Consider the following 56,311-nt stretch of genomic DNA (forward strand, 5'->3'; position numbering starts at 1 on the left):
CACGCTCCGCAGGTCCCGGCCCTCCTCCGGGAAGGGACCTCGGGCCCTCTCCCGGTCTTAGCCTGGGCACTTGAGGCCCGCCACCATCTCCCGCGACGGGGAGTGCCGCAGGGGCGGCGGCTCCCCACGGCGCTGCTGGGGCGCGGGATCCCGCCCGCCGGGGCCGCCATCACATTAGCCCCATCCCGACGCCCCAGGCCTCCACCGGCCCCACGGCGGCGGCGCAGCCGGGACTTCTTCCCGTTCCGCCTTCTCGCGAGAAGCCGCCGTCACGCGCGTCCCCGTCGCCCCCACGCCGCCACCGCCGCCGTATCCTTCCGCGCTCTCCCCCTCCCCCTTCTGGAGAGTTCTGCACGGCGGCCGCAGGACAAATAGTCCCCGCCGCTCCTCCTCCTCTCTCTCTCCCCCTGTCCTCCCCCTCTGCTCCCCGCCCGGCCTCGGCCGCTAGTGGCGGCGGCCGCCTCCGCGCCGCCAACTCCTGCAGCGACCGGAGCTGGCAGAGTGCGGCGTGGGGGAGATAAGGGTGCCGCGGCGGAGTGATACACGGAAGGCCGGAGAGGAGGCGCCAGCGCATAAAGAGGCGGCGGAGGGATGCGGTAGGAGCTGCCGCAGCAGCCGCCACCTTAAGCCCAGCGGCCCCGCCAGGGGAGCAGCGCGCCAGGCCCACAGGCGCTCCCCCTGCCCCCCCACTCCGCAGCTGCTGCCTGGGGGGGGCTCCCCTCCCCCTTCTCTCTCTCCTTCCCCTCCCCCCCCTTCCCCTTCCTACCCTCTCGCCGCGCCGCTGCCACCTCCGCGCTCCTCCTCTCCCCCCCTCCCCCTCGGAAAATAGTCCCCGCGGGCTGCCCCCTCCCCGCCCGCCCCTCCTCGCCGCCTCGCGCACACAATGGCGCTGAAGAGAATCCACAAGGTAAGGGCAGGGCCCCGCCGCGCCAAGCCCGGCGCCGGCCCCGCGCCCGCCCGCCCCGACCTACCGCCCGCCTTACATAAGCCGGGTAGGCCGCCGTCGCCGCCGCCGCCGCCGCCCCGGGCCTGGCGAAGAGGGGAGGCCGGGCCGGGCCCTGCCCCGGCGGCGCGGGGTCCCGCCGGCCCCGGTGGGTGTATAGCGGGGCGGGGGGGGATTAGGGGCGTCCTCGCGCGCCGTCCGCAGCGCGGCCGCCGTGCCTGGGGCGGCGTGAGCGGAGAAGTTCCGCGGCTCCCCTCGGCGGTACGGGCCGAGCCTGGGGGGCTCCGGGCCGGCCTGCCCGGGTGCTTTGTGTGTCCCTCCGGGAGGTCCCTCCCCGCCGTGCCCTGCCCCGGCGGCTGTTCCCCCCCCCGCTCGGAGGGAGGCGGGGGCCGGCGGTGGTCCGGGCGGCCGGGCCCCTCCGAAGCAACGTGGCCCCGGGAGCAGGCCGGGCCCCAGGGCCGCGAGGGGGCGCAGGCGGCGGGGCAGGGCGGTGGGCCCGGGGGTGGGCAGCGGCAGCCGCCGCCAGCTGTTGGAGCTTGAGGGGGTGCTCCTCGCTCGGGGCGTGGAACTGAGCACGCGTGGGGGCAGCCGGGAGCCCCGCGCTGGAGCGGGGGCCGTCGCTCTTGGGAGGAGGTGGCTGGAGGAGCGAAACGCCGCCCGCGCTGGAAGTTTTGGCGTGGCTTCGTGTTGCAAGACTCCTCTCCCTCCTCAAGGAGTGACGATCTTGGGGTTGGGTACCGAAGCACTAAGCAGAGCGAACTTGTCACGTTCAACTAGGCAAAAATACTGTGATTTATTGTTTTAATGGAGCTACTGCTGTTCTACAACCTGAGTCACCTAGTAGACTTGTAGGGAAAGGCATGCAAGGTGCCCTCCCCTCCTGGAGCAGGAGGTGCACCACGCTTGGTGGCCTAGCCTTGTAGAAAAACACGGCTGCTGAATCTCCTGTAGTCTTAAAACTGTACTTTGCTTGATCATCCTGGTACCTTTTACCAGTAAAAACCTCCTCTATTTAAAAGGAGTATCCAAGTACGTTTTTATTATCTTAGTGAGTCAGGCAGGGAATTTGTATCATTTTCCCTGTGAAAGGTAGCTGTCGGTTTGGAGTCCACATGCAAGGTTCAGGTGCAGCAGCCAGTCCTCCTGTAGCGGTTTTTGGTCTCGATTACTATGTGGATCTCAAACCAGATGTGAACCTAATATTTAAGATAATTTTGCTGTCTCTGTTTTGTTACATATGTAGCGTTGGATTTGGCCTACATGTTGATATCTTTGCTTTGATTGTAGGTTATCTTCAAGTTTTTGTGAAGCTTTGTGTCGTACTGGTCAAATTAAAGCTAACATGGCGAAGAAAATTGAAGAGAGCATGAAGGCTTGCTTATGCTTGTGGAATAGGTCAAGCTTGAAAGGGAAGGATTTTGAGTGTAATTTTAGTGTATTGAAATTTCCAGATAAGTGTATGGTAGCAGGTTACATAAGGAAGTTGTGCTCCAGCTGATCGTTGCTTGTCTACAATGTTCTGTCACATACTTTAGCGATACTCAGTGCAATATGAAGGCTGTTCCACAGTGCATTTGTGGGCCTGCAGGTGTTTCAAAAGAGTGCTTTCTCCTTGGGAGCAGGTCGTGTGCCTGCCATCAGAACAGGCTTAGGCGGCGTGGCAGTGACTGCTGAACAGGGTAAACGTGACTGCTGGGAGCAGGGGACACACAGATAGTGAAGGGTTTTTTTGGGGGGCAGGTATATGTCCTATCAGGTAACTCGGGAAGTAGGGAAGGATGCTTTATTGTAGTTTTATGCGTGCTGAGGTTCAGGATTCAGCGTGCTCTCAGAGCACTTCTTTCTAGTCTGTTTTTTAACAGGAGAGAAGCTGAATGTGTTGAGTCTTTGTTACACTGGGTGCTCATGGAATGGTTCTTCATGCTGCTTTTTGAAGATAAAGAATCCTGAGGGATAATGGGGACTGTGTAAGGTTACAAGAGTCTTTAAGCCTTGGGAAGTAGTGTGAGTATCGCCGAGCAGTGGTGTATATTGAGCTTTGTAAAGTACCGAGTGTTTCAGTGGAGTGAGAGTGGTGGCTGTTGAAGAGAAGGGAGACGATAGGGCTATAGGCAGCGCTTCTTACAGAAACAAAGCATGTGAGGGGAAATGAAACCACTCTTTTTCTAGCAGTCCAGGTGCTTTAAAAGTTAGATTGGAGTTAAGCTACAGACTAGAAAGGAGCACTCAACTTGAGTTACTGTGGTGGTTTTGCTCTGCTGCTTAAGTAATAATCACTGGTTGTTTAAACTCCAGCTATTTTAAACACCATGGAGCGTGTTTGTATCGTCATGTTGCTTTGGTTCCGGTCTCTGTGAAAAGCAGTGGTATCTAATGTGTAGTGACCGTCCCTGTCAGGATACCGAGCGGAACAGCAAGCTTCACTGTTCTTCGCTGTTACACCTTGTGGCAAGAACAAAAGCCTGCAGAATTTGGATTAAGTAGAAATAATCCCAATAGACTCGAGTACAAAGAAGCAATGGAAAGGAAAGCTGCTGCTTAGGCATTTTTAGAAGGTATTATCAGTCTTGATACATCAATGTTCGGGTCTCAGATCTTGCCACTAGCTCTTCTGCTTGGCGGTTTGGGTTTTATGCTTGACACAGACTATGAGGCTTTCTCCAAAGTTTTTGTCTTTGGATAATATAGGGGTGAGAATTTGGGCAACAAACAGAAAATCCCAAGAGAAAACCTTTGATACAGTGTTACCTGAAATGGCCTCTTGTGTGTTGAACTCTGAACTGGAATAAGAGAAGAAGAACTTGCTTGCAGCTGGGTAAGTGGTGGTGTTGGTGTGTGAGGTAGCGCAAGAACCTGCATGGTCCACCTCAGCATTTCTTTGGCGGCGTGGCTGTTCTTGGGGTTGTGCAGAGACTCGAGCGGGAGTAATGTGTCTGCATGAAGCAGCAGCTGTTCTTTAAGCAGATGCTCCGAAAGAGCTCAGACTTGAGACCTGCTATCAGGTTGCTGCATGTATTACTCATCGCAGTTTTTCAGGCTGTGATGTTCTTCGTTCTTGCTTAGGTGCTTACTGGGGTGTGGGTCTAAAGCTTGGACCTCTTGTGAGGAATGTTTGGGATGTAAGCAGTGATGCCAGCCAGAGTCTTCATTAAATGTGGAGATAACAATAAAGCATAACAGTTTCATTGTTGGTTTTATATCTATAATATTTTTATTACAGTGTTTTTTTGTCATGGATTATTTCATAAGAAATGCCATGTGAGGATATCCAGGGGTAGGATGGGAGTGATACTGGAGGACTATAATGAACAACTTCCATTTTAAGATTTAAGCCAAAGAGCTTTGGATTCAGCTGCAACCCCGCCTGTGCTGCTTATCTTTAGGAGATATATTACCTGTAACTGAATAACTAGGGCACCTTTCAGAGTTGCTTTGGATGGAAGAGCAAGTAAAAGGTTAGTTCATTGTCTTCTATGGGTTTTCCCCATATGAACTGCTTGATGGATCCTACAGTGAGGGGGAAGGGGAAATGGGAAATCAGAAGCTGTACTTCAGCCCTGCTGAAGTAGAACACTTTCCTATAGCAGAGGAATGCTGGCTTATTACCTGTTTTCTGGGCCTCTACATTAAAAGCAGTGCTGCTTTGCAGAACTAAATTATATTGCAGTGATGGGCCTGTTCAGCTGCAGAAGATGATGGACTTGCCTGTAGTCCAGAGCTGATTGACCTCATGAGATGCTTAAGTATCACTTCTGCCAAAATGAGCACTACCCGTGGATGGCGTGCAGTAGGCTTATTGGCTAATTGAACCATGTTAGGGTTAAGTGAGCTGTATGCATGCTACCTGTGCTAAGCAAACTTTGTGTTATTTCTGTGCTACTGGTTCTGCTTTACAGCAGCTAATGGGAACGGCTTGGTCCTTCCATTGCAGCCTCTTGCTGTGCTCATGGAGCTGCCAGCGTGGCCCATCTGTGTTAAAGATTTTGTGTGTTGCTAGTACAGAGAATACTGGTTAAGCTTCTGTTAGCTAGCTAGCCTTTTTGATACTCAGATTCCACACCAGGAGGAAGTTACACATTGCTTTGGTGTTCTTGCTCTTCAGGTTTATTAAAAAAAACCCAAACCAACAGTTACATCAAAGCTTGTTTGTAACATGTACCGTGGTTATTACTGTATTTTGTACAACTTAACTTTTCTTGTGCTACTCACTTAACTGCTTGCCTTTTAACTTTTGCAGAGTCTTGTAAGAAGTCAAAGTCAGTGGATCTGAGCTATTTCAAGATTGAAAAAGCAGATTCTGCCAAAGGGGAAGGATTAAAATCCTTCTGAAGATTAAAATCCTTCTGTTAATAGGGTAGTAGCCTTGGAATGGCAGATACTCTGGAATCGCAAAAGTCCTGTAGACCTGGAGAGCACCTAGGGATGCTGTAGGGAACCGGTGATCTGACCTTGGTGGGCATGTGTGAGTGCTACCTGGTATAAAGGAACTGCTTGGCAAGTAGCGCGAGCAGAGTTTTGTGAAATGCATGGTGGATGTAGGGTGAGGCATGAGAGCCTATGTGGTACCTCCTGCGACAGGTAAGGTAGAACCTGCTGGCCCAAGGAACGTGTGGGAGGTGCTTGCCCAACCTAACACCTGCATCAGACCTGTGTAGGTAGCTGGTAGCTGCTTGTCTGTGCCATGGTCGTGCTGCTGAGGAGTGCTGTTGATTGGAATTGGGCCCTGATTCCATATTGTTTGGTGCTGCTCCGTTGAAAGCTGCTAACAGCTCCTGGTTAAGTGGCTGAAAGTTCCTTTTTGGTTAGATAAGTTACGGTTTTGTAACACAGCCCTAAACTGCCTGACACAGAAGGATTCAGGGGCTTCAGGCAAATCTGCTAAAGTTGGAATAAAAGCTTGTTTTCCTGTCAGGTTGCTGCTGTAAGTGAAAATTAGGCTTAAAATCAAGCTAATGATGTGGTCTCTGAGTAAATTACAGTTTGAAAAGAGCTAAAACTGGAGTAGGGAGGAAAGACGAAGTCTAAGCTAAAAGGATTTTGGATAATCTTTGACTGCTTGGAGGTGTACATCCATTGTGTTGGAGTGTATTTGGGGAACTCTGCTGTGTACCAGGGTTTATTAAAATTGCTGGAACTAAAGGATGCTGGCTTTTTACGCGCTTGGTTGGCTTCTTGATGGTACCGATTATGTTGGCTCTTCTTACTTAAGACTGTATTTGTATTAACTTAATCCTTAAAACTAGTCTTACCTTCTGGCCAGAGCAGTTTTTACCAGGAACTTATTAGACAAGGGAGGGAATTGTTGTCTAGAGGAATAAATTTTAACTTCTCTAACAAATGTCTTTGGATTTTTACAACTAAAACTAATCATAACGTGAAATATGTGCAGGGTTAAAGTTTAGAGTAAGACTTGAAACACTTGTTTTTAAAACACTATAAAACACTTCTTGTGCAGTTTGCTAACTCCTTGATCCAAGATGCATTGTAAATGCAGTGTACTAGCTGCTGGGAAATGGGCTGTAATGGAAGGAGGGTAGCAGCTGATGAGAGCATGGGTCTGAGTGAGACTTGTGGCACTGGCTTCCCTGTGTGCCCTGAGGCCTTGCTGGCAGCTGACAACTCTTGTGACTTAGGAAGCACAGGCAGGGGGGTCTTTGGCATAATCACACTCCATCTTCCTTAAAATGCTTTCCTGGAACGCCTGGGTATGGGTTTGTTTTGTTGGGAAATTACAAACACAATTTGCTTTTGGAGTCTAAATGTGTGAGGGAATTCTTGTGAGTTTTGTAGCTCTTAGGATATCTAGTTTATGGATGTAATGGAAGTAGTTACATTCAGCTTGGCCTTTGGGCAAGACACATTGAACCTTGCATGCTTCCACTTCCTTATTTTTGCTGAGGAGCTAACTAATATATCTAACTGTAAGATGGGTCAATTTAATGGTTTGAACCACAGCAGTGGGCCCAACCCTAGGGGTATCTTGCTGTAGGGGACAGGGCAGAAACTTTAAGTTCTGTAAGTTGGCTTTCTAGCTGAAGGCAGTTCATGGTGAGGTAGCTTCCTGGCAACTGAAAAGCTCAACCTGAAGTCTCAAGGCTGCCTGATTCTTAGCTTTTAAGTTCCTAAAGCAAAACCTTCTGCATGTTGCTTAAGGATCAGAAACTGTCTCAAATGGTAACCATCTACAACTTTCTTCAGGTATTGGTTTAAAATCAGTGTTGTCAAGATTAGACTTGATCATTGACTAACAGGCCTTTGCAGATCATGGGGAAATAGAGCAAGCCTTGCAGCTTGGGGTTTGATACAGATTTGTTGCAGAAATGGCTGGATTGTAGATGATACCAAACTGTAATTGAATCCTCCATGTATTATGGGTTCCAGTTTTATGAGAACTCCAGAATTTGTTCTGAGTTATAAACCAGCTGGTTTTCAGTCTCCCTCAGCAATATCTGGAAGCAAAGACCTCACTAGGTCTGATATTGTGCTAGCAGTACTTTGGAAGCTGCACAGGAGTTATCAAAAGGCAAAGTAACCTCTCAGATGTGAAAGCTTAGCAGTGTCCTGCAGCAGTGGATGCTCCTTTCCATTTGTACCTGGATAAATGCAGCTGTAGGTAGCTACCATTCCTGTTTTTAAACTTGGCCCTGCAGGTCTGATGAGTTGGGTAGTGGAAGTCTTGCTAGCGTGTCAGTAGGTTGAAGAGAATGGCAGGTTAAAGCGATCATCTGTGCCCTGCCAGGAAATCCTTTATGTGTTAGCCTCTCTGGTGTGCAGAGGCAACTGGTGGTCTACTGCAGCTGGTGGCTGTGGTCCAGAGGTGTCTTGTGGAGGTTAAACTTCCTTGTTGTTACCCAAGCTGCTGTTCTACAAAAGCTGGGAGGTTTTTGTGTCACAGGGGCTTGAATTGAGAGTTGTTGCTAAACTTATCCAAGTGCAAGGAGCTTATGTGTTGCTTTTCACATGGGCCTTTTAATCTGTGATGTTTCAATTTGTGCATTCATAGACCAGAACCTGAAACGCTGCCTTAGATAAGAGCTGCATCAGAGACAAGTGTTATGAGTGTTCATTGTAAGCATCTCTTTCCAGTGAGATATTATGTGCAGCTTCAGAAAACTAAAGTATTTCTTCTAGCTGGAACTGAAGACTGAAGAGAAAGAAATAGTAGTTTGAGAAACAGGGCTGCTACTAACTGAACTTCATTGTTGCCTCTGCATCTGTTGTGAGACAAACCTCATGTGATATCACTGAAGGTGTATTGTTTCATCCTGTTTGGTGGAGCAGTGATTTTGAGCAGCAGGACGCACGGTGAATGTCGGGGCAGCTTTGGGGCTGTGTATTCTACTAGCTGGTAGAATTATGTGCTTGAGCTGCAGCCCATGTTTGTAACTATTTCCCCTTTATAGTAGGGAAGGTGCATGCTAGGTTCTTACATGTAATCCATAGTAGGTTGTGCTCTTACGCTGAAAACACGGATTCTTACAATTGTACTCCTTCCAAGTCTAGTGTTGGTGCGTCAAATTTGTGCATAAAACAGGAGTGAAGGGGATGAGGGGTGGTAAGGAAGAGAGGTTGAGATGTGTTTGGGGTTTTGAGTACTGTAGCGTTAGGTTGTCTTTTAGATTAGATTAGACTCCAATAGCATTTGGAAGTGGAGTGTACTGTATACAGCTCTAGAAAGAGTAGGTGTATTCCTGCTTTTAAGTTTTCAGGCTTGTACTTCTGAATTCATGCATGTGGGGACTCATATCATTCTTTGTAGCCTTGATTAGACTGACCACAAAGACCGTGTGGCATTCAGGTGCCAGCGTAGTTGTATGACAGTGACTGCATGTCCCTTCGCTGCACTCATTACGTAGGGTCACTGATGCTGAAGCAGAGCACAAGGCAGTTTGTTACTCTATTTTTCAGACTTTCTATCTGAAAACTTGTAGAATACGTGCGAGTCTCTGGGGTGGAGCAGTATTCTTCTGTTGCTCAGGATGATGCTCAACATATTTAATGTTCTGGAGTTAAAATGGAGAGGTGTGTCGTGGGGAATGAGAGTGCATTACTGATCTTCATGCTAGCTGGTATTTGCCAACCAGGAGCTAAGGAGGGAATCATCACTTGGATAAAGTTGGCTACTCTGAATTCACGTGCATAACTGACAATACTGAAGGACTTTCTTCCTTCAGAGGATATATGGAGATGCCCCCCATGTTCTGGAGGGAGTAGGCTCTTTAGGAGGTTCTACATGCTCAATTATCTACTCCTGTCCAAGTCCATGCTGAACCACAAAGTGTGGGAGCAAGGTTTGCTTGGGTCAGCCCTGTTAGAAGCTCCATTGGAGCACTAGGAAAGCTTCAGTAGTCTGGTGTCAAGTCAGGAGGCTTTCAGCTGGGCTTGTTAGAAGTTGGGAGCTGCTGAGAACAAAACCAAACCTGCCTGTGCTTTACAGTAGTCAGGGTACATGAAGCTTTGTATCCCCACTACAAGACTTCTGGGGGCCTTTATACTGAGGGGGAAAATCCTGAGATTCACCTGTTTGATGTAAGGCAACTTTCTTCTGTTAGAAGAGCGTTTGGTTAATGGTGGCCTCCCAATTTGTGGGAAGTAGAAGCTGGAACTCCCAGAGGTCATCTGTTCAAGAGCTTAAATACTGCCTGTAAATAACAAAAAGCTGTTAAGTGACAAGCTTTTTCCATTCCTGCAATCAGCTTGTCTTGATAATTTTCCTTAAATATTTTGTCTGTCAAAAGCTTCAGATAAGTCTGGTATCTGAGATTCCACTGTGGACTGTTGCTGGTAACCCTTGCAGGTTTTGAGGTGAAAACCTGAACATGCCATGGGCCAGGGACAGTATGGGTGTGTTTCCTGATTGCTAGAATTGGTTGTCCCTGTAATGGTTGTCTGATGTTCGTGTTTGGCTTTCTAGACTGAGCTAGCACAGAAAAAAGTTAATGTTTGGGCCCATCATGCAGGTCAGTGGCTGAGCCAGAAGTAGAGCAAAGTTTGACTTTAAAGTCTTGCTCTATTTGCACTCCCCACTAAATGTCCACTTCCTGAGCAAATTGTCACCAGTAACTCACATCAGTAATGTGTGGACTCTTTCTGATCTTGGCTGAAATTTTGCTTCAAATGGAAACTTGGTAAAGTTCAGAAGTATTCTGAATTACTCAACCTGTTCAGCCAGACCAACTGAGACTCATAACAGGATTTCCTCAGAGGAAAATTTGACAAAGGTACCCAAAGCGAGGATTTCCATTCATGGGCTTGCAGTTCTATAGGTACACAAGGCCTTGTGTTTTATTCCATTTAACGAGCTATAATCACTGATACATACACCTGGAGATAAACCACCACAGGTAATTGAAGTGTTGTATACTGCAAAAAAGCTACTGTAAGCTTCAGGTGATAAACTAGATCACTATAGCTGGAACGACCTGGGAGCTGTTACAATACAGGGGATAAAATAAGGCTAATACAGAGAATCATTAAATTGAGGCCACTTTATCTCTCTGTGACCTGGAGATAGTGGAGTATACAATACCTTGATAATGCTTGGGAATTCTTAAGTTTTATTACCAGTAAAGGCAAACCTGATAGACCCTATGACTTGATGAGGATTGCTATGACTTAATAGAGTGTGGAAACCTAGAGAGGACACTGATGTGTATGCTAAGCGTGTCACCTGGGTTTAAGATGCAAACTTGCCTTCTGGGGTCCTGGCTATTAGTTTTGTGATGTTGCCATTCTTTTGGTTTCAGGAAACTCACTGATGTGAGTGTTATGTTCATGAGCAAGAATGACAGCCAAAGTGCCACTAGCAGCTTTTTTAGCAGTAACGTCATTGGTTTTGAAATTAAATAAGCTCTTCCTTTTTTTTTTAGGAGTTGAATGATCTGGCACGTGATCCTCCAGCACAGTGTTCAGCAGGGCCTGTTGGTGATGACAGTAAGTATGCTACTATCAGCAGACACATGCAGTCTCTAACTTTTTTCCTTTTTCTTCTAAAATGGGATATTCAGTTCCTTAGCAAGGAGAACGCTTCTGTTTCTTTTGATTAGAGTACTAGACACTACGCATACTAATCTTAAACTTGTTGCCCTTCTATATCTCTAATACCTTTCTTGTGTATCACTGGACATCTCTGTTATTCTCATTTTATTGGTTGGGCAGGTGTGTACACTGAGGACATCTTCAGTTACACCTTTGAATTAACTGTTCTGGTATTCTTGTAGGGCATGAAGCTAGCAAACTTCAGTAGCTCTGTGGCCAAACCAGCAAGCAGCTGGATACAGCTTTCTGAACTCTGTATGGTATAGTCACATGGTCCTGTAGAAGTAAAACAATCTACTCATACTACTAGATGCTAGTACAGCAAGGGCAGGGTTAACTAGTTAACAAAGGAGTTGGTCAATGCTGCATTTTTTTAAAGAGGGTTACATGTAGTCCTCAGGGACAAGAGGTTAAAATGTGAATTGAAGGAAAACCAGTTGGTAAATTAAAGCTTGAATTGTGAAGAAACGTTAGGTTTTGTTTTAAAAGTTTAATAGTTACTGTGGTCAAATGAGTTATAGGAACACTGGAAATATTGCTTGGTTTTAATTGGTGTTGTGCTATCATATTATAGAGCACACCAGAGTATAAGAACTTAAACAGGTTTGGCTCTTAATTTTTTGGCAGGATTTCACCCAATTTGGAATACTGTTTTCTCAGTGAGAAAAATCTGAATGTCTAAATCCTGCTGTCATGACTAACTTGTCACTTGATTTGGATGTAGCTGCTTAGGTATGAGAAAGGAAATGCAGGTGGAAGGTCCTTAAATCACATGGTACTGTTATGTTTGAAAACTACTGAAATCAGGTGGCCCTGCCAGGTTCCATATAAGGGATAGCTTAGGGTGATCTTTTTGGCCTACACATCAGCTGGTTGTCTGTCTTGTGCGAGGTTGCTCACCTGGTATGTGATTTGGAGGAGTTGTTCTGTCCTTTTGAAGCTTTAGGAGCTATGTTAAAGCAGAACCACCTCAGTTATTCTTTAAAGTCCTACCCTGAATTTTTTTGGCTAACATCATTTTATAGTAAGATCTGTCATCTTGTGCATGTATTTTTGCCTAGGGAGGAGGGTGAGATATATTGTGTGTCTTGACTTGATGGTGTTTATAGGGATGCTTCTTTATCTTAGTTGTAGGTAGTGTTCCCCAGTCTGGTTTGATTAGCAGTGAGTAAGGCAACTTAATTGTTGCCCTGTACTTCATGGTGATTTTCTGTGATGAGAGGTCCTTAAACTGCAGTGGTTTTGTAAGCTACACAATCTTCTCCATATTAACTACGTTTTCCTGGTAAACTACTTTTTTTTTATAGCAGCATTAAACTCTTGCTCACCTAGCACTTTCGAATTCACCTTCTGCTTTATAACCTTACCAGGGGCCCACATTAAATGTGTTAGCATTTAATGTATAAAATGCCTGAGATGAGGGAATGCGTTCATGCTCTTTCTTGTAGCAGCTCTGCCATATAGAAAAGGCTATGTAAGAACACTAGGAAGCTTTGGCTAGGATGCCCATCAAACAGCATGCATTGAACTTGCTGTGCAACGTGGTCTCTGAGAAGTGTGCTGTTCAGCGAAGTATTCAAGGTCGTGAAAGTAGGGGATATTTAAGTAGGGAAACCCTCCATCTATGCAGTAAGAACTCTAAGCTTGGGTATCCTCTCTAAAAGGAAAAAATTAACTGCCAAGATCTTTCTGAATCGCTTCTGAACTATTCAGCAGTGCTGAAGTGTACAGAAATTTACACATCCTTATAGACATCTAGGACTAGTTTCAAAAAAAGGCACTTGAAACATGAGAATGAAAATGCAGAAATTAGTGGAGATGTTACTGTTCAGCAATGCTTTCAAACAAGTGAAAGCTGCGTTTAGTTTTGAGGGTTTTTAGCAGTAGTGTCAAACTGCTTCTAGTTACTCCACAAGTTATTTCTACTTTCAAAATAGTATTTCAAAGCAGTTTGTAGTTTCGTGGAAGAGCCGTTACTGAGATGTAGAGCCAGACTGAGGCTTTTTTCCCTTAAATTAGTAAGTGTGATTTGTGCCATGATAAACTACTTTGTGGTTTCCAAAGACTATCAAAGGTGATGGAAATCATCTGGTGGAGGAGGTGGTAATGTAAGTTGGTGAACGCTTATAATGGAAAATTACTACTGAATACAGAAAGCATTAAAGTAGTGTTCAATTATCCTTGTGCCATGTTTCTGAAAGGCCGGTAATGAAAGACACTATTGAGTGCAACACTTTGGGTGTATATAAGTGGATATCAGTGGCAGCAACAGAAAGGTGCCTTTTCTGAGATCCCTGTGCTCTAGGTCCACCTCGGTTGCCTTGTCAGAGTGACATTTGTGAGAGTTCAGGATATGCTGTTCTTGCAAAGTATCTTGTGGCTAGTGCAGCTGATGTAAACTGTCCCCAGTTACAAGCTTCATGTCCCTGTAGTTAAAAAACTTTAGAAAGTGAAGAGCTGTTTCTGCCTTGTTAACTGTAGGCAACAGGATTTTCTTTCTCTTGTAATGTAGTTTTAGCCCCCTTCCACCCACCTCTGGCCTTTGTTTTGGAAAGATGCTTGGGACTGGATTACTGTAGTATACTTCGAGTGCTATGCAGCGGCTTAGTTCACTTCCAAACATGTACCTGTGCTTAGCTACTGAAGGTCAGCAACCCCCTTGCTTTGTAAATAGCTTTTTGAATGGCTGACTTCAAAGTAAAGAATCAGTTGAAATGAGCTCTGCATGACAAATCCATCTTTTAGTTCATCAAACTTGTCCTGGATGTTGTGAGAACCTAAAGCTTAGGTTAAAGAAGCACTTTCCTTGAGTCTGGGGTGGGAGTTGGGGAGAGAAAAACAAAACAGAAAAACCAGACCCCACCTTTCCAGCTTGTAAAATGTTAAGATTCACTGTAAAAGTGTTCTTTCTAGTTTCTTGTTGGCTTTAAGACAATAGTTTGTTATACCAGCTTCTCTTCTCAGTGTGCAGAGGTAGGCAGTTTAATGTCCAGTGCTGTGTGTGTGCTCCAGTGCAGTCACAGCAAATCTTACCAGCACCTACTGATGCCTGTGAAATTCTTGATGGTTTTTCTGTGATTAGCCGTGCTCTTCACTGCTGGGTTTCTTTCACCCCTTTGTCATCTTTGCCTAGGTTTCTCACGGTCCTGCTACAGGTGATACAGACTTCCTGTGAAGCTGTCTGAACTTTTTAAAATGGGTGAACACTACATATGAACACATGAGCCACTGTCTTGATTTACTGACTCTACATTGAGTGTAGAGTTTCTCAGAAGGCTAGCTGGTGTTACCAGCTGTAATACCCTTGTAACAAACCTGCTGCTGTAACCACACACCCTTCTCCATCTTGCCTTTGCAGGGCTATTCCCACTCTGCTTTTTTATTTTCTTCTCATATGAGATCATTCCCAGTTGTAGTGCCTGTGCCATGTGTAATTAAAAAGTGCTCATGCTAGATTAGAACAAGTAGTGCCACTCTGGGCCAAAATTACTAGTCTTGAAAGCTGCAGACACATGTTACAAGCTAAGTACATAGCTGCAGGTAGCTTCAACTTCTGTGTCTTGAAGACTCAACCTTGCAACAACTGAAGTCTTCTGTACAGCTCCCCAGTTCTGAAGCTGCGATGTAGCTGACATCCCTCAGTACTGTTTCACAAATAATTTGTTAAGCTGGTGCTCCTTGCGCATGCTAGCATTAGAGCATTTGGAGTTGAGGCCTCTGTGGAGACAAAGCTTAAACACTCAGTCAAGGTAACACACTGGCTTAGGTTACCTCTTTGCATACGGTATATACAAAACTTAGGCTTACCTGCCATTTAACTAAGGGTCAGCATAGTAGCGATCCTAACTAAAAAGTTTTGAGTCCATGCTGTACCTTTGCTGTAGCTTGCTCTAACATGGCAGTGCAGTCATTGGAAACTGGGCTTTGATTCCAGTGCTTCATTGGAAACAACAAAGTTGAACTCACAAATTTGTCAGGTCTGCAAATAGTGACTGTAACTGTCTGGATTTTTATTGTAAAGGAATTTTTTGCAGGGCACAATATGTGTGTGGTATCACAGCAATCCCAAAGTTTCTTTCGCATGGACCAAGCAAATGTGGATTGTTGAGTACTTTGTTCTGTCTCTGTTTAATTCTTTGGCTTGCTTCCCTGCAGCCGTTTAGAAGGCTTTGTTTTTAAAATAGACTTTTCTGTGCTGCTTTGTCTGGAAGGCAGTAGTTCATTACTTGAGCTTCACCAAACTGAAGTAAATCTTTCTCTTTTTCAGTGTTCCATTGGCAAGCTACAATAATGGGACCAGTAAGTATGAGAGAATTGATGTTCATAGCCTTTTATGACCGGTCTTGTAATAACTCCTCAAACTGCAATGATTCTTTTTCATTAACAGAATGACAGTCCCTATCAAGGTGGAGTATTTTTCTTGACAATTCACTTCCCAACAGATTATCCCTTCAAACCGCCTAAGGTGAGTGGCTTGTACCATAAATCTATTAATTACCATGTAGTGTAATATACAGTTGTGAGCCTACACTGAAATTTTCCTTCTTCTGCAGGTTGCATTTACAACAAGAATCTATCATCCAAATATTAACAGTAATGGCAGCATTTGTCTTGATATTCTACGATCACAGTGGTCCCCAGCACTAACTATTTCAAAAGGTACCTCCAATGCTCATTTAATTTTACTCTGCTGAAATGAATTACTGATTTGGATTTAGAATGTAAAAACTGCTGCATTCCTGCTGTCAGCCATTTCTGTGGTCACTGCTTCAGTCTCGTGACTCTACATCTAGCTTGCAGCCAATTGATGAGCACAGGATGCTCTGGATGTCCAGTTTCCCTGTGACCATAGGGAGTCTATTCAACATTGCCAGTGGACCAAATGAGTCTTCTACACTAAGTAGTGCCACCTCACCTCAGAGTCTAAACACTTTAACTAAATGAAGAAAAGAAAAAACAACAAGAAAACCCAAACAAATGAAAAAAACAAAACAAACAAACAGCCAAAAAAACCCAACCCAAAATTAAGCCTGGTATGTGACAATGGAAGACTTCAGTGTTTAAAATGCACACAAAGTAAAATACATAGGGGAACACCTGTGGCCTTTAAAAATTGCCAAACCTACTTTGATTCTTTGTCATCTTAAAAAAGAAAAAGTCCCTCTTGCAAGGGAACATCAGAACTGTGTGTTGGTCTTTTTTTTTTTTAACAACTTTCAATGACATGAACTACTAAAACATATTTTAAAATTAAACAATATTTTTTTTCTTCTTAGCTAAAAACACTTTGTGTCCCTGTGAACTGTGTTAGCTTGTGGGACACTGGAATATGTCCTTCGCCTGATAGAGCGGTATTCCTATTATTTAATGCAAACAGGGAGTTCTAAACACCTTGAAAGAAGACCCACGATTGAATTTTACTGCCTTTTCTGGCTATTGAAAGTATAGATGTATGGCTTGTAGATCTAGTCATGAAAACTGAAAATATTTTTTGTCTCTTCTGTGCATGGACCATGTCCTGACCATTCTATTTTTGAAGCTTCACACTGTTTTAGTAATTAAATGCTTCAGATACCACATTTAATTACAGTATACTTCACATTGTGTGTCCCAGCTCCATGATGCTATCCTATTGCCTGTAATTCTTTCCTCCAACTACATGTGATGTTCCCAGACACTTTCTGTCCTGTTTAGACAGATGACTCCTGGTACACCCCCCCCCACCCTTGCACATCATAACTGTCTCCCTTTTACTGAACTCAGAAAAGTTCCTACCTTCTCTCTCCAGCTAAAGGCTTCTGCATTTGTAGAAACAAATTAAAAGGCAAAACAATATCTTACTTTTTGACAGAAGTGTATCTGCTAGTGCACGAAGCTGAAAGTCTTCACTGTGAGTTGAAAGAACTGAGGAAATGGTATCAGTCAAGGAAAAATGATTGTCAGGTTGACACAGCTTTCTTCACAAGCACTTTCAGACAAGTACTGGCTACTGTTAGAAGCACTAAGCTAGTACTAAGTACTGATGCCTATTATGTTTTGATTAAATTGCTGTATAACTGTTTAGAATACTGTAGTTGTAGAATGTGTAATGTGGCATGATGTCTTAACTTTCATTTGGTTTAGAGTGTTCTAAAATGACTGTACAGACAGTGGAGTCGTAGATAGCATGTTTGGAAGTACTGGAGGATAGACCAGAATTAGGACAGTTGGAAAAAGATGGGGCAAGAATTTGAGAGTCAGTGGACTGCCTATTAATGGCTGTCAGCTTTAATTACTCAAAAAATATATCTTTAATTTTGCAACCCAAATACAATTGCAGTATGCTCTTAATATCTCCGTCTCTGGTTTTCTGCCGTGAATTCTTTTCTTACCATCTTCAGACTGCATCCTTGTGGCTTAGCTAGAGTAAGCCATGGGGTCAGTCTGGCCATTCTGTGCTACTTGGCCCCTTCTATCACTCTATCTCCCTCTTAAAGTATGCTCCCTGAGATTAGGTGTCTTTTTATTGATGATCACTTTTCACTCATTGCAGAAGCGTCCATACGAATGCACAAACTCTCCTTTGTATAGCCCAAAACACATACAGATCTAACCAGTGAGAAAACAATCTTGTCCAAGTTCCCTTGGTGTTCATTTCATGAAGGAATTAAAGGCAGCCAAATAAATTCTTACAGGTGTCTTCCTAGAACTTCAAAATACTTCCCTCAGAAATAACAGGGATGTCTTGTCAGAATGCAGACCTCAACTTAATAAGAGGCAAGAGCTGATAATTAAAAGAAGCATTCCTGTCTTGTGCAAGTATAAATAATTTCCACAAAGGCAACTTCAATAATTCAGAGTGGAAATCTTGTTTTCAGTCAGTTTAGACTTGTGGTTTTTTTAGACTTTGGGGCAGTTTCAGCTCTCTGGTAACTCTTTGATTAGTCTTATCAAAGAATAAATATGTTCCTAGTGGGAAAAGCTGTTGGGTTAGGTAACTAAAAGCGAATAACAAGATAAGTTATTCAACATGAAGCTTATGTCCCTTCCAAGGCAGCAGTTTAGTATTTGTAGTGTAGATTTCTTAGAGTATTTCCTAAATTGTGCCACGCTTTAAAAGGGGATGCTATTGGGAGCAAGCTGTTTGAATTTAAAAATCTGTAAGATAACTAGAACACAGCTATAAAAAAAGTGTACTTTCTTTACTGATAGAGAAATTGGGGAAGACTAGAAACAGTTCTTCTAGGAAACAGCTTATCATACAGAGCTTCTCCTTCTGTGGCATCTGGTAGGCAGCATTGTCAACAGCTCGCATGGCCTAGATGTTATGTTGCAATTAAATGTGTAGTACCTGAACATGTTTTTCACCCTAACCTGCAAGGGGAAGGGTGAAGGGGTATGCAGTGACTTCCTTTTAATCTGTAGTCCCACTTTTTTGTGGAAAGACTGTGAAAAAATTGTGTTAATGCTACTTAGTCATCCCAGTTAAGTGGTAAAGGTGTAGGGGTCTTGGCTTCTTGTGCTCTGGAGGGTGGTAGGCTACTCCAGAGAATGCTTGGAAGATCTGGCTTGGGACCCTGCCCCTGCCCTCTATGAGTAAGATAGTGAAGGCCTGAGCATGGGGACTATTGGAGCAGTTTTATTTGAGACTGTTAAATAAATAAGGAAGTTTCTCTCCCTCTGTAAGCAACTTGATAAAGTGATCCTGGCTATGATAGTAGAGGTGATTAGCATCTTGTGTTTTTGTTCTGTCTTTCTAAATGTTTGTCCCTCTTAGACTTGTTAAAACAAGTTCTAAAGAATTGGGAGAACAATACTGGGTATCTCAGTAGAATAGCTAACTTCCTTGTATTAGTAATTCTGAAATAAGTGTTCCTTAAATAATACATATTGTAGAATAAATAATTTCAAAATACAGTCTTAATCATACCTTGATGGTTGATTTTAAACTTGAAAGCTTAAGCAGAATGTGTAGGCTTAAATAAAAAATGTTATCTCAAAGGCTGCATAAGTATGAATCTCTGTTGCCTTAAGCAGGAGAATAAGGTGGGTTTAACACAAATCTAACTGTTCTCAGCCATTTTTTTGAAAAATCCCATTTTTATCTTTAATTGGGCAAGTGAACTTGCAGGAGTTAGTATGAAACTGAAGTACTTCCTCAGTAAAGGTCAGGCTAACTTGCTCTGTCCCATCCCGCTTCTCCCCACTGTGTTTTATGATTAATGAACCATGGCACTTACATTAAGTGCATTGGTTTCCAACTCTTCCAACATCTGCCTGGTGAACGGCAGTGAGTAACGTCAGTCTCATTCATTCAAGAGTTTAGCTCACACTGTTCAAACTCTTCCATGCCCATTGCAGTGTGAATTTTCTGTGGTGCTGCTCTTACAGGTGTTTAAGAATCGCTGTGCTAAGACTTCCTGGGTGGGAATTCCCAAGTATTCAGCAACCCAAATGAACTTGATCTTCACAGTGCAGTTTTCAAAATCAGGAAGTTGGTTTCTGATCATCCTCATGGCTTTTAATTTGCCTGTTGTATAGTGCGTACCCAAATGACTGATTGGGGGCATGACTTGGTCACATAGCACAGATCAGTCTTTCCATATGTGTTGAGTTAAGGTTGTATGGGAAACTTTGTCTAGCACTTCCAACTCTTTTGCAACTTTAATGTAGATACTTCTGTAACTTGTCAGATGTTGTCCTTGCTCCAAAGGAGGATGCCTTAGGAGGAGTGTTGCCAGCAGGTTGAGGGAGATGATCCTTCCCCTCTGCTCAGCACTAGTGAAGCCACAGCTGGAGCACTGTGTCCAGCGCTGGGCTCTCCAGAACAGGAGATGTGGAGATACTTGGGAGAGTCCAGTGATGGGTCATGAACATGATGAAGGGACTGGAGCATCTCCCATTATGAAAACAGGCTGAGATAGGTGGGACTGTTCAGCCTGGAGAAGAAGAGGCTCAGTGGGGATCTTATCAATGTGTATAAATACTTGAAAGGAGGGTGCAGATATGACAGAGCCAGGTTCTTTTCAGTGGTGCCTAGTGACAGGACAAGAGGCAATAGGCACAAGCTGAAACACTGGAGGCCCCCTCTGAACATCAGGAAACTTTTTTTTTTTAATGTACCAAGCACTGGTACAGGTTGCCATGGGAGGTTGTAGAGTCTCGCACATTGGAGATATTCAGAAGCCATCTGGACATGGTCAAGGGCAACTTGCTCCGGGTGGCCCTGCCTGAGCAGGGGGGTTGGACAAGATGGTCTCTGGAGATCCCCTTCAACCTCAACCAGTCTGTGATACACTGGGCAAAACTTAACTTTTCTTCTCTTGTCACCAGAAATTGTTGAACTGACTTAGCAGGAATTCAAGTTGCTTTGAAGCAAGAAGTTTAAACTGCTCAGATTTAGAGGTACGCTTCATGTGAGACTAGGTAAGATTGCTGGAAGAGTTTGAAATGGGACTATGGTTAAGAAACAGGATTTAACTCAGAGTTTGGAATTACATTAATTTGCTCAGATGCATCTTGGCCATAGACAGTCAGAAGCCAGTCATTTGGTTGTACTTGAACTTGTTAGACAGTAGTCTTTTTAGTTGTGTTTTAATGTTACAAGCTTAACATTTGTCAGTGTTAATGAAACTTCCTGACAGCTGTGTACATCAAGTTTCAGGGGTCTGGAGCCTGAAACTCAAACAGTGATTGTATAGGTGAACACTCCTTCCAGGAGTCAGGTTTTTTCCTATTTTGTGGGAATAGTGATCTAAGGAGTAGCGGGCCTTGATGTGGAGGGTTTTGGCTGTCAGGCTCATGATTAGCAAAGGAAGAGACCTAGCTGGTGTGAGAAGTAGGACAGCTGGATAAAGCCTCTGAAATGGAATTAAGAATTCCTCAGCAGCAGTATGAGCCCAAAGCTCAAATTATGCTAGCAGAGAAGTTTCATAATTCCCAGAGTGCCAAGCTGAATTAAATGTGAGCTGACAAACTTTGTTACTTTCATATTCAGAAACTTAGCTGGATCAAAAAGCACAGCACTGTCTGGAGCCTGGTCTCTAGGAGGATGACAAATTGCTTTCCGTAGAAAGAACTTAATGACATAATATTTGTCATTCACCTGGGGGAGAGCAGGCAGGATGGGCTGCTTCCATTGCTGTGAACTCATGATACTGGCATGGTGTGCAAGAATTGATGCTAACCTGTTTTATCCAGCTGCTCCGTGTCAGTGCATGAGCTCTTTGATTATATGGCGATCTTGAGATTACTGTGCAACTTCAGCCAGGACATAGCTGAGTATCATCCTGCAGTCCTGACAATCTGGCATGCAAAGTAACTGCCTCATCACCTTCAGCAAAAAAATGTGTTGGTGCAATCTTTATGCTTGTTTAGAGATGGATCTCCCTTTGGTGGGAGAGGTCTGGCTTGGGGTCTGTTGAGGCCTTTTGTCCCATGCAGGAGTTGTGCCTACAGGAATAACTTCTTTCTGCAAAAGGCAATTTAGCTATTCCCCTCATTCTACTGATTTGTAGTGATGTGGTCTCTGCCTTTAAGGTAGCAGGGGCTTTCAGGGAGAGAGCTAAGGCTTTCACTCATGATCTGTTTTTGACCTGAGCTGCTTGGTGCCCAAGGAAACTCTCTATTCCTAGATAAATTCTAGAATCGCTCTCTTCAGAGAGCAGTAACAGCACCAAACGGCTGTTGAATCAGAACACAGCCAGTTAAGATGTCTTTTCTGGGTAGCTTATTACCTTGGAAGAATGCTTGTTTTCTATCTCCCTGCTGTGATTCAACTGGAGATTCCATTGCTCCTCAGTCACTCCTCCTTGTCCTGAAGCGTCCCGTAGATGAGCACTTTACCTGAAGCAAGTTTTGTTTGCAAATCCAGCTAGACTTAAATACGAGTATCTGTAGTGGCTAGTACCCTACATTAAGGGGACAGCTGGAAGTAATGGATATTAGACCCATTCAGGCTTTGTGAATGGAGTGGTTTGAGTTTTGAGTTTGGAAGATTACTTGGAGGTGAGTGGAGATAATCATCAGCTCCTTTAGGCAATCTTTTGGAAGTTTGTGCCTTAAAGGTCATGTCTCGGGCTTCTGCATCAAAAGTATCTATGCTTCTTGATTAGCTGGGATCACTGTCTCGGTACAGGGTGATAGGGCAGAACTATCACTCGCCTTTCTGGAGCTGATATCGAAAAAAACCAGAAGGTGTAGCTTTTGGTTCCTGTGTCATGCCCTAATAAGGCTTAAATAGAGTTTTTCTGTGATGACCTGGACTGTTGAGCTTCTGTAGAAGTCAGCTTAGCCCAATTGACTTGAACATCAATACAATGTGTGCAGAGGTGTGTTAAACACTGTGGCTTGTACAGAGTTGCTTCTGTCTCCTAAGGACTGCTTTCAGCCACAACTACGTGCTCTGGACATGCAAGGGTGTGCCACAGCTGCATGATGCACTTGGTTGTAAAGTCATCCCTGACATCAACAGAGGCTGATTGCCATGTATAAATTCCTAGGCACCTTTGACTTCCGTCCCCTGTTGACACTTTAGGGAAGATGTCTGTGTCTGGCTGTGGAGCTCATTCCCTCCACCTGGAGCTGAGGGCTTCTGGCTTTTAAAAGGGTTTATTCACCTCCTAAGTTCCAGGAGCTTTACATGCCTCTTAGATTTGTGCGGACCAATAGATTTTCCAGTAGACAGATGGTGGTTTAAACTGTTTTCCCTATTGCTCATCTGGCTAGTGCTGGAAGAATCTGTTGGAGAGCTGACTTCATTAATTGTCCTGATGAATAACTGAGCTGCTTCATAGCAGAAGAAACTCAGCCGTGGAGTTTACATATTGAATTTGCATCTACCTGCATATTCAGTCATCTTTGGCAGAACCAGGAAGATGAAGTTGCTCATCAGAAATGGCAGACTAATCTTAGTGATGTAAGAGCACAGCACAGAAGCCTGAGATGAGGAGGTTGATCTTGCAGCAATAAACTGTAGCTATACTTGTTGACAAGCTGTAAATGGTATGATTCTTTGCACAGAGGAGCTGCCTTGAGAAAGATTGTCCTTTCATTTTGGAGCATTATATAGTCTGTAAAGGGACATCTTGCAGCAGAGACTGGCATCAGAGTTGTGCAGCATTACACTGGTAGATACCATTTTGCCTCAAAGAGTACTTTGCTGGAGCATTCTTAAGTGATCCTTCTGCTTGATGAGAGTGCATTTGTATCAGAGCTCTATGGGGAAGTTAAGCCCATTCTTTTCTTAGAAACGCTTTGTTAGCAGTTTTTCTGCCTGATTAGTTTGGTTCTCCCAGTTCCTTGGTCATTGTGAAGTACTTGGTCCGTGTTAGTCCCTAGCAGTAGGAAGCCCACTAAAGGGTAAGCTGTTTTCATTGTCTGTAGTAGATAGATGGGGATCACAGTTGAAGTATTAGAGTTAAATGGGCTGCATGGTTGGTGAAATAAAACAAAGCTGAAGGAAAACCAATTTTTTGATGAAAGGGAGCTTTAAACTGACAGTGTTTTAAGTTGCTTATGTTTTGCTACAGACTGGACTGCTTTGACAGTTAAGAGTGAAGAGATGAGAAATAACTGTGCTTCAACTCCTTGAATCAATGGGAAGTAAAATTATCTATTTTGCTATTACTGACAAAAATCCAAACTTAAATTCTGAAGAGCGCATGCTTCCACTAATGTATCTCTTTCAGTGACAGACTTGAGAAGGGATGCTGTCAAAGTGATACCTCTATAGCAGCTTCACCTATGGTCAGGCAGGATGAGTAGGACAAGGTGTAAAACAATGTCATTTACCTGTCTCATGTACTTATTCAACCTGATTCTGTGGTTACGAAACTTGATTTTTGTGAACTATCTTTTAATTGTCTCCCACTAATCTTGCAGTCATTTGACTAGTAAATGTCAAGGCTTTGCTGTGGAATTAATTGCAATAATACTTGATTGCAGAAGAAGGTGGTTGGGTGATTCTCTCTTCCACAGTGTTGGTCTAATTAGTTACTCTGCATCAAAGAACTCCTATACATAACTGGTGATTTTAAGGATTGCTTCCTTTTCTGCTGTACTTGGTTCCTTCAACTTTGTGAGAAGGTACCTTTTTCTAAGCGGTTTTCCATAGTGGTCTGGAGGCTGCTTGCATTGGTTGGTCAAAGATGTGGGTATATGAAGCATTCTGGTGGAAAACCTCAAGAGAGAAACTTTCTGAATTAATTTAGATGAATAGCTGTGTTCAGCAGGCTATTACAATTAAGCCAGTTTAGAAAACTTTCAGTTAAAAGTGTTTTTCTTGCTGAGCCTATAGAGTTAAAAAGGGAAAGATATGAAGTTACCAGCAAGAGCAAGAATAATGAAGAATAGTTTTGGTTAATGAAGACTTACAAAAATAAAACAAAGTAGCTGAATGTGGCAGTGCAGCTTGAAGCCAAATAACTGCATCAGTTTTCATCAAATGTTTTTGGAGTGATACCTCTTAAAACAAGTGAACTCCTGAGGAACAAAATCTAGAAATGTTTTTTTGAAGTGACTAGACTGCCAGAATTCATAATGGGGAAGTATTTTAGCTACTGACTGAGTTCTAGTAAAGGGTATTAGTGGCATGAGATATTTTTTTTTCGGTCAGCAAGTAGCAATGATGTGCTCATGTTGACAGCCTGTAAACCAAGAACTAAAACTTGCAGACTGGGACAGGGCTTAACTGTCCTGTTCCTTTCAACAAAGGAGGTGCTGCTGTTCAAGGCAGACTCGAATCTCTCTAGACAAAGCTGGCTCATGGGCAATGTCATCCTGTCAGACTGCTATTTCTCTAGAGGACACAAAGCAACACCCTGGTTGTCCTAGTGCCTGTGCTGACCAACAGCTGAACTGCAAGGCTGATGTGAGGTGTACAAGGAGGAACTCCCAGCCAGTGCCATGGGTGTTGGGGAAAGGGACATTATAGTGTTTGGGGAAGGTAGAGAGGACTGGACAGACTTGAAACTTGGTTCTGCTGGTGAGGGGTAAGCCAACTTGTTGAAAAAAATTCCTTGGTTATTAAAGGACTGTGATAAGATAAAACTTGAGGGAGTAGTTATAATAGTTGACCAGAAAACTTTGATTGGATTTTCTGTGGCTTCTGTTAAAGGGAGGGGACAAAGTTAGCTGTTCTAGTCGTCCTACCAGCTGAAGAAACTTCATTGGCCAGAGCAGTGGAGTCTGACAAATACTAAGAAAGGAGCTACAGGAAAACAGCTGGAGAAATTACTCTGTTGAAGCTAAACTGACCGGCAGCAGCTGGGTGTAAGGTGGTAGATAGATGCCCATTACCAAACACTAATAGGAGTTCTACTCTGTGTATGTGGGGGCAAAAAAAAGCAGTGCTGAAGCTGATGGAAAGTACTACAGGTACGAAATGTGCTGTGTCCCTTGCTAAGGGACAGCAGTTTGGGACTAGTGGCTTATACGTGCCTCCAGCATAAAATTAGTTTTTACACTCTGAAGCTGTATTCTGAGAGGTAGTTGAATAAAGGTCTGAGTGTCAGTGGATGGTAGAGAATAAATAAGCCCTTAACTCTTTCTCAAGTGTAGAAAATCAGGAAAAGGAGGAAGAGGTTGTATTTATTCTAGAACAAGAAATATGTTCCTTAAATAATGAGTAGTTTATTACTAAACTTGTTATAGAAGCTTTTAACTTTTGAAATTGATAATTCATTAGTGAAGGGTCTACAGAACTATGTAGGAAAACTGAACTACCTGGGTTTCTGGGTTCTTGGTGTTCTCATCCCTGAGCAAGTGATGAGATCACTGAGCAGTTAAGACTTAGTGAAGCTTTCACTTTTGTCCTAATTCGAAAATCTTCTCCAGTTTACATAAATATTGGCCAAGAAGGCCAACAGCGTCCTGGCTTGTATGAGGAATAGTGTGGCCAGTAGGAGCAGGGCAGTGATCATGCCCCTGTGCTCGGCACTGGTGAGGCCACACCTCAAATACCGTGTTCAGTTTTGGACCCCTCAGGTGAAGGAGGACATTGAGGTGCTGGAGCGTGTCCAGAGAAGGGCAACGAAGCTGGTGAAGGGTCAGGTCTGGAAAGCAGGTCTTACGAGGAATGGCTGAGGAGCTGGGGTTGTTTAGTCTGGAGAAGAGGAGGCTGAGGGGAGACTTTATCACTCTCTACAACTGCTTGAAAGGAGGCTGTAGTGAGGTGGATGTTGGTCTTTTCTCCCAAGTGATGAATGATAGGACAAGAGGAAATGGATTCAAGCTGCGTCAGACAATGTTTAGATTGGGTATTAGGAAGAACTTCACTGAAGGTGTTATTGAGCACTGGAACAGGCTGCCCAGAGAGGTGGTTGAGTTACCATCCCTGAAGGTGTTTAAAAGACTTGTAGATGTGGCTCTTAAGGATGCAGTTCAGTGGTGGACTTGGCAGTGTTAGGTTAATGGTTGGACTAGATGGTCTCAGGGGTCTTTTCCAACCTAAATGGTTCTGTGAATATTAGACTATTCTTCCCTTTTTCTCTGTCTTTATCTAGGTGTTCTTTGTTTTGTGATCTCTGTTTTGAACGACCTTTAAAAAAACCTCCCCACCCACCAAACACAGGAGCGGAATGCATGCTGTTCTCTTTTACTTTTCAGCTGATGCCTTTTAGCACGGTAGCTCTGTCTCCTGTTCTACAGCACAGTAGCAGCTGATGGAACTTTGAACAGATTTGTGTTTAGAGCCTTCTAACTGCTGTCATCTCCAACTTGCTTGGAGGATGCACTGTGACGGCTCTGCTGTTGTTGCTATTGGTGAAGGGGCATACGGAGTGGCAGTGTTTGATTAAAACAGGCTGAGATAAAGCAATACAAAGGAATGTTTGGCTTCTCTTGGTGGGAGGGGCAAGATGTCCCTGTAGCATTGTCCCAACATGCCTTGCTTATAACTTACTGTCCTCTCATCTATTCTACTTTTGTGTGAACATAGGAATGTGCACGTGCTATTTGTAGCTTTGCAGGCAGTTTCCTGACTTCTTATACGGATAAGGTTGCCTCTATGCTGAGCAGCATCATATGATTGGGATATGGCTTCTGGGATATATACAGTATTTATTTATACTGAAACTTCAAAGTTCAGGGCTTTATGGTTGGTATGAGTGCAGGAAGCTATGCTTTCTTCGTTCATTTTGAATGCTATTCTACAATTAATCCATCTCAACCTACCTCATGCTTAGAAAATAATTGGATAAAGCCTCTTAATTCTCTGCAAGACTGTCTTTTTTTAAACAGTTCTCAAGTGTCTGTGAGCAGCTGCTGCTTCCTTCATCTCAGTTGGATTTGACTTTTGATTAGTGCTTTTGCAGGTCATTAGCAATGAGATTGTCTGGTTTAGGGAAAAGCTGTATTTCAAGTGTAAGAGCAGGGATGCTTACTGAGAAGGCTTTCAGGTATGGTTTCAGATAGAACAAGTCTGCCTTGTGATTTAAGACTGTTATCAGATACCCCTGTTCCAGGAGGTTCCCAGTTGTTGCGGTGATATTTAAAAACTTCTGGTCGTGCAAAGTTGTGTAGGTACATGGTAAGGATTTTGTTCAAAATAACTTTCCTGAAGTACGTGGGATTACTTCTCCTTGGCATTTTTAAAAAATTATGGTAATACTAATGGCTAGAGGAAAAGTGGGTGGGCTGACTTCTACAAGTGTCTTTAGCTGCACTTAAATTCTAATTCAATATCTTCTTTCTCTCCCTAGTACTTTTGTCCATCTGTTCTCTGTTGTGTGATCCCAATCCAGATGATCCTTTAGTGCCTGAGATTGCACGGATCTACAAAACAGATAGAGAAAAGTGAGTATGGAAGCCAAAAACCGTGTAACATTCTTGAAAGAGCAGAATCCACACTTAAATAGTAAAAGGGAACTGAAAGGACCTGCTTCTTGGAAAAGAGTATGAAATTTTGATTTGCCTTTTTCACTTTAACTGTCGTCATTTTAGAGATTTTTCCTGGGATCTGTAGTACTGCTATCCTACAGCAATGCAATGCTGTTAAGAAAAAGGAATATATGCCAGTAGAAGTGAAGGATGTAGAGGCCTTGTACTTCTGTGGTTTTATTACTGCAGTTTCATTCCACACAATGGCCTTTCATTAGTGTTGTAGCTGCTAATTAGAAGTTTGCTTGATTTAATGAAAACGTGAAGCGAATAATGCAAATCTGTTTCCTGCGGAGCTCTTAAGTTGGATGTGACCAGCTTCTAAGAGCCTTCACTGCCTGCTTTAATTCTAGATAACCAGCAGAGGGAGAACAAGTTACTCTAGTGGGAGAATATTTCCATGCCAGCTATTGGTGGTGGAATCGTACAAGCAAAGAAATAATAAAAATACCCTGTTTCATCTTCATTTGACAACACAAGGGAAGAACAAGTGGGGTAGAGGTGGGGTAGGAGGACTCCAAGTTTCTGTGAAGTAAAAGAGCAAGAATGGAGAGAACTCTAGCACTAATGATCACTTTAAAAGCATCAGCTTAATGACCGTTGTAAACACTTTTCTACCTCACTGTTCCCTTCCAGATCTGATCAGTAGTGTTAATTTCTGAAGGTACATGGTCATCTGATGAGAACAAGATAGGAAGGGAAAGTGATCCACAAACTCACTTACTCTGCTGTATACTTGAGAAGCAGTGTTAGAGAAGTTCATACATCCTGTTTTTAGAGCTGCAAGAGTAGCAGTGTGTATTTCAAGATGCAGCTAACGGTGACTGACTGCACTTAATGTATGCAGGACTGTCTCCTATTTTTTCCAAAAATAGGGAAATAAATTCTGTGCTTAAATGTAACCGGACTTGCTTCTTGAGTAGTCTCAGAACAGTGAAGTAACAAATGCTCTTGCCTTCACAAGTGGATTGTCAGATTCTGTGAGCTAAAGAATATTGTCTATAGATGAAATTCCAGCACAAGAACCTAGCTGATGCACATAACTAGGAAACTTCTTGCCATAAGAGTCTTAGGCTTGTTCTGCACATTCTGTAGAACAAGAACACCTTTCCTTCTCTTGTCAGAAATAAGATTTTTATCAGTACTGTTAACCACAATGACTGCTGTGTTTTACATAATTATCCTGAGCTTCCTTTAGCAGTGGCTCTGGCTATAAACGGTATTTGGGTGCAAAAGCGACAGGTGACTCGGGAAGAGGAGCATACTGTGCTTTCAGAATAAAAATTCTGGTGGACAAATATTTGTGTCCTGATAGTGAAATAGCCAATGCATAGCATGAAACAAGCCTGTCGGGGTTTGGCAGTCTAGTAGATACCAGGTAGTAGGCTTAGCTTTCTAAGGGAAGAAGAATAATGGGGTGGGAGGGAAACATTAATTTCACTTTTCCAGAATGCCAAAATTAAAACCTGCAGTAATAGTTTCCCCAGGAATGCAGCAGTTGGGGGCTGGGAAAGGTGCAGGTAAAGGCTTTCTGAAAATACTTTCCCTCAGACCTGCACTAGCTCTGTTTATGGCTTGAATCACAAAGATCTCTTATTCCTGTTGTAAATATGACTACTTATTTCTGTTCCACAAAGTACTGTGGGCTTTCTTGTTTCCCCCATTTGGCTAATATTTCAGTGTGCTCTTAAATTTTACAAATTTGTGATACTACTGGAGAGGTTTTAAGTTCCTGAGTAGACTGATGGAGTTGAAATACTGTTTGGATGTTATGTTAAGTAAATCCTCTTTTTATACATACAGGTACAACAGAATAGCTCGGGAATGGACTCAGAAGTATGCGATGTAATTAAAGAAATTATTGGATAACCTCTACAAATAAAGATAGGGGAACTCTGAAAGAGAAAGTCCTTTTGATTTCCATTTGACTGCTTTCTATGAGCCCACGCCTCATCTTCCCCTGTGCACATGTTTACCTGATACAGCAGTGCTGCGTGTTGTACATACTTGGAACAACAAAATAGAAATACTGTATTTCCCCGTACCAACATTGACTCCTAGCAGAGAAGTGTGTGTGTGAAAAGCTGGTTCTTCAGTCATAACTTTGTGAGCCTAAAAGCATTCCTTGTTGATTTAAATTGGGTAATAAAATGAGAATGGGAGAGCTATGGTGGATTTCATATTTCTAGGGACGGTGTTGCTGATCCATGAAGGATTTTAAGCGGAATCCTTTTAAACTCATAACAGTTATGAAAAAACAAGGTGAAGAACTTGAAGCTGTTTCTGTATTCATTTTATTCTGAAGGACCTACACCTTAGGTAAATGTTATGACCAATGAGATAAACTGTACCCACATCCTGTGTTTAAGGTCTAAGTTTAACCAGTCAACATTTAAATGGATTGGAGCTATTAGTGCATCAAGTGATGTTGATTTGTTTCAACTCTCTCCCCTCCTTCATACTTTTTTTGGTTTGTATGTGGTTTCTCAGTTAATACATAGCTAATAGCTCTTGTTTTTCTTAGGTTTTTTAACTGCTTAGGTCTTTCTGGATGTAAGGGTAAAAATCCATTTGACAGAAAACTTGTGTATATTTAAAGACCCAACTGCTCCCCTGGAGCTTGTACGTTCAAGAATGATTAATCTGTGTAATAAACTGATTACTACAGTCATTACATATAACTTTGTGTGAATAGGCTTTTAATTTTAAGAGCAGTTTGTTACAGGCAAAAACTAATGGTGGATTTCTCTAAAACTTTTGCATTCACAAGTGGTTGCATTTGGAAGTCATGAAGCAGCTTGGTTTGCATCACACAAGGCTATGCACCTGAACAAGACAAACATAAGCTTAAGCACTTACATGAAATCAGGATGTGTAGTGTGCCAGGAACTTGACTGTTAAATAAGCAGTTTACTAAATGAGAATGAGTGACATTTTACAAAGCCTAATGGTATTATTCCCACTTGCATGGGACCTAACACAATGCATATGTACTGTAGGTAAGTGAAACCTTATGTAACTAAAATAATGGATGTAAAAGGGTAAAAAAAAAAAAAAAAAAGAAGAAAAAACCTACCAAACACATCAGCACAAACTTTCATAAGATGTAGCTTTTACATAATTACTTTGCACTAAACATTTGCAAATGTTCATACAGTTTTAAATTGTACTTGTATGTGTCTTTTTTTGAACAAAGTCTTCACTTGAATCTAGTGAAAAATGTAGTTTGAAATTTTTCTTTGTATACAAGTGTATTTGCCAGCATCGTTGGTGTGAAATAGGTGAGTCTGCAAGTTTATCTCCTCTTAGTAGAATTGTAAACAAAGCCATCAACTACGAAGGAGAGGCTGTAGCCTCCAGCTCTCCAGCCACAGGGGTCTGTCCCATCCATTTTCAAATGCATCTTTACACTCTTGCACAAATGAGGAATAAATGTCCACTGCTTTTGGTCTAAATCTGTTCCACTTGTCTCATCTCTCAATGTCCTCGTGTATGCACCACTGGATGTAAATGTTAGCAGTGTTTCTTGGAGTCCTCTTTCAGCAAGCTGTAGGTGAAATCGGCATATGTGTGCGTCTCCAGCAGGTGCAAAGACTGCCAGTCTAGCATGTGATGCTGCTGTGTGGGGTCGAAGCAGCTATAAAGCAGTGGAGCAGAGCTTCACTGGAAAAGAAGTGGAGCAAGTGGCCGTGTTTCTTGGCTGAGTGACAATGTAGGGATGGCAGCTACTGGGGAGGGGGAGAAACATGGTGTGCAGGAATATGAACTGGCTATTGGGTCATCTTAAGCTCTTATGTTATGCCACAAGGTGTTGGTGTCTTTACTGGTTTAGAAAGCAGTATGTGGCCTATCACTGAAGTGTGGCCCTGGATAAAAACTTTGCATTGTCAAAATTAGAGTGTAAGCTTGTAGCGTATCTTGGTTTTGTGTTAATCTTTAACCATGCCTGGCCTTACTTTTTATTAAACTGCTCTAACATGCAGACTAACAGTCCTGCTAGACCCTCTGACCAAGGGAGGGAACATACATCAGTAATGGTGGAGTCGTCCTCCTGTGTCTCTGCAGTGGGGTCACCAGCTAATCGCTTTCTGAAAAGTACAAGGAGGGTGGGTTAGAGTGGTTGCAAACCTTGTGGCAAGCTCTTTTTTGGGATTTCCTGTAACTGCTTTACAAGTCAGCCACCCATAAATGATTTTTGTGGCAGATTTGGCTGGGTTTTGACATTGGCAGTTACCAGAAGAGATCAGAGGCCTGTACAGGAGAGAAAGGGAGCAGTAACAAGTGTAGAAGTTGAGGAGGATGATTTTCCTTCCTCGTGGAACAGAAGTCAGATATGCTAAGTGACAGGAAAGTAATACAGCCATACATGAACTGAAACAGTAGTGGCCTGAATGTTATAACAGCTTCAGCTTAGATACTGTATTAACACATCTGCTTGCGTTGGGATGATTGTCTCTTATTTGCAATGAAGTGTTTAAACAGACCAAACTGAGTTGTTGATGGCATGAAAAAAGTTGTGGTATAGTAAAAGCAAGGCTGGCGATCCTTAGGTACGGAGTACATAGGCTGTTCCTCATGTGGGTTGATGATTGTTGAGGGTTGTACTGTGAACTAGATGGAGTCTTTTTTTTCCCTAGGATTTAACTTTAAACCTAATCCAGCTTAGCCTTTTTTTGGGACTAGAAACTTGCTTTTTTGAAACTGTATATTGTGTATGTTCTAATGTAAAACAGCACAAGAAGCCAGGGGCTCTGGTGGTTGCCTCTCTAGGAACTCTGAACTTGTCATGTCAGTCCCTGTCCCAAATATTTTTTTACTTGAGTTAGTATTTTGACTACTTCACTTTGTGTGGCTTTCTTTGTGCTGGGACTTCTGTGGATGTAGACTATACATGTAATTTCTCTTTATTCTTGTCATGTGCTAAGCAAATGTGTTTTGTTTTTAAAAAAACAAACAACAAAAACCCAAAACAAGCTGGGCTGCTTAGATTCCTCAGCTCTGGCAACGCTGCAAAGCTGAAACACTGTGACTGGATGCAGTGCTTGTATTCATCTGCGCCCATCCACTGCAACAGAGTGAACCAGAAGACAAATAACTCCAAGTTCAGTGAGCTGTACCGCATGTAAATCTAGGACCGCTGCCTCTATCAAGCAACTAGTAGTATTTGATGGCGCATATACCTGCTGTAGTGTGTATTGCATGTAACTTGAGTTTTCACACGTAACTTGTGTACGTGTGCTGTGCTTGCATACGAGAGAACGTGATGCAGTTTCTTTCAGAAGTCCTCCTAGCTCAATACTGAGTAGCCACTTGTCAGCATGCAGGAGTTGCCAGTTAGCTTAAATGTTACCGTGGCTTAGAGTCCAACATCTGTGGACTTACAGACTGGGATGGAGCTGATTCTGGCCAGTACTGGAGACCTGATTACCGTGCTTGAAATATCTAGCTTGTCCTTTGGTGCTATGTGCTGCCGCATTTCTTTAATAGCTTTTTTTTGGCAATGCAAGAGTGATTTTTGGTTTGGTTTTGTTTGGGTTCTTTTTTTGCGTTATTACCTTGCTACACCAATGCTTTCAAGTAAGCTGCTTACTGAAGTGTTTACAGACTTCTCTGTTCAGTCTGCACACATTGAATGTGTGGGACTAAGTTGAGTATGATCTTGTGTCCCAGTGTGTGCCGTGAAGCAAACTATCCTGTGCCTTGCCACTGAGGGCTGTGGCTTTCCTCACTTTTGGTTGATGCAGCTGCTGACAGAAATGCCTGGCTAGTTTTGCTGACAGTCATGATGCTATTCACAGCAGCAAAACTGCTCTAGAGCTGTTCTTGTTCCCAGTTCTGATGTACAGTAGAAGATCAGAAGCCTAAGGGAAAGAAAATGGGAAGTGCTTTGCCCAGTTGAAGATAGATATTCTTGTGCTCTGAGCAGCTCTTGCTGGGGAAGGCATGGCAGAAGACCTGAGCATGTGGGAGGTGCAGAAGAAAACTACTGCTCAAAGCAGTTAACACTTACTCATATGTCACCTTGCTCTAAAGAACCAGGATAACATAATAAAACATCTCTGAACATGCTTGGCACTTCCACTCCAGATGGAGGAGCCCTTGAGCTTAGGCTCCATGCACGCCTGCTTGCCCAGGCAGAGCTTGGAAGCCACCTCCTGCAAGGATAAAAGCCCCATGGTATATTTAAATAGAAGGCAGGCTGTCGTCTTTTTAAATAGCCTTGGAGCCATTTTGCTCTCACCCCTTCAGCTTTAGGGCAGCCTACCTCTGTCTCCTACAGATAGCTAGAAAAGAGTTTCATCCCTGCACCCCCCCACCCCCCATATTGTTTCCTTCCATTCCTTGGCTCCTTTGTGTAGACTTAGAGCAAGTCCACGATCAAAGCTGGATATCTTAGTTGTTCTGGGGTTTAGCAGAAACTGATTCCTACAGGAAATGCACAGGGACAAGAATTGCATTGAGAGCACCCGATGGAAAGTTAAAAGCAGGAAAAAACCTGCTGTCCAGCTTTCTGGATGCATGGAGACCAACCCCTGCATGAGTAACAGCGATGAGAGGCTTTGGGAGGGATTCCTGCAGCCACTGCCTCACTGCCCCTGCCCTGCTCTCACCTGGAAGTGTGTGCGACTAGGTCTATGCTAACACTACCTGTACTGTTGAAATGTGTTGCAATTTGATCACCATTAAATAATTCCCTTAAACTTACTGCGGCTTAATTGCTTTTTTTTTTGCTTTATCTATGCCTTTTATCCATTTTTTGGCTCATTTTGTTTTCTTGTGGTTACTCTGTCCCTTCTCCCTGATAATCCAGTTCTGCACTGTCCTCTGCTCAGCTGTCTCTAGTCACCTTCATCTTGTTTTTTTTTTTTAACTTCCTGCAAAGCCTGGCTTGCTCTCTGAACATGGGCGGTACTTTGTGGGCACTGTTGAGTAGCCTTGGTGTCTTCTGCCTATGTGATGTAGAAACACATCTGCTCTCACCAAGCCCAGCGCTATCCTCTTCCTTGTTGGAAGCTGTGATTTCATAGCAAGCTGCTGCTAACGCCTGTGTCCTTGATTCATTGGACTCACTGCTGGGATCAGCTCTGGTGCAAGAGCATGTGGCATGTGTGGCATCAGAGGAAATCGGAGCCCTCCTGACTGTTCAGGGGTTCACACAACTCATGACTTACCCTTGTGGCTTACTGTTCTTCCAGTTTGGCACCCACAGGTTTTGTTTTATTGTTGTTTCTGCTTCTCAGTGTTGTGTGTCCCCCCCCTGCCCTTTCCTTCCCTGTGTGAGAATATTTGGTTTTTATTGTCATATAGTTAGGTTAAAGTATCTTGGGGTGAGTGGGGATCAGTTCTTGCCCTTCCACGAATAAATTTATTTATAATTAATACTCTTTCTATGGCTAAATCTCTCACCGAATTGCTTGGAGAGAGATTTATTGGTGAGTTTATCTTGGCAGGTTGCTGGGCTGTGTACACTTCTTCCTTGCTCCCATCTATGGGGAAAAGTTGTTCAGCTCCCATTGATGGGAGCTCTTGCTGGTCTGGAGCTTCGTGTAGATGGTAGTTGGGTCCACTGAGCCTGCAGAGCAGGTTCAGGGTGAAATTACAAAGGCTTGGGTTGAAAGACCAAGTCACGAGGTGTAGATGCAACTGAGCATTTTGAATAAGCTGGGATCTTGGGTTCATTTGGTCACTGCAAGCACTAGTATTAGTTCTCGGGCTCTGCACTGCCTTGCTATGCAGGAGAAATGTTTATTGGCCGGAGGTCCAGCTAGACCCTATTCTTTCTCCAACAGTGACTAAAAAGGCCTATGTGAGAAGGCAGGAACAGGATGGGCAGCTGTGGTGCTTGGTGTGCACTCACTTCCAGCTGAAGACCTTCGTGAGGGGAGGTATGGGTTCTGTAACCAATCTGGTTACCTTGAATAGACTTCTGTGAATGTGTCCTCTCTGTCTTTGTTTGTGTGATCTCTTATTGTTTATCTGTATTTGATTCTGTTGGTGCAAAGTAGGTTACTGGTACTGGTAAAATTGCAGGGTTTGGGATAAGCAGGGCTTCTTGTAGCGGTCAGCCAGGAGCAGTCAGACAGAGGGAACCTGGATGGCTTGGAATGGCGTCACCAGTTAGAATGGTATTAAAACAGAATTGCTGTTAAAATTCCACCCTGGAAAACTCTTTGGTGTGTGATGCCCATGATAGAAAAGTATTTTTTCTTAACTGAAGGTAAACACAAAGGGAACAGCTTCCAAAGCCTGATGGAGGCTCTGATGGTGCCCCTGCCCTGACCTGAGAGCCTGCTTTGCTTCACTGCGTTTTTGGTCTTGACAAGAGTGAATTTACAGTTTGCAAAGGCTTAAAATTTTGTAGGGGTCTTTTCTTGCTGGTCTTTGACATCTTTTTTTTCAGAAGACACTCTAGTTAGGGGCAGGGCCTGGTGGTGGTTTTCATTTGGGTTTGGTATTTTTTGGGGTGTGTGTGTCCGTTTTTGTTTTGTTTTTTAACATTGAACTATGTGACATCCTTCATAGGTTGGTACTGATAAGAGGGCCCGACAGACCAAGGGGAGCTGTGGACGTGTGTACTTTCAGGCTGTTTTTACAGGATCAACATGTAAAGCATCATGTCAGAGTACTTGGGGAATACCTACCCCTGAAAGCAAAGTTTTGGAAGAGAGTGTGAAGTAGAATAACCAGGACTGTATTACAGAGACCAAAGTCTTAAATCTGGACCACCTCATGGGGAATGGGGGCAGGTGGCAGGGTGCAAAGCTGCATGTGGTGCCAGCAGTCTGGCTACAGGCATGATCATGCTGCAGGGGTTTGCCTGTTGTCTCGGCACTGGCTGCTGGGGACTGTAAGCTCTTCTTCCAAGCATGTTTTCCAATTCCTCTGATAAGATAGGTGTCCTGAAGCCACAAACGCCCTACCTTTAATTTCTCTCTTATCTGCGTATATGGTCCCTGTGTCCAGCTGAAACAGTGTGGTCCTCACCCCGCCCCAGCTGCTGCAGGTGGCTCAGGAGACAACTCCAGCTACAGCAGGCAGCTTCTTGCTCCTTGCTCTCAGCAGTGGAGGTGGTGTCTGGGCTGATCAGGCCGGGAGAAAGGAATGAGCAGGTCTTGGGCCACCACAGGTGGCAGCAAGATGGAAAGAAGTGCCGATGATAGTGTTTGTGTGTGTGAGAGGGAGCATTAATTTCTTGGTCTGATGCAGCAAAGGGGAAGTTGGAATTACCAGTGCAAGGATTTCTGATCTTCTTTTCCTTAAAAAAACCTGGTGTTTTTTGTCTAAATCCTCCTTGCTAACACCAGCTGAGGCACCCCCAGTAACTGTGGTTCTTGGGAGATTTGATTTTCCTGCCTTGTGTCTGCTCTTGAGCCAGCTTTTAGCAAGCTTTATTAAAAATCTCATACAGCTTGGGAGCATGATTTCCCCCCTGCCCCCCTTAATCTTGACCTAGAGCTTGGTGAATTGATGCAGTGACACTGTCAGTGGCTGTTTTTGGGGTCTGCGTATTGCCAGTTCAATGTGGGAATCAGAAATTCTGCATTTCTGCAGGGGATCATGCACGTCCCTCCCTCCATGCTTGGGAGCAGCCCCACGAAGTTCAACAGTCCTGTTGTGAGTCACGTTGAGCAGATGAATAACTCGGTGTCACCAGAGCTTCAAGAAAAACATAATTGTACCTTATGGCTTAGCCTTGACTGTTGCATGACTTCTTTATGTTGACCTGCCTCCTGATTTGCCCCCTTCCTTTTATACCCCTTGCCTGACACCTTGCAGGATAAGAGCTCAAATTTTCAGGAAAACAACTGGGATTGAGCAGAACAGTTGGCGAAGATGTGCAAGTGGGGTGATGCAGGACGGTGTTGTGACAGCCCGCTCCTGGATGTACTCAGACTGTTTGCTGTAACTAAGCAGGTGCAAATGGCAACTTGGCTGCAGAGATAAAGGTTGCGTGCACAGCCCAGTCGTGGCACCTCGGTCCCTGGTGAGCTGTCAGCAGCATGTACTGCATGTTGATCTTGCTGAGTTAGTGACTGGGATTGACTCTGGTGGATTTATCAATTGTACAAAGCTTCATGTAAGTTTTTTCCTGTTGTAACCCTAAATATCAACGTAAAGTACTCGGTGTTTCAACTTGCAATGCCTTCTTGGAAATGCTGATGAAAAAAGCTGTAGGAACTTCTCCAAATCCATGTTGGATGCCTCATGGGAGGATAGGCTTTTGCCAAGCAGCTTTTATTTGGTTTGCTGTGGGGTAATTGTTCAAATGCTGGCAGCTGAGATGATGTACAACAGGTAAGCATAGATGCTCTGTATTTAAATGCTAAAATCTTTCCTCAAGTTAAACCTTACCTTGGTCGAGTAACTCAACTCACAAATGACATGTTGGCCTCTGTAAGGCCTGCAGCAGGAAAACCATACTTCTTGTCCAGAGGCTTATTTGTAAGACTTCCCCATGTCAGTGCCTCCTCCAGAGAGAAGTGGTCTTGGCTCGATGTCTGGGAGTTGGTGCAGCCCCAGCTCAATCCCATCAAGAGGAGCAGATGGGGCAGACCTGGGAGCACCTCCCACCTGCAGCACCTTGAGCCCTGTGCTAAGGGCACATGCCCTGCCTGGAGATGGCACAGGACATGCCTCGGGGAGGTATTGGTGAGGCCCTGTTGGTGCAAAGCTAAAGAGGCTTTGCTATGGGACTTGAATCTCTCCTGCTTTGGCTGGTTCCTTTTGTGTGGTAGCAACGTGCTCCTGCCCCACTGGGGTGACTTGCATTGCCTTACCATGAACTGCATGAAATTCTTAATCCTTCAGTTTGCTTGGCCCCATTTCTCCTTTTTATTGCTGTCTCTTTTCTCTTTTTCTCCTAGCAAACCTGACTTTCTGCTGGGCTGTGTTTGTCCCAGCCCTTGCCCAAACCCTTAGCAGCATCTGAACCATAGATGTCCTCTCGGCCAAGCCTTTGGCTGGGTAACAGCAGCACTGCTGGGCTGGCCAAGTGGCAAATGCAAGCCCAAGGCCATCACTCTGTTTGTGGCTGATGGAGCCCATCTAGGTGTGAGGTGTGTAGGGGAAGATGTGGGAGCAATGGTGGCAAGCATGGGAAGGTGTCACTGTTTTTGCCATGGGCTTGAAGACCACCTGTAAGCTGGGCACTAAGCGTGAAATTCCTGCCTCTGGATGTTGCTCCTGAGCCCTTCCTAGGAAGGTAAGTGTGCTGAATACCTGCTTTGACTGTGCTGTGGGGATGATCAGATCCTGGAGAATGAGCATGGCCCCTGGGTGATGCAGCCTGCTGATGGGGGAGCTTGGTCCTTGCCTCCCACCACCACAGCTTGGCAAGGCTCGAGCTGATGCTGTGGAGGGTCCCTTGGCGGAAGGGCAGCCAGCAAGAGCCATGGGACCATTTACCCTGTATAGGTTGGTATAGGATTGAGGTGGTGGGGAGCTGGAAGCCTCTCGGGGATGTCCAGCCAAGTGAGAATCTGCTTGTACAGCCCCTGTAAAAACTGTTGGTATTTCTAGGTTTGGAAGTTCATTTTTATTTTTCACCTCTGCCTTTCAGCCTATGCCTATGATTCTTGTTACAATTTTGTTTGTTGGAAGAGGAGCCGGAGCTGGCAATGAGACCAGGAGTCTTTGAACCTCTTGGTGTAAACAGGGGATCTGCTGAATTAATGCCCCTTTCTTGGAGTCCAAGCCAAATCTGTCCCTGAAGCGCAATGGCCCAGACTGAACCTTTACACAAGGGAAGAAACCAAACCCAGAAACTCCTTCTAAAGAGAAACCATCCTTCCTGCCCCAAGGCTGCCTGCCTCTGGGTAACGCTGGAACCTTGAGGGCTTCTCCAGGAAGGACCAAGAACAGGCCCATTTCCTCCCCACAACCTGCAGGGGCTGGGGGCTGAGACAGAGCTGGTACTACCTTTGCTAGACTGCTTGGCAGGCTGGGGTTGAGGTTGCACAAGCCCCTGCACCATGCTGGTCTCAGAGCTCACAACCCCCTCGGCCCCTGGCCAGGCAGGACTGTCACACCTTTGCTGCCTGTGGCTTTGTCCAGGAGAAGGGGAGATGCTGGGGCACCTATTCCCAGACAGCTGCCTGTAGCAGGGAGGCTAGGGATGCTGCTCCGAGCAGGGATGTGGAATGTTGGGCATTTGTTGCCCTTCCACCAAGGGTCCCAGGGAGGCTGCAAGTGGCCCCTTGAGTGCCAGGGGGTCGTGGGGCAAAATTTCCCCAGCAGCTGCGCTACTGGGAAAGCAAGGATGTGAGAAGGAGCAGGCTGGGGTGACGCAGGGGGAAGTAGCTTGACCCCCCATGGGGAAGGGGCATTTATGACTAGGGTGTGATTTGTCGGGCCAGATTTGGGCTTTCCAGCTGTGAGTGAAGTGGGGCATGAGGGGAATCACAGGGATGTACGTGCTGGGAGCCGGGGGGACGGTGAGGACAAGGGGAGGAGGGGCTGGGGGTACAGCAGGGTGTCCTGGCTGGAGACTGGCCACCCCACAGGGTGAGCCCATTGCATCGGTCGGTGTGGATGAAAAAAATACAGCTGAAAACAGGAAATAACCCCCCAGCAGGGCCAAAAATAGGAAATAACCCCCAGTAAGGGGGTGCCACACCCTCGCCCTCCGCCCGGCAGTGGGGCAGGGCTGAGCAGCGGGAGCCCCCGCATCCCTCCCGCCGGCGGGGACCGGGCTGTCCCCGGGCGGGGAGCGAAACCACCGATCCACCGCGCTGCCAGGGGATGGCAGCAAAGGCCCGGGGATGGCAGCGCTGCCGGCAGCCGGCCTCCGGCCCCCGGCCCCTGCTGCGGCTGCTGCCGGCTCCCCAGTGCCCCGCCGCAGGGGCGCGGGGTCCCTCCGTCCCCTCCCTGCAGCCCTGGACTGTCGGTGGGGCGGGGCACAGAAAACCCTTTTATTTAGGAAACTGCTATTATTATTATTTTTATTTATTTTTATTATTATTATTATAAAAAGCAAGCTTCCCCCCCGAGGTGAGCAGATGCACTCTGCGATGCTGCAGTACTCCAAATCCCTCCCAACCAGCATCTCCTGGAGATGCAGAGGGCATGTCCTGCTGTTGTGACTGGGACAGAACTTGGCAGCTGGTCAGCAGCTCCTGGGAAACCTGCTCAGCGATACAGTGGAGGCCATGGGGTGCCCCTGCTGCAGGGGACATAGGACATCACCTTATTGCAGTCCTCTCTTGCAGAGTGAAGGCCAGGATGGGGATCACTGGATATGCCCTCCACCCCACTGTCTGGCAGAAGCATCCCCAGCCTGACCAATCCCTCCCTCCAGCAGCCATCCTGGCACCCTGGTGCAGAGGATGTGGCACGGGCGGACCCATGCTGGCCATCTGCTGCAGATGTTGCTGGCAGGAGGCGCCTTGGGGCTCTGGAGTGCTGGCTGGGGTGCAGCCGGGGGTGGTCTATCTTCCTGGGGCCCTCACACCTCTGCCAAGGAGCTACCAGCTCCTGGCACATGGGCTGGCCTGGCCCCAGCTGCCCCAATGCCCCATGGCTGGGCTCCAGCTCAGGGTGCCCCCATGGTGCCGACTCCCCCCTCCCCAGCCTGGCTTGCTCCATGTCCTGCCATCTTGCACCTGTGAATAATTCACTGCCTCTGGCCCCGTTGTTTCCTTGCAGGTATTTATAGCCTGTGATCACGTCTCCTTGGAGGCAGCTTGCTTCGCGGCAGTGTAAATTTAGCTCCCGCCATCTCTCATATGTCATGCCCTCCAGTCCTTGCAGGAGCCCTTCTGTGTGGCTCCTCGCTGGGGGGGTGCTGGAGCCCCCACATTCCTGTCTCTGCAGCTTCATTGCTACCCTCCATGGCTGCCTGCTGCCCAGCCTGGACCACAGGTAGTAGTTCTGGGGTGCAGTGGGGAGATGCTGTGCTGTGCCCTGCCTTGGTGTGCCATGTGTCCTCCTCTTGGCAGCTCGGCCCTGGACGCCAGGGCAGCTCAGCTCGCCTCCGGCAGCTGCGCTGGGCTGCTGAGCCATTCAGCTGCTGCAGCATGGGGGATGCTTTGAAATTCCTAGGCTGCCATCTGTGCTATGCAAATCCCCCAATCTGACGGCTGTGTGTGGACCCACTTCCGGACCCAGCGACAGGAGCTGTTATTATCTTGCTCCTCCTCCCTTCCAGCACCCAGCGGCAGATTTGGAGCAGCAGAAACATCTCCCTTCCCCACAGGCAGAAACCTGACATCCTTTGCAGAAAGGCCTTTGCTCTGCCTGAGCTGGGCCATGGAGTCAAGAGAGGATGGATCAGCTGTGGGGACAGTTGTGATGCCGGGTCACCTATCACCTCAAGTCCCCAGGGTTCTGGGCCTGGCTGCTGGGATCACGGCACCCCATGAGCATCCATCCCCCCAAGCAGGAGAGATGAAGCCAGGGCTAGGGCTGAGGAGCAGCAGGCTCAGTGCCTGGGGACTGAGCTGGACATATGGCTGCGTGTCTTGGCTGTGCTGACCACAGGCGGGCTCCGAGGATGGGGACCGGTGGGGACTGTAGTGTGCCCAGCTGCTGGAGCAGTCAACACAGCCAGTGGGGCAGGGTCCTTGTGCTAACCTGCACAGCAGGGTCCCAGGCACCAGGAGCCAGGCAGGAGGAGAGTGCAGCCCCAGGAGTGATGCAGATGTCCCAGGTATGGGGTGAGCACTGACCAGGTGGGTGGCACACAGGCCTGAGCTGTTCCTGTAGGAGACCCCACTCCCCCACCCCAGCGACCCTGTCCCCAGCCTGGGGTCTGTGTGAACCACAAGCAGACATAAAAGAAGCAGAACCAAGCACCCTCCCCCCCCGCCCTTTCCTCACAATGGAGCTGGTGTGCAAATATCTTGGTGAGGTGCCCCAGCTTTCCCCTGAGCTCACCCTGAGGTGGTGGGAAGACAAGGCTGTACCCAAGGGTGCTGAAATGGCAGTGAGGGTCTGCCTTCCCCAGCACAGCTCCCTGCTAGGTACTCTAAATGCCAAGCTGGCGGGAAGGTGGCAATTGCCCTGCCCGGGGTCGGGGCAGCAGTGGCTCCCTGGGGTGGTGAGGGAAGCGGCAGGCAGGTTTGCCAGTGCCGAGTGCGGAAGATAATTAATGAGCATCCTGTGCTGCTCCCCGCTACACCTCCATCCCCCTGGGGACCCCTCAGCCGGCAGCATGGGTACTGCCTGCTCCTGCCAGTGTTGGGGGCCAGGGAACCCAGCGGCATGGGGCCTCATTAATATTTTAGGAGCTGTTTTGTCCGCAGGGGATTGGGAAGCTCACTCACAATCGCCTTTCATCTCCTTGAGGCCTCAGCGCAGGCTGCAGCCCCTTATCTGCTGCCTCCTTGCTGCTCTGCTACAGCCAGCTTGTTATGGTGGTTTTTTCTGGGCAGGGCTGGAAAAAAAGCCTGGCTGCTCCTGGCCAAAGGGCATCCACCAGCCGTGCTAGTGGCAGCTGCTGGAGCATCCCTGCACGCCTCCTGCCTGCCCACTTCCACCCCTCAGCTGCCTGCTTCTGAGCTGGAGCCCCTACCCAGGCAGGGCTCTGCCAAGGGGCTGGGGCTGGATGTGGCGATGCAGCCCCCATAGCCTTGGGGAGGGCTCAGAGGTAGCTGTTGAGCCTGGGCATGTGTGGGTCCCTGTGGTGGCCAGGAGAGGAGGCTTAGGGAGGAGGAGGCCAGTGCGCTGACTGAGAGATCCCTGGCCATGGGTGAAGCTGGGGTAGGACACACTGGGGGCTGGCTGTGTCCCAGGGCTCTGCTGATGGCTTCATTGAAGCCCTGTTTCCCGTGTGGGATGCCCAGTGTGGCCATGAAACACCAGACTTGGCACTTCTTGGCTGGCAGGGATGGGGCAGAGCTGGGTTTATCCAAGGAGGAAGAGGGTGATGAAGGAGCTAGTGGCTGGAGGGGGAAATGGGGAATGTGCTGCATTTCTGCTCCCCTTGAGCTGGAGAGTGTGAGCAAAGCTGGGAGAGCAGGGCGTGCCCTGAGAACAGGTCCAGCTTGGCCCCAGGACTTTTTTCAGCCACACCCCATGGATGGACCAGCTTGCCAGCTTGGCTGATACCCACTGTCCTCAGCTCCCACACTCAGGGGCTCAGACCCTCTTGTCTTCCCCAGCGTTGCTTGTGTGCCAGTCCCAGATCACCAAGACATGTGGGCTGCTTGGGGTCCCTGGGCACTCTCCAAGTGACCCCCCGCATACACATGGGCTCTGCTGGGGCCAGTGTTACATGTCTCTTGCTGACTCTGTCCATCACCTGTCCCCCTGTGTAACAGAGGAATGATGCATCTGGACTCACCTTGCCCTGAAACAAACCTGGCCCATGTGCCTGGCCATCTCCAAGAGTAAGGAACAGCTCTGGCAAGGATAAGACATGGCTGCGATGTATCTGTTCCACTAGAGTCGAATCTTTCTGTCTGTGCCTTTGCCCAAACAAGAACTTCTGTCCCAGGAGGAGATCTGGATGAAAACCTTCAGGGGACTTTGCCAGCCATGTCCTGCCAGGGGTGACAGCTTCTTCCCATGGAAAGGTCCTTCACCATCTCCCAGTGATGCACACTCGGGTTCAAAGTGCCTCCATCCCACACCTGCACCAGATGCAGGCACGCCAGCCGGCACCGGTGCTGTCCCCCAGAGAAGTGGCCATCCCTCCCGGCACTGGCACCTCTGGCAGGCCAGGCTCAGAGACCACAGGGAAGGCTGGCGCCTGCGCTCAAGAAGGTGGTGAGCTCATGGGTTTAATTTTCTCAAGGCTTCGTTCAGCTCTGACATGTGATCCTCATTACAGGAAGGACGCGGCAAGCGTGTCATCCCCCGGGGCTGGCTGGCTTGACCTTGTGGGAAGAGGTAAGAGCACATCACGGCTTTTCCACCCTGCTGGTGTTGCTTCCAACAGCAATTTAATATCTCCCTGATAACCTAGGCTGAGTTTCAGGCACCATTAAGAAAAATAAAGAGGCATTGGCTGACAAAAGTGCATGCCCTCAGTTGAAGTCCCCAGGTGTGCGTGTGCATGGCTGGCCCCATGCTGTGGCTGGCTGGTGCTGCCCTTCGCCAGCCCTGTCCCTGTCCTTGTCCTCTGGCAGGACGCAGGTTCCCCCAGCCAGGGACCCCAAGCCCTCCTGGAGAGGGTACTGCAGGGGGTGCTGGTGGAGGGGCCATCACCCCTGGGCTCTGTGCCCAGTGGAGGGAGAATGGTCACCAGCCCTACTGAGGACAAGGTGGGAGCCATGGCAGCTCCAGCCTACTCCAGCCACCTTGCTTTCCCTGGCATCCTGGCTGTCCCTGTGTGATCCCATACAGGCCTTGCCCCGGAGGAAATGTACGGGGCTTTTCCCCAACCTTGGGGCAGCTGCAGGAGAAGGGCTGGGATGCTCCTGTGGGCTTTGAACAACACCAAGCACAGCTGCTAGCTGCACCGGTAGCCCAGCACAGGCAGCAGGGATGGGCCTTGCCTTTGAATGAAGCAGGACTGGAGATGGGCTTGTCTGTCTGGGCATGGCCCTCCAGATTTGGCTGTCCAGGCTGGTCTAGCCAGGCATGGCTCTCCAGGTCCAGGCTTCTGACCATGGCTCCTCAGACTCTGCTCTCTTAGCTCGGTTCTCCAGACCCTATTTTGCAGGCTCCTTTCCTTGGCCTCAGTTTCCTGTGCTCACCTCTGCAAGCTCTCCAGGCTCAGTTCCTTGGGCATGGCTTGCTGGAGTGGCTTTTCAGGCTTGGTCCCAGGGTACACTTGAGGCTTAGCCCTGTGGGCTCAGCTCTCCAGGCGCAGCTTGCTGGCAATGGCTCTCCAAGCTCAGGTTTCCTGGCGTGACTTGCTGGACGTGGCTCTCCAGGCTTGGTTCTCCAGGGATGGCTTGCTGGAGGTAGTTCTTCAGGCTCGGCTCTTCAGGTACCACTTGCTGGAGTGTCACTCCAGGCTTGGTGTCTCCTTGGTCGTTCCCCAGCTGGTTCTCAGGGCCAGGCTCCCCAGCCAGCCCGGTGCCAGCAGAGGGCCTCCCTTACCAAACAGAGCATTGCGCTGCCACGGAATTATAAAACACATAATCTATTTGGCAAAACTTTGTGCAAGGACCAGGAAATGGGCTGGAGTTTGTTCTCCTCCAGAAGACCGGAGACAACGTGTCCCCCCCATCTTTTTTTAATGCCAGCACTTGAGATGCATTAAAGCTGCGGGAGTTTTCATCATTAAAATGGCAATTGCAAAGCAAGGCAATAAATTTAACATCATAAAAGGCACTGGGAGGGTCTCGCTCATGTGTTGCTCTTCAAAGAAAAGTGTTAGTTGCTTCTGAAAAAACAGAATTGGAAAGAAACAGGTGAGAGGGAAAGGGGTGGCAGCTCTCCATGGCTGCTGGGATGCTGCAGGGGAGGCAGCAGTGGGGCTTTGGCTGAGGAGATGTGACCTTTTGGGCCACCCATCTGGGGCTGAGGCTGCTGGAGGAGGGAGCGTTCAGGCTGTGACTCTTCACAGGTGATGGAGAAGAGTGGCTGTACTGCCTGGCAGCTCTCCCCACCGAGTTTTTCCTCACTGCGTCTGTGCATCGCAGTAGGGGATGAGTGGAGGAGAGAGGCTGTGTTGTGAACATCTCCCCTTCTGCTGGGTGGGGTGCCTCTGTCCTCAGCCCAGGCCGGCCAGCAGCAAGAGAGGATGTGAAAAACACAGCAGACAGGATGAAAATAAGGCGGGGGAACCCCCCTTCTTCCCTTTACTGCCGCGGCGCCGGTGGGTCCCCCCGGCTGGCGGGAGCTGCCCTGGGCTGGGACCACCCGGCTCCCGCCGCCAGCGCCCGCCACGCTGGCCCTTGCCGATAGCCATCTCCCAACGCCAGGCTCCGGCAACCGGCGTCTGCCAGCAGAATTAGCCGTCGTATTGGAACTGTTTCCTAAATAATTCAGGAGATTTTTTTTTTGTGAGAAAGCTGTTTTCTTTTCTTTTTTCTTTTTTTTTTCCCTTAAGGTTGTAGTATTTTCCAAGCTGGGTTTCAAGCAGGAGGGGGACACAGACACGCTCAGGCAATACCGCCATGTGTTTACAGCTCAGCTCCCGGCGTTATTTAGGGATTGTAAAACCACAGCAGCTTGCTCGCTCCCTCTCTCTCACCACAGCCAATTTTTTCCTCCATGCGGCTCTCATTGCAGCGGCAAAGGTCAGCTCTGCTCCTTTGAAAGCAGCACCGCGCCCCCCCCCCCCCCCCCCCCTTATCAGATTTAGGAATCCTAGGGGGAGGCTGAAGCCGAAACGTGGGCAAAGCCAGCTGGCTGTGGCTTGCCGAGCAGGGGTGCTGGGTGCCGGCCGGGGGGGATGGTCAGGCTGGAGGAAGGATGGAGGAGGCTGCTATGGGAAGTGGAGGGAGGTGGGATGAGCCCCCATGCCTGGGCGGTGAGGGGGGCAGGAGGGCTGGGAGGGCCGACAGCAGCGAGCGTGTGAATAATGGGGGCGAAGGTAATACAGCTGATTAGAGGCAGCTATTGCGAGGAGATGCTGAGTTGGTCTCTGGGGGGGGGTTATGCTGCGAGGATAAAAATCTCTGCCAGGGTGAAGTGAGTGTAGCTCTGGGGGGAGGGTGCAGGGTGGATGGGTAAGCCCCACGACAGGGGGATGGGGGTTGTGGCAGAGGGGTGAGCCCTACAGAAGGGTGTTAGGGGGTCACAGTGGCAGGAGCCTCATGGGAGAGTGTTGGGGGGGATCACAGCAATGGGATGAGCCCCATGGGAGAGGGTTAGGAGTCATGGCAACAGGGTGAGCTCCACAGAACAGGACTGGGGGTCACAGTGGGGAGATAGAGTCCATGGACAGACAAGGGGCACACCAAGCCCTCTGCCCCCCAAGTTGGGCAGTTCAGGGGCACCTCAGCGAGGCTGGGCAAAGGGAAGGCTCCCCATGGCAGAGCAGCCATTGATGGGGTGACCAGGGGTTGGCAGAGCAGTGCCTCCAGGAGGTGCCTGGAGAGAGGGAATGAGGCAGGAGGGAGCAAAGGAAGGGGTAAGGGCAGAGCCCAGGCATGGGGCAGGACCCAGGAGTGGGGCAGGAGGTCCTGGCAGCGCTGCAGGCAGCTGGCAGCCTTGGTGCCGGTTGCACCCCTGGAGCCGTTCCCTGCTGGCCCTGTCCTAGCCCAGGCACTGCTCACGCCTTCAAACTTTGCCAGCGGATGGTTTTTAATTAAAACCAGAAGATGTTGCTCTGCGCCCCGGCCCTTCAGGGATGACCACTGCTCACATCCTCCGCCTTTGGTCTTCCTGGCTGCACAGCTTGATGCAGGGAGATGAAAGTGCCCCCTGCCAAAAAAGTACCAGAAAAAAGGCACTCATAAAATCACACCGCCGAGACATCCCCAGCCAAGGGTCCAGGGAGGTGCTGGCTACCGTGAGCTGTGGCTAGAGCCGAGCAGCAGCCTGGGGAGCAGGGCTGTCGCCTTCAGCCCTTCTAAAAATAACAGCTCAGAGCACGGCTAGTGCCGGGCGCCTAACTGGAACCAGCTTTCCAAACTCCCAGCTGGAAGCAGCTTTCGAAGCCTACACCAGCCTTTCTGGGAAAGAGCAAATAAAAATAGCGAAGGACTGAAAGCAGCGTCCCTGCTGCCCATCCTGCCCCTGCCTGGGGACGACATGGAGAGCTGGTTTCAGAGGGCAGGCATTTCCCTTTGCTCAGCTTGGAAGGACTAGTAGGGCCTGGACCAATGGAGGTGGGTCTGGAGGATTGTCTTAGGGGGGCATTCAGCCTCCCTGATCCCAGGAGAAGGGGGGCAGTGGGGCCGAAGCCCCCCCCAGGGAGAGTCACTGGGGCTATTCCAGCTTTTTCCCCAGCTGTTTGCCAGTGTGCTTGAGCTGGAGCTGGCATGCAGCTGGGGCTGTGTCCAGACTGGAGCCCACAAGGGCAAAGGCCAGGCTGTCCTGGGGCAGGGGGTTGGATAAAGCAACACCCTGCAGACCCCTCCAGCCAGCCGGGGTGGGAGGACAGCTCTGGGGCCAGGCAGGGGGCTCTGAGCAACCCACACAGGCTCTAGCCCATCCACTCACATGAGCCTCAGCCCATCCCCTTTGGGGCTCAGCCCCACCACTCCTGCAGATGCCCATGGGTGGGATGGGTGCTGGACCCCTGCCCGCACTGAGGCTGGAGATGGCCCCATGCTGGTCTAGTCAGTGGTGCTCAGCTGATGCCCCGTGCCAGGCCTGTCACCTCTTTGGTCAACCCTCCATATGCTGGTGTGGAGACCATGAGCCTGAGTGTTCCCGTTCCCACTGCATGCCCAGCTCCATCACCACCCACCTTCTGCAGCACCAGCCTCACATCTCAGCCCCTCCCCAGCCGGGGCTGGCTTGGCTTGTTGGGTGGCTTGGCTGTCCCCTTGACTGGGCACCCTACCGGGGACACAGGGCTGCTTTAGGCACCCGCGCTGTCACTCTTTCCCCAAGCTGTGGGTTGCCTGCCAGAGTCTGCATGCGTTTCCCTCCACCTCCCTAACGAGAGCAAACAGGGCCAGGGCAGAGCCCCCGAAACGCCCCCAGCAGCGGCTCCCTTGGCGTTTGTTTCCTCTCCACTGCATTCATCTTGTTATGTCCTAATTCTCTAACGAAGGGCCATGAGAGAGGAAGTCTTGCAGAAGTCCGTCCTGGCAACAGTCTTCCTGCTACCAACTCTCACATCGACTCCGACAGAACATGATTTCCTCAGGATCGGACAAGACCTATTTTGTGTGTTTGGACCAGCATAAACTACGCAGCCCTCCTTCCTGTCTTGATTGAACAGGGCCCCAGGCATCCTTGAATTTTCCATTTAGCAAGGTCACAAGCAAGGATGTCCCACACTGTCCTTTAAAAGACCAGTAAAATGATCATTTTTTCCTTCACCATCAACATTCAGTGGATTTCAAGGCACCTCTGAGCATCCCAAGCTCTCCCCTTGTGGTGGCAGCTGCCAGCTGAGTGGCCCCGCTGGTACCCATGGCCAGACAAAGTCCTGGTGCCTATGGGAATGTTTTGTTATCATCCTGGGATAGCAACTCTCCTGTCCCAGTGGGGTTTCTGAATGCAAATATGAGTATCAACCATCACAGTTCTCCTCAGCAATGTGCTAATGCCCCTCATCACCTCTTCTTTATTGCCACTAGGGAGAAACCCTCACCCTTCTCGTTTCTCTATGGTCCAGGGAGCTCCTGCATCCCTTGCCTTCCCCCACAAACTTCTACCTCCTGCAGACTTCTTTTCCTCCCTTATTGCCTGTTAATGGCTTTCAGATCTGTGAGAAACAATCCACGTGTGGGACCATGTGAGCCCCTCTGGGCTGAGGCAGGGGGCTGGAGGAGGGATGGATGAACAGACACCACCAAGGTTGTGCAGTTAGTGAGGAGCAGATCTGCCACCTCTTGGTGCGGTGCTCAGCCTGGCTGCATGCTAGCCATCCCCGCCAGCTTGAACAATGGATGTGCTGCCACTTCTTGGTAATAAAATCCTTCCTCCCAGTACATATATGCACAATCAGGGGCTTTTACTGGCTTTTTTGTCTTCTTTCAGAGCCAGCTGCGTCCATGCAGTGACACCTGAGACACCAGGCAGACAGAGCAACATAGGCAGGACTTCTCTACCACTGCTGCAAGGGTTGCTGCTCTGCAGGCCCGCAGTGGGAGATCTCTTCCAGACCATCAGGTACATGGTGAGATGATACATGTATGGTCCAGGGAGGGGGGCATGTTGCTAATCTAGATCTATTCTTCTATACATTGACATCTTCTATCCATCCACCTGTCCATCCTTCCGTTCCTGTTCAGCACCACTTGTTTTTCTGATGCAAGCTGATGGCCAATGATAGACTCCTCCGTTGTCCTGTGAGCACCAATACCCATTTCCAAGGGGCAGGAGCTCTGGTGATGGAGCACATCCAGCTTGCTGTCGATGTGGCCGACATGATTAGCTCCACTCTGCCCAAGGAGCATTTCTCTGGCTGCCTTGGAAACAAAGCCAGAAGCCCAAAGAACTCCTGGTGCTTCTCACCATGGTGTTCAAAAGCTGGAGCTGGCCCTGCAGTGGCCTGGGGGCTTGCATTTTGTGTTGAGAAGACATTCAGTGCACTTGTTACATGGAGAGAGTCCCACTATGACATGACCACTTGATAATACCTTCATGTCTTCAGAGTTGCCAGCTTGGCTCCTTGAGCATGTCACCATATCTGTCTTGCTTCAAGCCACCTGTGTGGCTTCCTGCCCGCAGAGGAGCTGGTCCCCTGGGGCAGCTGCCCCCAAGAGCTGCTGAAATAGCATGAGTAGGATCATGACATGGGCAACCGCTTTACAGGATGGCATCTCCTGGGGACAGCAGGTGATGGGGGGTGGGCTGAGACTGGGTTTGACCTAAAGGAATCGTTTCAATGAGGTGCAGGAAAAAATGAGCTGGGGTGGGAACCCTCTGACCATGGGACACAGCAGGAGAGAGCTGTGGAGGAACAGCAGGGGAGGAGGTGGCACCCTGAGAGGAGGAGCCTGCATTGGTGGGAGGTTGGAGGGGTGCAGGTGCTGCAAGGTGTGTTTAATTCCCTGGATGGCTTCAGCAAAGGACGCCCTAGCAGCACGGCGCAGTTTCTCCCAGCTGTGCTTGTCTGCAATAGAGCCATCTCTGCTTCCCCAAAATACTTTGGAGGGCTGGAGTAGGCCAACTCCACCACCCTCATCGATGCTGCAGGGAGCCTATTTTAAGCCTTGCTAACGTAGGAGGATTAAATTTGGCTGGCTGAGACACGTCCTGCTCCCAGCTGTCCCCCAGCCTCCCCTGAGGTTGGCAGCTCTGCTGCAGGCACGGCTCATGATGCAGGAGGCTGCCCTGGACCTCCAGGGTCAGCCACCTTGTGCAAGGGGAACCCAAAACTGGGGCATCTTCTCGACCACAGAGGCACTTGGCTTGGATTGATGGCAAAAGCTCTTCCAGGCATAGGTGTCAATGGCTTGGCCTGCAGGAATCTGGTGGGAAGCACTGTGGGATGAACCCCAGTGAAATAGATGGGTTTGAAGTGAGTCAAGGTCTCCAGGCCCACAATCCCCTCTGCAGGGACCAGTGCCCTTACTGGGGAAAGCTGAGTGGGGGGGAGTCCATGCTTCCCCCCTGTGCAAGCCAGCCTGCTGCTAGGGCGAGGGCAGAGAGCCAGCCCTGGGGCTGCCTGCCCCTGCCCTGCCTGCCGAGGATGCAGGTGCCCAGGCAGCCCTGCCAAGACCAACTTGGTGATCCACCTCTTCAGGCATGCAGCTCCCTGTGGGGCATGCAGTCCTCTTGCTTGCCCTTGCTCCTCTGGACCCCTGCATATGCTATATGTTCCTGGTCAAGCATATTGTTTATTAATTTATGGAGTGCTTGTTGCTGGAGGCCTTGCAGAAGCACCTCATGGAAAATTGCATTTTGCCTGCGCAGATTTATCTGCCCAGAGCTTGCAGTGTGTATATTTAAGCGAGCATCACACCCAGCCATCTCTAGCTGCATTACCAAACGCCGTCTGGAGGCTGGGCAGTGAGGGACAAATGTTCGGCCGGAGGAAATGAGGCAAGCGGTGGAGGGGAGAGCGCTGATTTACACCCGGCGGGGCAGACCACGACCTCCTCCAGAGCAATGCACTGGGCTCTGTTGCTGATTCCTGCTGCCACAGAGAACATCACTGGATGGCTTTTCCTCCGTTTGCTCATTTGGAAGGCAGGGGGGTAATAATACCCATCACCTATTTGCGAGGCTGTTGTGAATTTTCATGAGCTACCATCTGAACGGGGCTTTGAGCAGGAAAACTGCTGTATCAGCTCTAGGCAATGATAAACAATACTCAGCATTTACATATTCAAAGCACTTTGATTAACTCTTGGGGTTTAAGGACTTGAGTCGATTCCCACCCCACCGTATGGACAGGGTTAGCAGCAGCGCTGGGTGCGAGCTGGGGGGAGAGCAGCTTCACCCCGCTGGGTGGAGGCAGGGAAAACCCCTCTCTGAAGTCACGCAAAGCACCTCCTGCCTTAAATCCCTGCCTAATGAAGAAGAAAGAAATAAAACTTGTCCTGTCTGTAGGAAGGGGCGAGATCCTGCAATGCAAAGCAGCCGCAGAGCTTGGAGTATCCTAGGTTCTGCCGCAAAAGCTGTAACCAGGTGTTAAATAGCTGTGAAATTCTAACTTGATTCATACAGGAGTTGCCAAAAAAGGGATTTTTTCCTTTTTTTTTTGTGGGGGGTGGCGGGGAGGGAAGAGGAAATTGTGGGCCTATGCCTCCCCTGATGCAAAGCACCGCGGATACAGCATGACCTCCTCCCAAGCCCACCTGCTAATGCCACAGGGGCAAAAAGCAAAGGACACCAAACCCAGGAGCATGATTTATCATTTTATTCAGCAGATTTTTTTTCCTTTCTTACCAAGTCTTTTCAGTCCCCTGATTTTAATTCCCCCCTGCCTCCATCCAGTGGATGATCAGCCTCCCTTGGGGTGCCTCCTGCAAAAAGATCCTTCAGCATTATTATTACAATTGATGTCAAACAAGAGCAAAACCTGGTGAAACTTTGGTCCCGCTGTCACCCAGTGACTTCAGATCACGCAGTGGCCAGGGGCTGCCTGCACGGGGGATGGAGTGTCCACAGGGAACTGCCAGCTCCCAGGCTAAAATCCTTCCTAAGTGCCACTGAGCCGCCCCAACAGCTCCTTCTGCCATTAATTAAAGGCACTCTTGGAAAAAGTAGCTCTTGCTACTCCAGCACTGGGGGACAGCCGTCATCCCACACTGCGTGATTGCAGCGCATTCCCCCACCCCGAAGCAGACAGGGAGATGGTGCTGTGATGTCCGACTCTGTCGTTTTATACTGCAACTGTGTCCCCAGCCCCAAAAATCTGGTACTGGCTGGGAAACATAAAGGGCAGAGAGACAGCCATCCCTCCTGGGCAGCTGCAAGCAGTGAGAAGGGCTGCGCTGGCCGCAGCGCATGTGCACTGTGAGCCAGCCTCTTTGGTTTCCTATATTAAAAAAGGTTTCCCTGCCGCCAGGAAGGAAACTTTGGGCAACATCCCCTGTGCAGCAGCCTGAAAGCAGCAGCCAGAGCAAAACCCTTGCCAGCTCTGGGGACAGCAGATGCTCAGAGCTGGCAGGGATGGGGTGAGCGTGGGGTGTACATGGGCACAACTGCTCCGGTCCTCGTCCCAGGGCTGGTGGCTGGTCATGGAGCAATTTTGCGCACAGTGGTGGAGACACCTGCAAGGGGCTGTAAGGCCCAGGGCTGTGGAACAAGACCAGCTGGAGGACCAGATCCTGCCACCGCATCTGGAACTGCTCAGTAAACTGCGGGAGGGAGAGACCCCAAGTGAAATGTCCCAGCTGGTGACTTCTGCGGAGGAAGGACCTGGGAGGGCAGAGGGATGGCCCTGGGTGCGTTTGGAGTAGGGGGCTGATCCCATCTGTCTGTGTCCCGCCGGGCACCGAAGGCATGCTGAAAGGGCAGCGTCGTCACAGCAAAAACTCGCTGCCCGCTCCCAGAGTCCGGGGGCCCCGTGTGTCCCCCCCCAGCCCCCAGGCGGGTCCTCCTGGGGCTGGCAGGACATCCCCGGAGCTGGGGTCTCGGCGTTCACCCCCTGCCCGGTCCCGGGGGACCGCGCATCCCCCCGGGGCGACGGGGCGCCTTCCCGCTGATCCCTACATCCTCAGCGCGGCCCCTTCCGCGGGGCGCCGGGGGAAGGACGCGGGCGGGCGCGCCCCGGGGAGCCGCCAGCGGGCTCCGGGGCGATGCCGAGCGGGGACACCGGGGGTGGGGAGGGGACGGGACAGGGAGGGAGGGGACCGGGGTGCCGGGTGCCGTGCGGCGGTGCCGCCCGCGCCGCGATCGATCCGCATCGACCGTCCCCGCCGCGCTGCTCCACTTTCCAGCCAATGTCAGGCGGCGGCGGCGGCGGCCCGGGGAGCCCCGCCGGTGGCACCGCACACCCCGCCTGGCGCGCCGCCCGCGCCGCGCTGCCCCCGAAGAGCCGGCCTGGACCGCGCCGCTCCGCGGAGCCGCACTGCCGGGCCGGCAGCGCCGCCCCCGGCCACCGGGCGGGGCTACTGGGTGGGCGCCCGGACTGGGCACCGGGCCGGGCACCGCGCTGAGCACCAAACAGGGCACCGGACCGTGCACTGAACCGGGCATCGCGCCGGCCATCGAACCGGGTACCGCGCTGAGCACTAAACAGGGCACCGGACTGGGCAGCGCTGCAGCGGGCACCGAACCGGGTACCCGAGCAGGTAAGGAACGAGCCACTGGACTGGGTACTGCTGCACCGGGCACCAAACTGGGCGTCGAACTGGGCATCAAACCAGGCAAAGTGCTGGGCCGGGCACCGAACCTGGTGCTGCTGAAGCAGGCGCTGAATCGGGCGTCAGGCGAGGCAGCAGTACGCTGGGAATCAAACCAGGCACCGAAGGAGGCACCACATCAGGCAGAACTGTGCCAGCACCAAACTGGGCGACGCCACACCAGGCACCGAACCAGACAATTAACCAGGCGCCGTGCTGGGCACAGAACCCCACTGAGCACTGTGCTGGGCAGCACCCTGGCAGCACCAAACTGGGTACTGCCACACCAGGCACCGAACCAGGCACTGAACCAGGCACAGTGCCAGGCAGCACCACACCAGCACCAAACTGGGCACTGTGATGGGCAGTGCCGTGCCGGGCACCACAGTGGGCACTGCTACACTGTGCTCTGCACTGGGCACTGCCACACAGGGCACTGCTACACGAGGTACCATGGCACCGGGCAGTGCCCTGGGCATCACCATGGCAGGCACTGTGCCATGCTGCACTGCACCAGGCATAACCACACTGGGCAAAACCACCACCGCTGCACTGGGTGCTGTACTGTACTGGGCATCACAGTGCGCACTGCTGCAGTAGGCACTACACCACCGTCCCACAGCAACACCCTACACCAACACCCAACACCACTACTCCCGTTCCTCACTATCCCACTCCTCCCCTGAATCCCACCCCAGCATCCCACCCTGCCACCCAGGGTGACACTGTGCCAGGTCCACACACTGTACCCTGCTGCCCTTCACACTTGCTCCCTGTGCCAGCAGACCCCCAGGAAGGTGCATATGTGCCCCCCAAGACACTGACACTGCAGCTGTGTCCCCTTAGCACCCGTGAGGGACTGCTCCTGCACCCGCCCAGCCCTGCCACCCCGAGAACCATCCACAATGGTCCAAGTGCCATCCACTCCCCATGGTTAACTGGGTGCAGCAGCAACAGGTCTGCCATCCCCAGGCTGCCAGATGGGCGCAGCAGTACCCCACTGCCCTCAGTGTCTTTGGGATTTCGCAGAGGGGACCAACCCACAGGGCTGGGGGCTTTGCCCAGCTCTATCCCAGCAGCCTCTGCAGCACAGCCAGATCTGTGGTCTCCCCAAGTGCCACGGCTGTTGTGCAGCTGCAGGAGGATTGCCGGCTTGCGTTATTTCCGTGATAGCACCAAAATATGTCCAAACACTGCCCCCATTATCTCCTTGGTT

General features: G+C 48.4%; 1 protein-coding gene across 3 annotated transcripts; it reads left to right on the forward strand.

The window, feature by feature from the left end:
* The first annotated feature begins 330 nt into the window (after positions 1-330).
* UBE2D2 (ubiquitin conjugating enzyme E2 D2) lies at positions 331-31,293 on the forward strand. Of its 3 annotated transcripts, none has more exons than XM_075102358.1 (7): positions 331-907; positions 10,813-10,876; positions 15,249-15,280; positions 15,369-15,446; positions 15,535-15,640; positions 27,661-27,754; positions 29,642-31,293. In XM_075102358.1, exons 1-7 carry the CDS (start codon positions 884-886, stop codon positions 29,685-29,687), a joined length of 444 nt encoding a protein of 147 aa, XP_074958459.1. In that variant the 5' UTR covers positions 331-883; the 3' UTR covers positions 29,688-31,293. The 3 variants fall into 3 exon arrangements, with proteins under 3 accessions (XP_074958459.1, XP_074958461.1, XP_074958460.1); XM_075102360.1 differs by having other exon boundaries at positions 354-596; XM_075102359.1 differs by lacking the exon at positions 331-907 and adding an exon at positions 1,027-1,091.
* The last annotated feature ends 25,018 nt before the right edge of the window (positions 31,294-56,311 follow it).

This window comes from Phalacrocorax aristotelis, chromosome 8 (genome assembly GCF_949628215.1).
Source record: "Phalacrocorax aristotelis chromosome 8, bGulAri2.1, whole genome shotgun sequence".
NCBI lineage: Eukaryota > Metazoa > Chordata > Aves > Suliformes > Phalacrocoracidae > Phalacrocorax > Phalacrocorax aristotelis.

Coding starts and splice junctions, on each gene's coding strand:
- UBE2D2 (XM_075102358.1), top strand. CDS start 884: ATGGCGCTGAAGAGAATCCACAAG. Junction 908..10,812: donor CGCTGAAGAGAATCCACAAG/GTAAGGGCAGGG, acceptor TTTTTTTTTTAG/GAGTTGAATGATCTGGCACG. Junction 15,641..27,660: donor AGCACTAACTATTTCAAAAG/GTACCTCCAATG, acceptor TTCTCTCCCTAG/TACTTTTGTCCATCTGTTCT.